Below are 72089 nucleotides of genomic sequence, written 5' to 3' on the forward strand. Positions count from 1 at the left end.
TATTTGATGCAGAAATTCTTTTTTGGCCTCTATTTGCTTACTGAGCTGACCATTTGTGAATCCAGTGTGGGCATCCCCCCTTCCAAGGCAGCTGGTCATGAGGAGCTCCGTGTCAGCCAAAGAGGAGGTGTTGGTGAATGGCAGGTCTCAGGAACCAACACTGGCTGGGCCACTGTAGCAGTCACCTGTGGGATCTTCACTGGATAACACCTGCTCCTTCAGTTGACTTAGTGCCCCAGGAGACGTTCATATATCTTTAGGGACCAGGTTGGCAATAGCCTTTTGCTCTGAAGGGTTTGGAACACTAAACTTGACATAGTGGTGTCTCCATTGTCATAGATAGCAGCCACTTTTGGGAGCTGTGTTCCTGTCACTGTGATTCAGCTTTAAGAAACTGGTTCACAAATTCTGGATAGAAGTCAGGCCTTTCTTTAAGAAATTATGTTTTTGGGAGTGCTATGAGGATATGAGGAGTCCTTTTCTGTTAGGGAAACTCCCTTGGTGTGTCCAAGAGTCTTTGGCCCACTCATTATGTACTCAATTATGATGCTGTGGTATATAGTTTCTTGTTCTTTACCTGTTGAGAGTGGCAGCTTTATTCCTAGCCATCATGACCAATACTGATTTTACATAAAACACATTGTTTCCTGGCATGGGATGGTGTCAGGTACCTGTTTTCCTGAGTGGGAGCGTAGATGGTTCAGTGTTTCTTCACTGCCTGAGCTCACCTGAAGAGCAAGGGGAATGGTTGTTCTTTCTTTGCCCTGCTTGTATTTCTTCTCCTTTTGGAACACTACATTCTAGGAAAGAGTTTTGGTCTTTTCAGTTGATCAAGTAAATTCCAATAGGGTCATTTCTGAGTATGAGGGGAGAAAAATATATTACATCGTTCATGAATTAATTCACTAAACCTTTATTCAGTGTCTTATTTTTCAAATTGTATTCTAGGTCACATGAATATATCAGTTAGAGATGAATAAGTTCTCAGCTCTGCCCTCCAGAGAGTACATTTGGAGGTGGTGGTACAGTGTCTCTGTATTTGACTGGTGGGGTATATAAAGAGAAGATATTCAATGAATAGATAATATTAAACATGAAATTCCTTGCTTTGATGGCCTAAGTTTGGAAAGAGCAAACATACACCCAGTCTGGCAGGCATTAGACCTCTTCATTCTGCTATACCTGTTTCCCTTATAAATCCACACTCAGGCATGTATGTGTCTCTGTGTGAACATAAAATATCATCTTACAGTTTTTGTAGGTTTTGTGCATTTTGGAACTTATTTTATTCCTTGAGTCAAGACATCCAGGGCATGATGTATGTACAAAGTGAGATTCAGTGACACTGGAAAAATTTTCCTTCAACTTTGTTAGAGACATATGAACACCCCCCGAGATTGACTACCAGCACCATATTTTCACATGCCACATTCCTCTGAATGGAACACAGATAATACTCTAAACTTGGAAGTGTAGTTTCAGCAAAGCTTACACCACTGTGGCTATATTTTGGATTTGCCAGAACCCCAAGACCTTCTGCATTCATGTTGGCAAGCCCCAACCCAGGGCTGGCACTCTAGGTTCTCCTTGTGATTTTTGCATCCTAACCAAGGTGATAGGCTGGTTCAAATGTCTACTAGGGTAAATTGTAATTCAATCGGTCACCTAGCATGACTGTGCAACTTTCTCTGTGTTACAGTTTCATAGGCCACCTGTGCGTGGCCAGGCCCAACCGCATGGCCTTTGCCCTTTAAAGCTAGTCTGTGAAACAGATGCGATCCTGAGCACTGAGACTAAAGGGGAAGCAGCCTGAGGAGGAATGGGCTGTAAGTATGATTTGGAGAGATACCTAGGGTGGGCCAGGTATCCAATTACATAGGCAATGAGACCTAAAATCAGTGACCAGGCTTGTGATGCAAATAATCTGAGGGGATGTGGAATGGGTGCTAACCTCCTTAATTCAAGCACTCCATGAGCGGCCAGTCAGGGAACTCTGCAACCTTCAAACTGGCACAAGGCCCCGACAGTTTCCAGTAAGGCAGATCTGTAATTAGAAGGAGTTCCAGGTGAATTGCTTTTGGGTGGTGCACTATGTGGACCTGCTCAGGCTTGGGCTGTTCTCTTTTCCACTAGGACTTTCTGTAAGATGGCCTCCATCTCAGCTTTTAGCAGCTTTGGGGAATCTGGAGAATCTGATTGGTAGCATGTGGGGGAGGGGCCATCTCTTGCTTTAGGTGTTTCAAAGTGCTTGATTTAATCTGGAGTCCAAATTGTGTTGGTTTCTTTAACATCTCTTGGTCAATGGAAGTGGCAGATGGCGATAGGTTATTTTGGTCTTATTTTTTCATTTTTGGAGGGTTGCATTAAAATTCACAGGAGAAAATAAATTGATGGGAAATTAAAATAAGTGAGAGGCAAAGGAATCTCTCCTTTCTCATGATCATTTAAGGAATATCTAGGAGCACCTGATGTCTCAGTTGGTTGTCTCTGTAAGGACCTATTTAGCAGAGGCTTCCATCAAGGTTAAAACAATAACCTTGTTGTTTAACCCTTAAACTATCCCTGCTCCCCTTCCCCCAGGGGACTTACTTAAAAACAAGTCCTGGAAACCAGCCCCAGGTAACAAAGCTCAAATACAAGGGTGGGTCAGGCTAGGTGAAGACATCTGATCAGTGGGGGAATACTGTCTCCCTAGTTACCAAGGAGTATGGGCCCTGCCCTTTGGGCACCTTTTGGGCGCCAATTCTGACCAAGGTGATAGGCTGGTTCAAATGTCTACTAGGGTAAATTGTAATTCAATTGGTCACCTAGCATGACTGTATGTTACAGTTTCATTGGCCTGTGCATGGCCAGGCCCAACAGCATGGCCTTTGCCCTTAAAAGCTAGTCTGTGAAGCAGAGAAGGGTCGCCCTCTCAGTAAGAGGTGCGGCGGCCCTGGCCAGTCAGTCTGATTCTTGATGCTTGGTGCAAAATAAAGCTTTGCTTGAACTTCACTTTATATCAGTCTTGCTCCTTTAATCACAGACCCATTTTTGGGGGAAGCTAACAGTGTCCAACTCTTGATTTCAGCCCAGATCATGATATCAGGGTTGTGAGATCAAGCCCTGTCTTGGGTGCTGTACTGGGCATGGAGCCTGCTTAAGATTCTCTCTCTCACTCTCCCTCTGCCCCTCCCTACCTCCTGCTATGCATGTGCTCTCTCTCAAAATAAATCAATAACAAGTATCTAGAAATGTGATTTCAAAGACAAGCTGGGGTGGTTCTTGCACTCAAGGAGACTCATGGAGCTGGCATTGCCTTCTCTTAGCATGGCTTCTTTCATTTCAATAGACCCTTCTCTCACCTGTGCTCAGTGGAAACTTTTAAAGAAACAATGATTGCACTAGTTGCAGAGGAAGAGGCAACTGTCCCAAACAATGAGATGATCATCAAAGTATACTCCTACAGGCACAGAGAAGCCCAATGTCATGCAAAGAGCTGTGTAGTTAACCCTTTGATTTTCAAGGGTCTGCTTTAAGAAATCAAACACTTTCTTTATGACAGTTTAGATTCTACCCCCTTTCCTTGAGACATAGCAGTCCTGAGAGCTAAATACAACCCTAAAAAAAGGGTTGTATTCCCCTCAAGATTCCTGAACCATACCCACCTCCAGGTGCCTACCTGTGTTGTGCCAGCAGAAAGGCCCTTCTGTGCAGCGACCTTCATCTTGCCAGAGAAAAGACCCACCCAAGATCACATTCAGTCCCCAGACACCTTTAGAACCATTAAACAAAAATAAATATTTCATCACAACCTGAGGGTTCTGAGTCCTACTGCCATTTTTTTAATACTTTCTAATATTCATACCTGTTCTGCCCGAGACAATGTGTGACAGACAAGTGGCTTCTTTTCTGTAGGGATTATAGTGCTTCTCTCTGACCACGAACCACCATTGATTCCAAGCTTCCTAAAGTCTCAAATAGAAGAAGAGGATCAAACCTTACTATGTGCCTTCTGTCTACAATATATGCAGTGGTTTCTTTCCCCTGAGCAATGTAACTTCCTGTCAGATTGTAAATAAAGAACGTGTCTTATGGCCAAATGTAAATTCAGTTTTTCTCTCTCTTTCTTTTTTTAAAACTTGCTTTTGGTAACTTCAGTTGATCAGTGTTTTGTTGTGGTTGGGGGTAGAGGTGCTAGTGGTGTGTAAGTGTGTGAAAATCTTTTATTACTTTTACCATTGGATCCAGAGTTTTGAGTTTTATTTATTTATTTGGCAGAGATCACAAGTAGGTAGAGATGCAGGCAGAGAGAGAGGGGCAAACAGACTCCCTGCTGAGCAGAGAGCCTGATGTGGAGCTTGATGCCAGGACCCTGAGATCATGACCTGAGGCAATGGCAGAGGCTTTAACCCACTGAGCCACTCAGGCACCCCAGATGTTTCATGAATCTTATTTAAGTTAGATCTGATACAATGTTACACCAAAAAATATTTTTTTATTGTTTTGAATTCATGTTCTATTGCTTAAATTCATTGTGATTCCTGGGCAAGTTTCTTCCTTGCTCTGAACTTCAATTTTCTCAGCTTCAGAGTAAGAAATATATATCCACAGCACAATCTTCATATTGATTAAATGGGGAATGTAAGTAAAGTTAGCACAGTTAGGGCCTGGAGCTGAATTAACAAGTAAAGTTTTTGCTCTAGCAAAAAAGCAGGTAAGAAAGACTGATATATACTACAGACTCAGTGCAATCCCATCAAAATACCAGCAATGTTTTTCATAGAACTAGAAAAAATAATCCTAAAATTTGTATGGCTCCACAAAAGACTCCAAATAGCCAAAGCAATTTTGAAAAAGCAAAGCAAAGCAAGAGACATCATAATTCTGGACTATAGCTATATTACTAGTATGGTACTGGGACAAAAACAGACACAAACAGATCAGTGGAACAGAATAGAAGACCCAGAAATGGATCCTCAACTATATGGCCAACCAATCTTTTTGACAAAGTAGGAAAGAATATCCAATGGGAAAAGACAATCTCTTCAACAAATGTGTTGAGAAAACTGGACAGCAAAATGTGAAAGAATGAAACCAGACCACTTTCTTACATATGCACAAAAATAAACTCAAAAATGGATTAAAGACCTAAATGTGAGACCTGAAACCATAAAAATTCTGGGAGATAATATAGGCAGCAATTTTTCTGACATGGGCATAGCAACATTTTTCTAGATAAGTCTCCTGTGGCAAGGGAAATAAAAGCAAAAATAAACCACTGGGACTATATAAAAATAAATAGCTTCTGCACAGTGAAAGAAACAATCAACAAAGCTAAAAAGTAACCTATGAAATGGAGGAAGATATTTGCAAATGACGTATCTGATAAAGGGTTAGTATCCAAAATATTTAAAGAACATATACGACTTAACACCCAAAAAAACAGAGAGTCCAATTAAAAAAAAGGGAAAAGACATGAACAGACAATTTTCCAAAGAAGACATTCAGATGGCCAACAGATGCATGAGAAGATGCTCAATATCACTCATCATCAGGGAAGTGCAAATCAAAGCTACAATGAGATATCACCTCACACCTGTCAGAATGGGTAAAACAAACATGGGAAACACCAAGCGTTGGTGAGGATGTGGAGAAAAAGGAACCCTCTTGCACTATTGGTGGAAATGAAAACTGGTGCAGCCACTGTAGAAAAGAATATGGAGATTCCTCAAAAAGTTAAAGTAGAGCAACCCTATGATCCAGTAATTGCATAAGTGGGTATTTACCCTGAAAATACAAAAACATGAATTCAAAGGAATTCATGTACCCTTATGTTTATAGCAGCAATTTTTGCAACCACCAAGTTAGGGAAACAGTCCAAGTGTCCATCAACTGATGAATGGATAAAGAATGTGTGGTATATATGCACAATACGTTGTTATTCACCCATAAAAAAAGAATGAAATCTTGTTATGTGCAACAACATGGATGAAGCTAGAGAGTATAATGCTAAACAAAATAAGTCAGTCAGTCAAGACGAATACCATATGATTTCACTTATATTTTGTAATTTAAGAAACAAAACAAAACAAAAACAAGCAAAGAAAAAGAGAGAAAGAGACAAATCAAGAAACAGACTTTTTAAAAAAAGATTATTTATTTATTTATTTGACAGACAGAGATCACAAGTAGGCAGAGGCAGGCAGAGAGAGAGAGGGAAGCAGGCTCCCCGCTGAGCAGAGAGCCCAATGCAGGGCTCAATCCCGGGAACCTGAGATCATGACCTGAGCTGAAGGCAGAGGCTTTAACCCACTGAGTCACTCAGGTGCCCGGAAACAGACTCAACTATAGAGAACAAACTGATGGTTACCAGAGGGAAGGTAGGTGGGGTAATAGGAGAAATAGGTGATGGGGATTAGGAAGGACACTTGCAGTGAGCAGTGGGTGATGTGAGGAATTGTTAAATCACTGTTATTGTACACCTGAAACTAATGTAACACTGTATATTAACTATACTGGAATTTAAAATAAAATAAAATGATAAAATAAAATAGAAAGACTGATATAAAAAATAAGGAAAGTTCTTAAAGTTGATTACCCTTTCACATCCTGATTGTTCTTCTTCCCTTCCAATTTGATTCAATGTTTATCTGCTGGGGACCTGTTCATCTGCTGGGGACCTGTTGGGGATGAGTGTAGAATCTTACACAAATTACAGCAGATCTGAAAAGAAGGGTAAAAGGGGATTGAAGTGAAGTCCCTGGAAGAGGATGTGTCTGAACATTTGCTGCTCCCCTACGTGAACATCAATCCCACAGAATTGGATCAGCCCAAACCATTGGTTCAAGACACACTGAAATTGGTTCACATAGGGATTACTGTTATTATATCAAAAAATATTTTCAAGTCTTATGTACTCACCAAGAACTAGAACTGATAACAAGTTATATTCATGTAAGTAGCAGCCTACCCCTCACTCTTTCTGAAGTTTACGTTTATCATTTTATAGCTTTTCATTTCAGTTTTGTTATTATGGTAATTGTTCTTAAACTTTAAAAAAGGAGTATTTTCTTACACATAGCTCTCTGGGCCATGCTTTCTTTCACTTACACTATATTGCAATGATTCATCCGTATCATTCCATATAATTATACTTTATTCATTTTTTGTGCTGATTTCCATTATTTCACTAAACCACATTTTACTATCCATTCTCTTATCAATAGAATTTAAATTGTTTCTAGTTTTGGCTCTTACAATCAAAGCAGCTATGAGCATTCCTGAATATGTATCCTGGTATGCTTACACAAATATTTCTCTTTATATATACCCTGGGAAATATAACTTTTTGTTATAATATGTATGAGTATTAAATTTTATTACTTATTGTCATATTTTCCCAAGTAGTTATACTATTTCACATTCCACTAACAATCCAAAAAATCCCATCAGTCCATATTGTCTCCAATATTTGGCACTTTTGAACTCCTTAATTTTTGCCAATCAAGTAATATAAAATAGTAACTTACTATGTTTTTGCTTTATATTACCCTAGTTTGAGCTTCACTATATAATCACTATATATATAAAATCACTATATATATTCACTATATATACACAGAACTACATATATGTGTGTGTATGTGTGTGTGTATATATGTGTGTGTGTGTGTATATATATATATATATCAGTCATAAGTGTTTCTTTGTCTGTGAAATAACTTCTCATGCATTTTACTTTTTTATTAGAAAGTGTTTTTTCTTATTTATGTGTAGCAGTTGATGTTATTGGAGAAAAATGTTTATTGAAAACTTGGTAGAACTTGATAAAAATATAATTGGAGGTTTCATTGGGACCTATTTTAATTGCCAAAATAACTTAGAATATATTAAATGATAACTTCAATTTCTTTAATAATTATAAATATTCAAGATTTGTATTGCTTCTAGAGGAAGTTTTATTTATTTTTTTTACACCAAACTTAACTTTATTTTAAAATACTGGCTAACTAAAATCTATGAAACTGAGTAAACTTCTGGAATAAAAATCATTAATGGAAAATCCTTAATGTTCTAGATTTATTTTCCTTCTCTACTCTGTTTTTAAAATAGCCACTTTTTTTCCATTTTGGTAAAACATACATAATATAAAATTTGTCCTTTTTAAAAATGATTTTAAGTATACAATTCAGTGGCATTAAGTACATTCACAATGTTATGCAACAATCACCACTATCCATTTCCAGAACTTTTTCGTCATCTCAAACAGAAACTCTGTACCATTAAATAGTAATTCACCATACCTCTCTCCCCCTAGTCTTTGGTAACTTCTACTCTGCTTCATCTGCATGAATTGGACTCTTCCAGGTACCTCATATAAGTGGAACCATACAATACCCTTTTGTGTCTGATTTGTTTCACATCCATAATAGTTTCAAGGTTCATCCATGTTGTATCATGTATCAGGACTTCATTCCTTTTCATGGCTGAATAATATTCCACTGTATGTATACATCGCGTTTGTTCATCCACTCATTAGTTGATGAACATTTGTGTTGTTTCCACCACTTGGATATTTGTGAATAATGCTGCTATAAACACTGGTGTACAAATAACTATTTCAGCCCTTGCTTTCGATTCATTTGGTTATATATCTAAAAGTAGAATTACCAAATCATGTGGTAATTCTGCTTAACTTTTTGAGGAACCACAAACTTTATTCTACAGTGGTTGCAGCATGATACAGTTCCCCCAGAAACACAAAATGGATGTAACTTTTCCACATAATAATGGATACTTGCTACTTTCTGTTTGTTTTGTTTTATTTGTTTGGTAATCTCCATTCTATTGATTGTGAGGCAATGTCTCACAAGGGTTTTGATTTACATTTCTGTAATGATCAGTGATGCTGCATTTCGCTAATGTTTTTGTGTGCTTATTGGCCATTTGTATATCTTCTTTGGAGAAATGTCTGTTTAACTCCTTTGCCCATTTATGAACTGGGTTTTTTGTTTGTTTGTTTGTTTGTTTGTTTGTTTTAGAAGCTCTTTATATATTCTGGATATTAATCTCTTATAGCATATGCTTTGCAAATATTTTCTCTCATTCTGTGGGTTGTTTTTTCCACTCTCTTTATAGTGTCCTTTGATGTACAAAAGTTTTTCATTTTGATGAAATTCAAGGTATTTATTTTTCCTTTTGTTGTCTGTGCATTTAGCCTTGTATCCAAATAATCATTGCTAAACTCAGTGTCATGAAGCTTTCCCCCTATGTTTTCCTTCTAAGATATTTATAGTTGTATCTCTTCCATTTAGGTTTCTGATGCATTTTGAGTTAATTTCTGCATACAGTGTTGGGTATTTCCTTCTGTTGCATGTGGATGTCCCCTTCCTCACACCATTGTTGAGAACACTGTCATTTTCCCTACTGAATGGTTTTGATAGCTTTGTCAAAACCAATTGACTGTATATAGTATTAAGCTCTATAAAATCTTGAGTTTGGGTAGGTCAGATTTCTCTGAGAACTTTTTATGTCATCTAACTTTCCTCAAATTTATCCTTTCACAATTCTGCCAGACCTTTCTGCCCAAACAGCAGTCACCTCCCCCACATCCCTGCTGTGATGACATTCACACAACTTTATCTCTTCAGAGTTTTTTACAGTGTTTACCCTGGTTTCCTTGTGCTCCTTTATGACCTTTGTGGAGGGATCCACAACCCATATGCTTTCACTGTCTTGGAGAGACTCTTATGAGAAGTGTCTGACTCATTCTGTTTCCCCTCATGTTATTTCTCATCATAGTTTAGGAGAAGATACTATTATTTTTGTCAGATTTTTTTAAAAGATTTTTTTTCAAAGATTTATTTATTTATTTATCAGACAGAGATCACAAGCAGGCAGAGAGGCAGGCAGAGGGGGTGGGGGGAAGAAGCAGGCTCCCCACTGAGCAGAAATTCCCATGCAGGGTTCAATCCCAGGACCTGGAGATCATGATCTGAGCTGAAGGCAGAGGCTTTAACCTACTGAACCACCCAGGCACTCCTAGATGAAAAATTCTTAATAAAACATGAGCAAATGAAATCCGTTAACTTCTGAGAAAGATTATACACCATGAGCAAGAGGGATTTATCCCAGAAATGTGAAGTTAGCTTAACATAAAGAATCAATCAACATACCATAGCAAGAATACTATACTCATAGGATAAAGGACAAAAAAACACATGGTTATCTCAATAAACTCAGAAAAAGCATTCAGCAAAATGCAACAACCTTTCATCATTAAAAACAAAACAAAACAAAAGAAAACTCTAAAAAACCTTTGAATATCCTCTACCTGATAAAAGTCATCTGTTAAAAACCCATAGGTAACATCATGCTTAATGGAGAAAGACGAGATTAATTCCCACAAAGATCAGGAATAAGACAAAGATGTGCATTCTTGACATTCTATTGAACTACTAAACATTGTACTGGAGGTTTAGTTAGGGTAATTAGACAAGGAGAAAATTATGCAATTAACCAAAAACACATTTAGGTTGGAAAGGAAGATATAACACTATTTCTATTCATAGATGGTATGACCTCATATGTAGAAAATCCTAAAAATTCACACACACACACACACACACACACACACACACACACACACACGCACAGTTAGAATTAATGAGCAAGTGCAGCAAGATTGCTGGATAAAAGACCGAGGTAAAAAAAAATTTGTATTTCTACACATAATGAACAGCTGAAAGTGAAAATAGAACAATTATTTTCAAAATAACATCACAAAGAATAAAACATTTAAGAATAAAATCAATAAAAGAAGTGCCATACTTGTACACTGAAAACTATAAATATTACTGAAAGAAATGAAAAATATATATATAAATAAATGAAAAGATTTTCTGTGTTCATGGTTTGGAAGACTTAATATTATTAAGATGGTAATTCTCCCCAAATTTGATCAATGGACTCAACACAATTCCTATCAAAATCCCTTAGCTACCACTTTTGCAGAAATTGATATGCAGGTCCTAAAGATCAAAAGGAAATGTAAGGAATGGCTATCAGACACATGGGAAAAAATGTTCATCCTCACTAGCCATCAGGGAGATTCAAATTAAAACCACATTGAGATATCACCTTACACCAGTTAGAATGGCCAAAATTAGCAAGACAGGAAACAACATGTGTTGGAGAGGATGTGGAGAAAGGGGAACCCTCTTACACTGTTGGTGGGAATGCAAGTTGGTGCAGCCACTTTGGAAAACAGTGTGGAGATTCCTCAAGAAATTAAAAATAGAGCTTCCCTATGATCCTGCAATTGCACTACTGGGTATTTACCCCAAAGTTACAGATGTAGTGAAAAGAAGGGCCATCTGTACCCCAATGTTTATAGCAGCAATGGCCACGGTCGCCAAACTGTGGAAAGAACCAAGATGCCCTTCAACGGACGAATGGATAAGGAAGATGTGGTCCATATACACTATAGAGTATTATGCCTCCATCAGAAAGGATGAATACCCAACTTTTGTAGCAACATGGACGGGACTGGAAGAGATTATGCTGAGTGAAATAAGTCAAGCAGAGAGAGTCAATTATCATATGGTTTCACTTATTTGTGGAGCATAACAAATAGCATGGAGGACAAGGGGAGATGAAGAGGAGAAGGGAGTTGAGGGAAATTGGAAGGGGAGGTGAACCATGAGAAACTATGGACTCTGAAAAACAATTTGAGGGTTTTGAAGGGGCAGGGGTGGGAGGTTGGGGGAACCAGGTGGTGGGTATTGTAGAGGGCATGTATTGCATGGAGCACTGGGTGTGGTGCAAAAATAATGAATACAGTTACACTGAAAAAATAAAAAATTAAAAAACATAATATAGCAAATGTTCAGGAAAAAAAAAAAAAAAAGGAAATGTAAGGGACCCAACTAGCCAATACAGTCTGGAAAAAGAAACAGTGAATTGGAGGATTCATACTTCCCCCAGCTTTAAAACTTACTACAAAGTTACAGTACTCAAGACAATGTGATACTATGTAAGGAGAAAGTCCAGAAACAAATCTTTACATTTATGGCCAATTATTTTTGACAAAAGTGACAAAAGAATACAATGGGGGAAATATAGTCTTTTCAACAAATAGTGTTGGGACCATTGGATATCCATATGTAAATAATAAAATTGGACCAGTACCTCATACTATGCACAAAAATGAACTCAAAATGGACCATAGATCTAAATGTAAATCCAACAACTATGAAACTCTTAAAAAATGTAAGTATGAATCTTTATTGCTTCAAATTAGGCAATGGTTTCTGAGCTATGACTCCAAACCCACAAGTGACAAAAGGAAAGAAAAAAGAGATAAATAAGACCTTGGAAAACTTAAAAACTTTTGTGCTTTAAAGGACACCACTGAGAGAGTGAAAGACAAGCCATAGAATAAGAAAGTATTTGTAAATCATTTTTTCCAGAGTATATAAAGAACACTTAGAATACAACAATAAAATGAAAAATAGTACAATTAAAAATGGGCCAAGACTTTGAATAGATATTTTTCTAAAGAAGCTATACAAATGGATAGTAAGTAATAAGTACATGAAAAGATGTTTTCCATCATTACTTGCTTTATAAATGCAAACCAGTTAAAACCATAACACAATACCACTTTATATCCACTTGGATGGCTATAATTAAAAGACAATAAGAAGTGTCACTGCAGATGTGAAGTTAGAACTCTTGTACATTGTTACTGGGAATGGAAAATTGTGCAGCTGGTTTGGAAACATTTTGGAAGTTCCTCCAAATGTGAAACATAAAGTTACCATATGACACAGCAATTCCACTCCTAGCTATATTTCTAAGCAAATTGAAAACATATATTCACATTAAATTTGCACATCATATTCATAACAACAATATTCATAATGGCTAAAAAATGGAAACAACCCAAATGCACATCAGCTGAAAAATGTGGTATGTCCAAGTGGTGTAATATTATTTGGCAATATAATATTATTTGAAATACTAATACGTGCTACAACATGGATCAATCTTTAAAAGATTATGATAAGTTAAAGAATCTCACACAGAAGTCCAAATATGCCATTACAGGAAGTGTCCAGAATAGGCAAAGATATAGAGACACAAAGTAGACTAGTATTTCCCAAGGGCTTGGGGGAAAGTGACAGTTTATCCATATGGAGAAATTCAAGTATTTTGAAATTAGGCATTGATGATCACTGTACAAATGTACAGGCCTTCCAGGGCACGTGGGTGGCTCAGTTGGTTGAGCATTGACTCTTGAGTTTGGCTCAGGTGGGGATCTTGAGGTCATGGGATTGAGCCCTGTGTTAAGCTCCATGCTTAACAGGGAGTTGGCTGGAGCTTCTTTCTCTCTCCCTCTGCCCCTCCTCCCACTCACGTGGGTGGTCTCTCTCTCTAGGATAAATAAATAAATCTTAAAAACAAAACAAAACAAAGAAATAACTACAGGCCTTTCTTAACTTATGATGGGGTTGTATTCTAGTAAACCTTTCATAAACTGAAAATGCTATAAGTTGAAAATGCATTTAATACACCTAACCTACTGAACATAGCTTAGACCAGCCTACCTTAAACATGTGTAAAACATGTATATGAGTCTACAGTTGGATAAAATCATCTAACACAAAGACTATTTTATAGTAAATTGTTGTAGATATTGTAATTTATTGAACACTGTACAAGTGAAAAACAGAATGGTCATATGCATGCAGCATGTTGTCAGTGTGTTGGTGTTGACTCTTGTGATTACATGGCTGGCTACTAACTCCGACTGCCATTGACCAACATCACAAGAGAGTAGGTACTGCATTTCTCTAGCCCAGGAGAAGATCCGAATTCAAGATTTGAGGGATGGTTTCTACTGAATATGTTATGGCTTTTGCACCACTGTAAAATCAAAAACTTGTCACATTGTAAGTTGGGACTGTCAGTCTTGAAACACATTTTTTTAGAAAAGGGTAAATTTCATTGATGTGAGTTCTATTTCAATAAAGTCATTTTAAAAAATTGTTTTTTTTTTCTTTTCTCAAATAGGAATACAAGGGAATGGGGGGAAACCAGGAATCTGGAAATTTGGGAAAGTCAGTTACTTTTAGATACTAAATAGAAAAAGATAAAATTAAGAGTGGTTTTGAGAGGATTAATATTCAGGTTTGCAGCCAAGATTAGATTAAGATTTAATATGCTCCCACTTCAGTTTATTTTTCCAAATAGTGTCAGAGAAGCTAGAGTTGACAAAGACAAAGAAAAGCATAAGAGGGGGCGCCTGGGTGGCTCAGTTGGTTAGGTGACTGCCTTCGGCTCAGGTCATGATCCTGGAGTCCTGGGATCAAGTCCCGTGTCAGGCTCCCTGCTCAGCAGGGAGTCTGCTTCTCCAGCTGACCTCTCTCCTCTCATGTTCTCTCTCTCTCTCTCTCTCAAATAAATAAATAAAAATCTTCAAAAAAAAAAGCATAAGAATAAATAAGATAAGCATAAAAATGTTTTCTGGGAAAGTGGGTGCCTGGGTGGCTCAGTTGGTTGAGCATCCAACTCTTGATTTCAGCTCAGGTCATGATGTCAAGGTTGTAAGATCAAGCCCCACGTAGGGCTCCCCACTCAGTTGGAAGTCTGCTTGAGATTCTCTCTCTTCCTTGCCCTCTGCCTCTCTCCCCACTCTCTCTCTCTTTCTAAAAATCAATCAACCAATCAATCTTTCAAAAGGAATGTTTTCTGGGAAAAAAAATTGGATATATTTACTCCTAATAGAATTGATTGGAAGCAAATAGATTAGCAGTCTATGAAGTTTTTGAGGAATCATATCTTCAAAGTAGCCACAGACTGGATTTCATATAAAACAAAATATGTTTCTAAAAGCCTTAAAATTACACTTGGTTAGAAAGTGAGCTACCAAGTTTACTTAAACAAGGAGAACACTATCCACAACACACCCTTAGTATTTGATCTTGTAAAAGGAATAATCCTACCAACAGCAGAATGATGGACCATGAAGGAAAAAGGAGTACCTTCCAAAGAGCAGAATCAAGACCTTATCATAGGTCTTCTGTCACTTCTGGATGTTGGAGTCTGTGAGGGAATGGCTTCACAGTGCCTGCCCAGCTAAATGTCAGAATACTAGGGCCTACTGATATCATTTGTCTCCCACTATTTCTTTTTGCATATGGTAGTTTCTCTTTAGTTTTCATGTACAGATGTCACCATTGGATGATGGATAACAGGAAGAAATGGTTCATCTGTTAATCTCATAGTTTGCTGAATCAGTAAGAGCTCTAAGAAGACATGGTAGAGAGAATTTCATATCACCCAGAAACTTGAGATTTTTACTCTAGATTATGTTTTATTTTCCCCCTCCTTGGGGGGTTAAGTTCTGCTAATGAGACACAAGGATTAAATGGATATTTTGAGGATCAGAAGCATAACCTGTGGCAGAGCTTGAAGGGTCCACCAGAGCCATTTTCCTCTGCACACGGATATACTACCCTTTTTTGTAGTATATCTCTTTGTGGGATATACAAGACAATGTGCCATGAAATGCAACAACTGGGGGAGGGAGGATGTTTGTTATAGCAGTTAGCCTATGCTGACAAATAAACATAGCATGATATAAACACATTTTTCTGTTTGTTTGGTTAGTTGGCTCTGGTACTAGGAAGCAGTATTTACTTGAATATGATAGTAGACTTTATCTACCAATTAAACAAGAAGACATTTAGGATCATAAGACGTTTAGGGTGAATATTTTCAAACAGATGTTATAATCTTAAAGATGCAATCAGGTAAAAACATTATTATCAAAAATAGAAAAACTGCTTGAGTTCTACCAAATGCTCATGGTTTGTTTATTGTTTCTTAGGAAAATGTGTCTCTTTTCATACTGCTGCAGGAAAATTTGCTTTTTCTTTCAATAACATAAAAAAGAAACATACTTTTAAAAAATGAATATATACACATATATAAAAATGTACAGTTGACATTTCTATACTCTAAGAAGATGGGATGTTGGGCTTCATAGTCCTCACTCTCCACGACTCCTATCATATCAAGTGTGACGTGAACAGCTTCCACTTGGGGGATATAGAGGATGAGCTCTTGTGTTACTCTGGGAGACTTCCTCACTACCATGCATGAGTATGTCAATTTGTTTGTATGACTAGTGAAGCAGAGAATGAAGTACACCTCTCTAGAAGACTGGAAATGCCCAAAGCAAGCACCATGAATCCCCATCATCTTTCTGGCACAGAGTGGGCACTCAGTGAATGGAAGAGGATTGGTTGAGATAACCAAGTGGAGGCTTCAAGTCTTTGCATATATTTGAGAATTTGAATTATGGTTATCAGGAAATGAGGGGCATAGTCATATATATAGAAACAACATCCTTTGAAATAATCGGGAATTAGCTGGATAAGTCAGCAATCTGGAAGCTAGATTTGGGGGCAGAAAATCAGAGTCAGCTTGGACAGGCACTAAACAAGATTCTAATGTGACTCACTGAGATGAAGAGGAGCCCTGCTCCAGTCCTAGAGGTCCAAAGCATCAACTTTTTGGTGGCACTGCACAACATGCAATTGCCCGCCCAGGAAGGATCCATGGGGCAAACCACACCCTCCTCCACAAACAATCAGGACCAAATGCCTCTGAGTGAGGCCTGTATATAGGTCCTACTAACCTGTATATAGGTCCTACTTCACAAGGGAAAGGAAGGCATTGGTTCAGACCACTATACAAAATTAGGAATGAAATTGAAAATGCATTTAATGGGGGAAGAATAGAGCTGATCCTCTTGTTATCACCTCCATGTACTTTTTCAGATGAATCCTGAACAGTTGGAACTGAGGCTCTAAGGTACCAAGACATACAGCCTAAATCAGAGGCTCAGGGGCTTAGAGTGTTGGGAAGAAAAACTTCATAGCACACGTTTTTAGGGGCAAGTGAGAAGGGGTTATGACTCAGGGTGACATCATGCTAGCTGCAAGGCAAATGTGATGCAAAAGCAGAGGAGGAGGTTCAGCATCTGGCTATTGGCTCTCCAAGGGCTTGCTTGGCTATGGACCCCATTACTTCCACTTGGTCTTCTGCTGAGCTGGTGCTGCAGTGACTGTTGAGGGACATGGGTCAGGAAACTTGGGGTGACAGGGCTCAGGAACTTTGGGGTGGCATGGTTCCTTGCTTTTGGGGACACCTGGTTCCTGCAGTGGAGGTTGGCAAAACTGTTTCACCTGCTGCTGCTGAGGCTGTGGGGGAGGGGTGCAGGGTTGCTTCTGCTGAAGGGAACTCATGCTTCACAGGAGGCTGGACCAACAGACAGAAGAGATGACTTAAACAGGGACTAGCTAGGGTAGAAGCCATGTTCAATGCCGCTTCAGTTATCTTAGCAAACAAATGTTTTCCTTCCTCCCTTTCTACCACAATGGGCACATTAATGATTTTTGAGCTTTTGAGAAGGAGGAATGTAAAGGCGATTTGGTTTGTCTCACTTGAGTAGAGCCTGTATCTTCCTGGCACATCTTAAAACCCAATTAACAATGGAACAGAACAGCAGGCTCCTGGCAAGAATGTGAAATCTCAAGATTGGAGCATATAGAAATGTGATATTGTTTAAAAGAAAAATTAATAACAGCAACAACCCTGTAACTTCAGCCCACCCACATATTTCCAACAAATAGAATGGCTTGTCATCTGTAAGGTAACTATTGACTTCTCTAGAACCTACACCATCTCGCCCCTGGCTTTGCTCCCACCTTCCCTGGCCTCCAATGTTTTCCTCATTCCTGCTTGTTCAAATACTGCTCAGCCACCATGGATCAAAGATGGCCTCATATGATATTGGTGGGAAGTTTTCTAGAGATTTCTTCCAGAAATCATCTGTCTCCCAAACTGCCACAGTACTTCACTCACCTTTCTCACCTCCTGCTGATGACTTTGTATGTCAATTTTAGCTCCTCATGACCATGTCTTCTTTTTTTCCTGAATAAATTGTAGTTTCATCGAGTGTTTTCCCTATTGTCTAAATGTTTTTGTAGTAGGTGAGCTGCCCAACATAGTAAATTCTCACAAAATGATTTGTTGGAAGAACAAAATTCTCTGTATTGAAATTATGAATTAAGAATGATAGCATTGGAGTGCCTGGGTGGCTCAGTGGATTAAAGCCTCTGCCTTCTGCCCAGGTCGTGATCCCATGGTCCTGGGATCAAGCCCCACATTGGGCTCTCTGCTCAGCAGGGAGCCTGCTTCCCCCCTTTCTCTTTCTGCCTGCCTCTCTGCCTACTTGTGATCTCTGTCTGTCAAATAAATAAAATAAAATCTTAAAAAAAAAAAAAGAATGATAGCATCACTAAAAGTGCAGTGAACCTAAGGTCTCATCTCTATCTTGCTGGCTTTGGGTTCTTGCACAACCCAGCCCTCTCTCACTAACACAGCAGGAACTGGTGGAACAAGTCCCTTTAAGCCCAAACTATGATTATTTTTAAAACAAAGATATTTCTAGAGGCTATGACTCTGATGAGTAAACTCCAACAATGGGGAAAAGATACCAAGAAGACCAAGGAAGTTCCAATAAAAATAAGATAACCTGAGTGAATAGTAAAGAGTTTCAAAGAAAGAGACTCACCTGTTATGCATACTATGCAGGCTATGTGGTCAGCTGAATCTGGTGTGGTGCCCCCAACCAATTAGCCTTTTATATAAGGATTGAGACTTGTCTCAAGGAAATGGAATCTTTTTGGAACTGCTATCTCTTCATTCTTTGCCTGTTAAATACGATTCACCCCAACCCCTTGATTTACATGTTGGCTCAGCTTTTGTGATGAAACCACCTACTTGACTTTTTTTTTTTTTTTTTTTTTTTTTGGGCATTTACTATCTGACAGTGATGTCACCTTGACCTAACCCTGACTGAGCATCCTTTGAACCCAGGTGTAGTGTTGATCGTGAGGGTACTGTGGCCTGAAATGAGAGAGAAGGAAGTTTCAGGGCTGCTAGAACTAGAAACACTCCTCTTTTCGGGAAGACCCTAACTCTTGGCATGGATCAGGCTTGTTGGGCTGCTTAATACATGAAGTGGAGATAGATGGAGATAAACAAGATCTTTGTGGTTATTCTGGGAGACCAAGGGCATAGTGGCATGAATTTCCCCAGATGGAAAAAAGTGATTCTGTTTATCCATCACTTAGTGTACCTTGGCCTGGAAAGAGAGAGGAAATGCTAAAATGTCTCTTTGGCCATAAAAATTCTTTACTCCAAGAAAAGCTTCAGAGCCAATAGCAGATAAGACATGAGGACCCTGATCAGTGAAAATGCTGGAGAAAGTAATCAGGTTCAGCAGCCTCAGAGCAATGCAGCCCTGTGAGCTCATCTACTTGTTCCATTAAACTAACACTAGGTCCTAAGGACTCTGCTTGTAATGGGACTCCCTTCCTGGAGGAGCACAGGGACAAGAGATGTAGGATTCCCTGATCCTTAACACCAAAGATCGCTCTGCTCAAGAAAAAATAAAACTGAGGTCACTAATGCAGGCCTATTCTCAACATACAACCTGTAATAAGCTATGGTCTTTGAAAAATCTAAATCATTAAAACCCATGTTTGGGGGTCCCCTCCCTCCTTACTTGGCTCACCTAAATGTTTGTGAGGTATCTGTTGGCTCCATGGGAATGTTACCTCCTCTGAACTTGAGGCTGAGCCTAGCTAGCCATCACCAGAAGCTCCACCCACTGTGCACCCCTGGTCATTATTCTATACTTCAATCCCTACATGGTGGCTAGTGTGGAGTAGATGCTCCTGGGGATTGACAGTTATAGAATGGGTGGGTGCATGAATGACATTTGTTATAAGACACCCGGAAGATACTTTGACAACTACAAAGAAGTTTCTTCTAAGGGAAATGCTCTCTTGAAATGAGCCTCATGGCATCAGCTAGGATAAGAAGTAAGCGCTCAGTGAGATATGGATGTTTCTGCCATTGCCCCCACCCATCTGTGTCCCTGTCTGCTGGAGCTGAAGTGGTCACTTCCCTTTGGGCTGGGGCCACTGCCACTACCATGCCTAGATTCCAGCCCTTTTGCATCAATTTAACTGTCTCCTAGGCCTCTCCTCACCCAGACTCCATCTCTAAGGACTCTGCAGAGGGAGTTCCAAGCACAACTTGCTGATCCGGTAGGATTCTGAGACCTAGGGGAGCCTGCTTCCTATTCCTTGGTTGTCCATGGTAATAGGTTACTGCTTCTTATGTCTTTCCTGGACCCACATCCCTGAGTGCAAAAAAGGGCTGTCATTTGATATTCTCTGGACTTTTATCTGATGCATCTGCCTGACTTGTGTCTCCTTTCCCCCAGCAATATCTTTTCCTTTCTAGCTCCTGAAATTTGTCTTTTACCCTCTGCCTTTCTTTGTCCATGTACTGAATAGCTGGGGATAAAGGCTTTTTCTACTATTTAGAGAAACTCAATTCCTTCACTGTCTGTCATGGATTAACCAATGAATTTGCTGGAAAGCCACATGGTTTCTGATTGCAATAGTATCTCCCCATATGCCTCTGACTTTTATGCTAATGTACCCTCAGGATCATAGTATACTCATATTCTTATATCTTGCTCTTACTGTTTTTTTTTTTTTAAATATTTTATTTATTTATTTGACAGACAGTGAGAGAGGAAACACAAGCAGGGGGAGTGGAGAGGGGGAAGCAGGCATCCCGCTGAGCAGGGAGCCCGATGCAGGGCTCTATCCCAGGACCCTGGGATCATGACCTGAGCTGAAGGCAGAGGCTTAACCACTGAGCCGCCCAGGTGCCCCTGCTCTTACTGTTTTAACTCTTCTAACACCTCTTGAGCATCCCTATAAATTTTCTCTACTTTATCTCTTACCCACAGACTGTTTTATGGCTCTATTCATGTAGGTCTGGATGGGCTTTGTGCAGGATTCCCCCTCCTCCTTCCTGATTCAAGGCTTCTATGATACTACAGTGCAGGGTGTTTGTAGAACACAGTGCAAGCTTGTGTGCTTGCTCTGGAAGTGTGATGGAGTTATTGGATACAGAACCAGATTGGACAAATGGTGGTGAAGGGGATTAACCAGAGGCTATGGATGAATTCTCCTGCCTTCATCTCCAGGATGAAGAGTTCTGAGACCATTTCTTAAGAATCCTTGAAAAGTCTGAGACTTTAGCACCAGGCACAATTTTCTGGAAAAGCTAGGTTAAGACAGTCTCATGCTCCAGATTTATTTGGGAATGAGATCCCAGAGAAAAGGAATAATGAACAAGGGGATAACTAAGAAGGAAAGAACATACATTCAAAGAAGCATTATCTTTTTTGCACATCCCCAAGAACAAGTGGTGGTCAGACCCAGGAGAATTTTCAGGCATCCTGAATGTTGTATGGTAATAAGCTCAGGCTATAAATCTTCTTCTGTTAAGTGTCATCCCAAGGAGATCAAGGCCTGATGTTTGGTGAAGGTGCTGCCTCTTACCATGACAGAGTGCCACGACAGAGAATATTTTCTGCAGTATCATGAAATGGAGGATCCATTTGTCATTGTGGTGTTTGGCTCTGCCAGTTGCTAGGACTCTGTTAGCTTTGGGAAATGTAAAGAGGCCTTCAAAGGAGAAGGTTTGGGCAGACACTATGTAGGTGGTTACTGGAGAGGTGGACACTGGGAGAGATCCTGTAGTGATGCACAGTGGCAAGGTGGGCTTTCCAGAAGTATGGAAGGTGATGGACATTTGAAGACCATGCCTCCAGAACTGAGGTAGGATGTCACAGGATAAGCAGGTGTGGTTGCAGGAAGTGGCTAATAAGTCAACTTACTTTCTCGTTACTTAGCAGTATTTTAAAGAAATAGGTGACTGAGTTAACAGAGGTTCTCTCCTGCATTGAAGGATAGAAAAGTTCATCTGATGAGCTAGGGCAGTATTTGTCTATCTTGTGAAGATATTTATTCAGCCCTAAAGTCATCATTTTAACATTGGATTGCTTTCCCTCCCTTCCCATTTAGCATTTTTCCTTACCAGAAATTTGTGTTTTACTATGAAGACTCTCCCTCTATATGACATTATTCAAAGAAAATGCTCTTTTATTTATGCAGTAAAAGCATTGGATAAATTAAGGTTGACTGAGCAAATTTTTGCAATTGTGATTCAAGAATTTTTCCTTTTCCTTATCTACCATGAAATTCATTTTAACTAAATAGCCTCTGGGAATGAGGCATGTGTTATTTGAGAAGAATGGCATTTAGTCCACTCTTTTCTGAAATCAACAGTGAAGAATTCTTTCTCAAATGGACACTCTCTTGTTCCCATTCCCTTTTCAATGTCATCTGCCTAACTTTCTTGTCCATGAAGACTTCAAGATAACAAATCATAAAACAAAACAAAGTCATACTACACACTATCTGTATCTTCTCCTCAACATACTAGAAGCACATGAGAAAAAGCACAATCATCAAACATTTTTTTTTCAGATTTAAAATAAAATCTGATTGTTTAAAAAAAAAGAAAAAGATGTGAATCTCAAGAACTCAGCTCAGCCATGTGGGAGATTGTATCCTCACAGAGAGAGAAGTAGAACATCCCGAGGCTGAGCAGGTTTGGTTATTTCTCAAGCTCAAGTACAAGTCATCTGAAAGTACATGTCTGGAATGTCAGGTGATGACATGCCCTGGAACCTCCCCATTGGAATATGTGCTCAGCACTGCAGGCCCTGTCTAACTCTGCAGTTACAGCAAACTGCTGGAGGCAATGGAAAACTATGAGGATTCTCCAACTCTAGATCAAAGAAATTCCTCCAACTCATTAATTCAACTGTAAGTACTTACAGATTGTTAGGTTGGGTCTTGAACTATTGGGATGCAATAGTGAACACTAACAAAGGTTTCTGATCTTGTGGAATTCACATGTTATAGGGGAGGGTGGAAATAAACAATAAAGAAACATGAAGACTATGGAAATTATGTGTTAAATGCCAAGGGGAAAGTATAGTAGTATAAGCAATTGGGAGCACCAAAGTGATGGGATTGGATTTTGTGTTCTCTTTGAGAAGCTGGTGTTCAAAAAGACTTGCAGAAGATGGAGTTGGATACTAGAATATCTGTGGAAAGAGAATACACTTCCAAACTGTCTAAGGCTAGAGCCTGCCTGGCATGTTCAGGGGGCACTGTGGCTGGACTGGAAATAGTAAGTGGAACAGAGGCAGGGGCCAAAGGGAAGCAAGTTTATCTGCTGCCTTTATTGTCTGCCATTAGCCATCCTTAGAACATTATGATCCTTCCTTTTTCCACAGCACATCCTTGGTCCGCAGAAATAGTCAGCTCAGAGTCAAAGGCATGGAGGAATATTTCCTCCACACACATCACATATATCCCCTGGGCTTTTTTGGCTTTGAAAGCTTCTACTCTATAGAAGTAGGGTAACCTGTAAGAGTAGACTTAAATCATATATAAAGCCTTTCAAGGACAGAAAATTTAATTACCAAGGAAATGCTCTTTTAGTGGGCTTCAGTTTCTCTTGTATGATGGGAACACCACTGTGTCACTCTCATTTGGTAAATACATAATTGTGATTTTTGAAAATATATCCTTTGTTATTAGATAATGTTAAAGAGATATATTGGGCAAATTTACAGTACAGGCATATGATTGTGGTAAAAGGAATTCTGGTATGAATAACTGAATTTTGGGAAAATATTCCCTCATATACCTTTTACTACAAGCCAAATGACACCTGTCTGGTCTTCTTGGCCCTTTGTGGTTTCCTACCTTAAACCCGGGCCCAGAACTCACCATAGTCCTTTTCTTTAGTGTCAACCTATAAAACAATTATCCCCCAACCTAATCCCATCTACCCCTGTACTGTGGATTTTTTTAATGTTTATTCTTTTTTAAGATTTTATTTATTTATTTGAGAAAGAAAGAGAGCACAATAGAGGGAAGGACAGAGGGACAGAGGGACAGAGGCTCCCACTGAGCAGGGAGCCTGATACTAGGCTGAATCCCAGGACCCTAACATCATGAATGACCTGACCCAAAAACAGATGCTTAACTGACTGAGTCACCCAGGTGCTCCTTTTTAAATGTTTAAGTAATATTGGCTTTATGTGTCTTTAGAATAGAGGGCTCTCCGCATTACTGGAAATTGGGATGTTTTCTGCTCTACCTTTCCCCAGCACCTCCCCAAGTATTACCCTGTGTGAAAACATTCAGTCAGTAAAATTGTTACCTGCTACTTGAAAAGCAAATTATTTGCCCAATAAGTTTGCAGTTTAAAAAAAAAGATGACTGGAAAGATGGAGAGATTTGGTTAGTCTCAATTATTACTGACTTCATTTGGCAAAATATTAATGAGTTCATGAAGGAAATGGCCAACTTGCAAAAGTAGAAATAAAAAGAATCATTACAGTACAGAAATTTGATTTTTTTAAAAGTTAACTATATAGGTGGGGGATGGGTGAAATAGATGAAGGGGATTATGAAGTACAAACTTCCAGTTATAGAATAAATAAGTCATGGAGATGAAAAGTACAGCATAGGGGGTATAGTCAATTATATTGCAATAATGTTGTGTGGTGATGCATGGTGATGGCACTGTTTGCTTTGTAGAATATGTTGGAAGAAATGATCCTGAGGTTTTGAGACATGGAAAGAAAGGAGTATGACATTCTTTCTATCCACATTTATTTTATGAAAAACAAAATACCATTGTATGAAGTCATGGATGTTTTGGTGTTTTTGTTTTGTTTTGGTTTGGTTTTTGTCATAGAGGAAAGCCTACCCTGACAAATAACATGGAGATAATAAATTTTATTTGTTTAATGCTCTTTTTTAAATAAATTATTATTTGTTTCTTTGTTTTAGTGGTAGACACATGGCTTACTAGGATATGGTAAGAGATATTAACTAAATAAGAATTATTATAGGGACTATAGCTTTAAGGATTTTCAAATCGATTTTTCATTTTTAAGTAATAGATCCAGGTAGAAGGGGCATGAGGAAAGTATCATTGGCTGATTTATAACAAAATGTTCATAGATCTCTTTGAGCTTTGTTAATCTTAATGAAAAATGGATAAATATTTGAAAATAGTCATAGAAAAATAAAACTACAACTTACATTTCATAAAAATATGGGTTAATGTACTATATAAGATCATTATATCTTATGTGCCATAGCTTTAGAAAATTCTATCATATTTCTCATAATTTTTCACGGGGGTAGTGGTCTGGGTCTTCTAATTTTATTTTAATTTTATTTATTCATTTGACAGACAGAGAGAGATCACAAGTAGGCAGAGAGGTAGGCAAAGAGAGAGGGAGAAGAAGTCTTCCTGCTGAGCGGAGAGCCTGATGTGGGGCTCGATCCCAGGACCCTGAGATCATGACCTGAGCCAAAAGCAGAGGCTTAACCTACTGAGCCACCCAGGTGCCCCAGGTCTTTTATTCTTAAACCCCTATTGTCCTTATGAAATTTACATGGGAAATGGACAGACTCTAATGGAGAGGGGGCCTATAAGGAGATTTGGGGGAGACAAGCTTGCCCACAGGTTGCTCCCAGCATTCTAGAAGATACAGAATCCATTTTTCCAAAAGTATTGTAGGTATAGATGGGAAAGAGTGGGTGGTTTGCAGTTCTGAGTCTTGCTGTTTTAGATGTAGGAGCAGAATGGAATTGGGATAGTTCAGACTCAAGGCCTTACCGGAGGACAGGAGTTATCCAGGATCAATAAGTGAGGTTTAGAAGGTTCCCTGCAAATCCACATCATCATTTGGTGAAAATATAAGCCATTCAGCATCTCACCAGATATTAGATATGATCCCACTATTTGGCAGGTGGCAGGCTGGGCCCTGAGTTGACAGCCCTAAACAGGGCAGAGTGTTCCTGCCCTTAAAATGCTCACAGTGAAGAGAAGTCAGGTGTGATCCAGAATTCAGGATGTGATAAGAGCCCTAGAGGAGACAATTAGGGCAGTTTGGCCCTGACAGCTGTGCCTGAAAACATGTCAAGGGTCAAATGAGCACAATAAATCCCAAAGCCTAGACAGGCCACTTGGTTCTGGGGAAGTGGGGATAGTAGGGATGGGGAGGGGTGTCCAATATAAAACATAAAAGAGAATAGACAGAAGGGGGGGGATTGAGAAAATTAAGCTGGGGTTTAGTAAAGAATAAATTAAAAAGTGGTTGACCTAAAAACCCAGAAATGATTCTTTTTTGAATCAGAGATATATAAGTACAGAGAACTTGCTCAATCACCACTTTCTATCTGAGCCAGGAAGAATCTATTTTTTTTTTTTTTTTTTCAGAAGAATCTATTTTTAAACGTTATGGAGATCATAGTTCTGGTAGAACAAAGGGAAGTGAAGGTGAGAAAAACAAGGAAGAACCACAAAAAGAAATCAAATATGTATTTTTTTTATCTGCACAGTCAACATGAGCAACCAAGCTGTAGGCCTGAAGTTTGCCAAACTATGCATAGTTTGGACCTCAATTTCTTTACACTGAAATAGTCCAATGGGAGACAATTTTGCCAGAACAAGAGGAGAAGAGCAACTGAGGGAAGACAAGAATATGCGATAGGAAGGGGACAAATCCTCCTTTAACACTTGACTGGCATCAGCTGTGGAAGTCAGCTGGGGCTGACGGGGGCTGTGAGTGTGAGGGGGGCGTTGGAGTACCCAGGCTCCCTACCAGAAGATGGGGAACTGAGGTAGGGAGAAGAGATACCATGGCTACTCCAACAAGGATCCTCCGCCCTTGGGCTGCAGTGCCTCAAGAATGTTCTGGATGGGCAGGACATACAGTTTCTCTAGTAAGCAACATTTTCAATGACTTCTATATTTTTTAATATCATGGCAGAAAGCCTCAAAAACCATAAAATAACATTGTATAATGTATAGTGTAGAAAAACAGAGCTATTCAAAAAAGGAGAAAGAGAAAGAGAGAGAAAGAAAAGGAAAGAAAGAAGGAACATTCATATAAGCAACCAGAAATAACAAGTTATATGTTACTGTATTTAGTGCTAAGGTATTTTTTCTATAAATCCACACATATATACATTATTAAAAGACTCTTCTTTTGTTTCTATTGTTTGGGGTCTGCTTGCATTATTAATATAATCTGAACATTTTCCAATAAGACTAACCATTCTTCGGGGCGCCTGGGTGGCTCAGTGGGTTAAGCCTCTGCCTTCAGCTCAGGTCATGGTCTCAGGGTCCTGGGATTGAGCCCACATCGGGCTCTCTACTCACCAGGGAGCCTGCTTCCCCCCACCCTACCTGCTGCTCTGCCTACTTGTGATCTCTCTCTCTCTCTCTCTGTCAAATAAATAAATAAAATCTTTTTAAAAAAAAGACTAACCATTCTTCTACAACAATTCTCTTTAATGGCAGCTGTACAATCCCAATACATAGACACTCACAGATTATTGAAATTATTACCTATTGTTAGTTATCAACATTTTTCTATTAGATACAATGCTGAAGTGAGTATCCTAATGTACAAAATCTTTGTGTACATGCATAAATATTTCCTAAACATAAATTCCCGGAATAAAATCAGTGGCTCATGAGTCAGGTGACCTTCAAACCTTTTGATTCTTCCCTACTGAACTTTTCTTTAGGATGTTTCAACTATATTCATAAAAGTTGTGTGTTGTAGAGCCCATTTCCCTACTTGGGATTAGCTTGTTTAATTATGAGTGGCCCTGAGCCCTTCCACCACTGAAATCAGCAGTGACACGAAGCCACCTCAAAGATGCAAACCTTACAGACCTAAGTAACATCATTCACTGCTACCAGTTTGACAACTACTTGTCACCTTGTAATGACTTGTTGGGACAACTTCTGTCTTACATTCTCAAATATTTCTGAGTCCATGCCAACTCTACCTGGAGCCCTTGTGCACCACTCAGATGTCACTTGCCACCTGCCTCACACCTGCTTGATGTTACGGACTATTTGCTTTGTCAAGAAATTGGATTCATGGGGCGCCTGGGTGGTTCGCTCGGTTAAGCATCTGCCTTTGGCTCAGTTCATGATCTCAGGGTCCTGGGATTAAGTCCAGTGTTGGGCTCCCTGCTTAGCAGGAGTCTTCTCCCCCTCCTCCCCACTCATGCTCTCTTTCACTATCTCTCTCTCTCTTAAATAAATAAAAAAAATCTTTAAAAAAATTTAAAAAATGGGATTCACTCCCCAGTGACCAATATCAATGACAATGAAAATACATGCTAACTTCACTCATTGAAAAAATAGATCCCTAATATCCCAGACCCACTCAACAAAGACCTGTAAACCAGCTGGTCATCCTTGAAATCAAGACTAAGAGGAAGGAGAGACAAGACCTAGAAATCCAGAGAACAAGACTCCGGGTGCTTCAGAAATAGTTTCTGGTTGATCTTAATTAATCTTCTCCTTTCTGGATGCCAGTTTCTTTATCTTGAAACGCAGGGGACATGATAGGTAACATTTAGGTCTTTTTTCACTTCTGACATTTTATAGCTTAATGACCTTGCTCTGCCAGTTCATGGCTGATTATCAATCTCACTTGGATCATGGATTCCTACTTGTAATCCTATCTTAATTAATCCCCTCTTTTCCTAATCACTTAATAAATAGCTTCCTCTGGGTTATTTTTGGGAGAGTTACTATTGCAGGTGTAAGGTGTATGTGTGCTTGTGCTTGTGCATGTGGTTTTAGGTGTATTTATATGAGAACAGCATGAATACTTCCCCACCTAAAGAAGAATGCAGATTCTCCAAGGGGAAGCACTGTGTTTCCTCCCATCCCTTTTCCTGGCATAGGTTCAGGCCTGGCTATACACAGTGGGTCCCCAGCAAAAGATAACTTTACCTGAGCTAATAAGGCTGGAAACTGTGTGGGTAATTCTGTGAATGTGTAGTTATTTATAATGAATGTACCTCATTTTGAGTGTGTCTGCATGTGCTAGGTATGTGGAAGGTAAAATGTGTGAAGAAAACCAGAGTATCAGGTTCATATATGTAGGAGTAATTTGGGGGAAATAAACAGGAGCCTTAGGGTAGGGTATTCAGGATGAGAGGTAGCTTGAAGAAGCCTCCATTGGAACTAAGGCATGACAGTTCCGGTGCCAGAAGAGAGCCCTGTTCCAGGTGTGGCTGCCCAGAATGATAGCCTTTGGGTTCCATTATGAAACAGCTATTGTCATTCCAGGGATGCCCTTAAATATAACCACATGCACGCTCATAGCAGGACACATTACCACAATTAGATAGATGATGTCTACACTAACTTCTTTGTCTATAGGTCCTACTCACAATGGTAGAATGAAAAAAGGACAGATTTAGTCAATGATACAGTCAAGAGTGAAATTAAAAGTTATTTAATGGGAGCAGAGAAGGAAACATGCATTCTTCCAATCCAGATTACCTCTTCAAATGAATCCTGAGCAACTGAGGATTAGCAAAGCCACAAAGGCCTTCTGCATAATTCAGAGGTTCAGAGGATTTCTCAGAGTATGTAAAGGAAAGTGTCATATCATATATTTTTATGATGCAAATAAGAGAGAAACTATGAGTCAGGGTGAGAATATACTGATTATAACATCTATGCAATGAAGACACAAAAGCAGAAGGGGAGAAGGTAGTCATCATCCAGCAGTCAGCAACTCAAGGGGATAGCTCCTCAAGGGCATGGCTCCTCAAGAACATGGATGTGAACCACATCAGTTCTGCTTGGTCTTCTGGCCTGAGCCTGGAATAATGGTTGAGGGACTGGGCTCTTGTACCTTGGTTTGGCCAGGCTGAGGGACCTTAGGGTGGGCTGGCTCAGGGAACTTGGTGTGACCTGGCTCAGGAACTGTGGGATGGCCTCGTTCAGGACACTTGGAGCAGCCTGGTTCAGGAAGTTTGGTATTCCCAGATTGTGGTAACTTGGTGTTGCATGGCTCTTTGGTAATGGGAACAAATGGATCGTGGGGTGGAGCCTGGCAGGGCTGTTTAACCTGCTGCTGTTGGGGTGGAGGAGGAGGGGTGCAAGGCTGCTTCGGCTGCTGGGAACTCATGCTTCACAGGAGACTGGACCTATAGACAGAAAACCAACTCGGTTGTTTGGTAAAACAAAGAAGCCAAGTTCAATGAGAATATGTCTTATTTCATGCCCCTTCAGAAACAAGAGACTCTCTTTCTTTCAGTTTCCCTGCTTTTGAGATTGAAGGAAACTTTGGTGGTTCTTATGCACTTTCAGGAGGAGAAGTTTACAGGTAATTTACGCTGCTCCACAGAAGTAGAGTTTTTCTCTATGCTTCCTTTTCTCCTGTTGATCCTGAAAATCTACATTAGCAACACAACACAATGGTCAGCACCTAGGATTGAAAGGAGGCCCCAGGTTTTGAATAATATGGAAAGGTAATAAAGTCAAAGTCTGGAGTCTGCTTTCATGTCTACTATATAGGGTGCCTTAACTATCATAGAAAAATTCTCTACAAATCTCCTCGAGCCCACATGATCCCACCTATGATCCTTTGTTCACATAATCTTCATCATGCCTGGTTTCTGGGAGCTTTTCCATTTATCTCTGCTTGTCCACGCATGCTCACCCATTAATTAAGCTCTCCTCCTAGACACTCTCTGCCAAATCATCTTCTTCATTTTGCCACACTACAATACCTGCCTCACTCTCTCTACTAATTATTTCCATGCACTATGTTTGCAAATTATGCCTGTGTATTATGCTCTCTGATGGATTGTAGGTTCATGGAGTAAATAAAATCATATCTTTTAAACATCTAAATTGCCTTTAATATTGCAAATTCTCAATAGTTACTAAAGGGATTATTAAAATGTCACTACAAGTGCCTGGGCATGGGTTGTAGTTCATATCCACCTGCTAATTGAACATATGTTAAACAGAAGCCACTCTCCTTTCTGACCCCAAGTTCCACAGTGATAGTCTGAATGAGAAGTCAAAAAAGATCTATCAAGTCATCTTAAACACAAAATGCATTATATTTAAAGTAAATATATCCTAGCATGGCAAAGAGATCCCAATCAAAATAAAATACCATCAAGCAAATAATGAGAAAATCCAAGTAGAGAGACTCACCAGCCATGCAGAGAAGTTTGAGCTGACAGTCTTAAGTCTGGTGGGGAGTCTCTGGACATCTGGCTCTTTATACAGAATATGATCCTTGCCTTAGGGAAGTGGGATTTTTTTAGGCCTACTTTATCTTCATTCCAGCTTTTGTAATGAAAATCTCTGGCTTAACCTTTTTTTTGGCACCTATTGTTTGACAATGATGTCACTTGAGCCTCTCCTCACTGTCCACCCTTTGTGGTGAGGTTGTTATGGGTAACAGGATTCTTGGGTGGAGATGAGTTAAATCAGGTGAAAGTTCTAGGCTTCTGGGAACAGAAATAACCAGGTCTCTTGGGCAGGACCTTGATATTTAGCTCAGATTAATTCTGTTGTGCATTTTAGTCTTCTTCTAAGTGAATGTGGAGATGAATAGCAGGCACTACTGGTTCTTCTGGGAAACCATGAAGGGTGGCAATAAGTGAATCATCTCATGTTCTTCCTCTCTCAGTTGATCCAGCTCTGGGACAGGACCAGAAAGGTTAAAACAGAAATGCTTCACTCTGCTAGACTCTTTAGATGCCATGTTGACCACAGGTAGTAGATGTCACTGGGGTTGGGCAGTCAGGATTGACTGGATCTGTCCAACATGGGGCATAACCCTGAATATGGGATCTCCCCCCTCTGGAGGCAACACAGGAACAAGAGAGCTCTGATTGTCTGAATTCATACACCATCTATATCCTCTGATCAGGATAAGATGAAATGGAGGTCACTAATCCAGACCTGATCTCAAAGCAAAAATCTTTTGTTAGGCATGACCCTTGGAAAATCCAAACATCCTTACAACTCAGGTATGTGGATAGCTCCTCCCTTCCCATTGCTCTGCCTCTGTGTTATCTTCCATGAACCTGAGCCCTTAGGCACAGCCTCCACCATGAGCTCCTTCCACCAGTTCCCAAAACCCTACTTGTACTTTATCTTCATATGCTGTTTGGAAGATCGAGCAAATACTGAGAAAACCCAGGCAGTGGACAACTATTGTTTTCCCTGATTGATGTGCAGGTTTACATAAGGGTGAAAGGAAGGGAGGAAAGGAAAGAAAAATAAGAAGAGAGAGAGAAAACTGGATTACTTTAGAGAGATGTCTATATATTCCTTTGACAACCATAAAGCGACTTCTTGAAAATGATTAATCTTATGACAAGCCTCATGGCATGGCTCATCATCTTTGCTTCCTGCTTCCTTCTCCACTCATGTTCTTCCTTCTCTGCTAGTGTTTAACCAGTCAGCTGCCTCTAGGGCAGTGCCAGTGTTACTGTCACACCTAGGCCCTAGTCTCTAGTATTACATTAACCATCCCCTAGGGTGAGTCTCTATCCCTCTCCTCAGCCAACCACTTCTTGGCAAATTTGCTGCTCCAGCTAGAATTCTTAGCTCCAGAAAAAATCTCTTTATTGACCTCTTTATGAATCTAGATCTTTCTTGTGTGCTATATTGATTATGGACCTTGGTTCTAGAAGAAATCTTTTATTTCTTGCCTTTCTTTCCTGGGTGGGCTCTCTCCTCCATTGTCCTAACCATGTCTTATTCATTCTAAATAACAAAGACCTTTCTGAGATCAGCCTCTAGAACTTAGAACTTAGAACCCTAGTGTTCCTATTTGTTTAGACAAGCAGTCAGTGGCTGGGTGATAAGGCTCTTTCTACTCTTGAGAGAAGCTGATTTCTTCACTAGTGCTACTTCTACTAAGGAAACATACTCTACTGTAGAGAGTATGAATCACATTACTTCTGATGGTGAGTCCCACTTCTTGAGGTACCTTGATCTAGGCCCCTTTTCCTGTAGCAGAAGGGGCTACATCAGTGACCTGGGCCTTGCTTTGGACCAATATGTATGTGGGTGGCATTGGGTACCTTTAAACACTTTCAGTTTGGATCTTGCTCTTTTGCCAGTCATGTCTTCATGGACCATTCCCACACATTCTCTTGGATTCTGTCCTCTCTTGATCTTGTATTCCAGGATGCCACAGCATGAGATGTTTGTGTGAATTTTCAATGCATTTGAGGAAGTGCAGGCTTGAAGAGTTAATGCCTCATGGCTACATTTCCCCATAACTGATAGATAATTCTTCTCTCTTTCAAACCTCTGAGACAATTTTTTTCATATTTTTCATATTTTTTCATATTTAATAAGTACATTTAAATTAATTTGGACATTGCAAACACCTGTGATACCATCACCACAATCAAGAACATAGGCATATTCAGCACCTCTCATTGTTTTCTTCTCTCTCTTTCTCTCTGTCTCTATCTCTCTCAGTCTCTCATTTTGGTGTGGTGAGAACACTTGCATGAAGCTTACTCTTTTAAGTTTTAGGTACACTGTACCTTATTCTTAACTATAGGCATTACAATGTAGAGCAGATATCTAGAATTTATTGATTCAGCATAACTGAAACTTTTATCCAATAATGCTCATATCTGCTTCTGCATTCAGAAGGAATGGAAACTCCCCATTTACCATACCACTCCCCTATGAAAACCACTATTGTATTCTCTGTTTCTAAGAATTTGATTGTTTTAGATGTCCCATATAAATGGAATCATACAGTATTTGTCCTTCTGTGACTGGCTAATTTTCCTTTAGCATACTGTTCTTCAGGTTCATTCATGTTGTCACAAATGTCAGGATTTCACTTTTTTTGAAGCCCAAATAGTGTTCCATTTTGAGTCTATACCACATTTTCTTTTTTTTTTTTTTTTTAAGATTCTATTTATTTATTTGACAGACAGAGATCACAAGTAGGCAGAGCAGCAGGCGGATAGAGAGGAAAACAGGCTCCCTGCTGAGCAGAGAGCCCGATGATGCGTTGCTTGATCCCAGGACCCTGAGACCATGACCTGAGCTGAAGGCAGAGGCTCAACCCACTCAACCCACTCAAGCCACCCAGGTGCCCCATACCACATTTTCTTTATCCATTCATCTGTCAGGGAGAAGCTATGGTCTTTCTACATCTTGGCTATTATGAATAGTCCTGCAAAGAGTATGGGAGTGCAGATATCTCCTAGAAATGCTGGCCTCGAGTCTTTTGGATAAACACTCAGGAATGGGAAGTCTGAATCATATGGTAGTTATATTTTTAATTTTTTTCCATAACTGCTGCACCATTTTATATTTCCATCAACAATGCTTAAAGGTTTCAATTTCTCCATAACCTCATTAAAACTTATATTTTGTTTTTAAAATAATAGCCATATAGAGCCACAGAGGACTCTGAAGAGGCAAAATGATCTTTAGAAAAAGGAACAAAGCTAGAGTCATCACACTTCCTGATTCTGAACTATATTTCAAAGCTACAATAATTAAAATAGTATGGTACTGGCATAAAGACAGACACATAGATCAACGGAACAGAATAGAGAGCCCAGAAATATATCTACACATACACAGTCAACTGATTTTTGACAAGGGTGCTAAGAACACATATGGGGAAAGAATGATCTCTTTAATGTTTGGATGGATTCTCACAACAGTTTCTGCCTTCAGGATATATCTACCTATCTATCTATCTATCTACCTATATCCTGAATATATATATTCAGTTTGTTTCCTGAGATTAATGGTATATATTTATATATATTTATTAATAATAATAAAAAAGAAATAGCCCCAAACTAGAACCTACCTAAATGTTCTTGGAAGAAGGAAGGATTAAAAAAGCTATGATATTTTATTACTATGGAATACTATTTAGCAATAAGGAGTGGAATATAGATATGCACACCACAACAGCTTAAACAAATCTCAAGGAAAATGCTGAGTAGAAAAATAGTTAATCTTAACTTTGGTTCGCAATCCTGCAAACATGCTAAACTCACTTATTAGTTGTAGATTCAAGAGAAAATTCCTTGGTGTTTTCTACATAGACAATAATATCTGCATATAAAGACCATTTTACTTCTTCTTTACAGACCAATGGATTTTAATGTATCAAAATATAAGTGATTAGTTAAAATGGTTTAAGATTCCACTTTGACTTATTGGTTATTTTATTTTATTTACTTTAAATTATTTTTATTAACATATAATGTATTATTTGCCCCAGGGGTACAGGTGTGTGAATCATCAGGCATACACATTTCACAGCACTCACCATAGCACGTACTCTCCCCAAAATCCATAACCCAACCACCTTCTCCCTACCACCCACCCCCCAGCAACCTTCAGTTTGTTTTGTGAGATAGTCTCTTATGGTTTGTCTCGCTCCTGATCCTATCTTGTTTCATTTTTTCCTTCCCTACTGTACACAACCCCCCACCCTGCCTCTCAAATTCCTCATATCAGAGAGGTCATATGATAATTGTCTTTCTCTGATTGACTTATTTCCCTCAGCATAAAACCCTCTAGTTCCATCTTACTGGTTATTTTAAACAAAAGTCACTTAAGAGAAAAAAAAAAATAAGGATAGTCAGATTTTCCTCCGTTCCCCCAAAAGCAGGCAATAAATCTCCCCATGTGAAATGTACCCTCCCTGTAGCAGGGGTAAAGAGACATCATTATCACCAGAGGGGGGAAATTTAGAGTAGAGAAGACTGTATACTTTTTACTAACTTACCACCCCAGGTCCAAACTCTGTTTAGAATCCCTTATTAAATAAACTCCCAAAGTTAAGTTTTCCTAGTCTTATGAATTCCTCACAGATTTTATTGTCTCTCTTTCTAAAAGTTATAAAAACTGCCTGTCTTGGTCATTTCTTTGGTTCTCAATTTCCTTATTGGGCTTCCATGTGTGTGGAATAAAACTTTGTGGGTTTTTTTTCCCTCCTGTTAATCTATCTCATCTATTTAATCTTAAATTAAATATTTAATTTTTAGTTCAGTTGAAAGACCTTGAAAGTTGAGAAGAGCTTTTCCTTCTCTCCACAACTAATCTTTAGGAAACCACTATCTGTTGAGTTTTGGTATAGTGTCAAAGGATATCCATAATTAATTATATGAAAGTCACTAAAATACTCCTCTGTTTCCCAACTACATATCTGTGTGAAGCTGTAGTTTCTCCATATTCTTCAACCAAAACAACACATCACAACAGATTGAATGCAGAAGCAGATATGAGAGACCAACTATATTCCACTAATACAGACATTAAAGGTATTTTTAAAGCAGTGCTACTCTTATAACCAATTCTTTTGTTTAGGAAAATATAGTTGTTTATGTGTGAATTTGCCATGGATTTATATTTGGTAATTTTAATGAATTAATAAATATTTGAAGATTTAACACATAAATGTAATTAAACTCAAATCTGATTAAAATTATTATTTATTTATTATATTATTATATTATTATATTATGAGCTGGGAAATTCTCTAATCTGTGAGGGTATTTTTTCATCACCTAAATCTATGATTTTAATGAGTGGCTGCCTTCTTATTTTTTTTTTTTTCCTCTTCAGCAATTCATTCTATCTTATATAGATCCTCCATTCTTATGTCATCAAAGAAAATTCTTTTGTGAAACAGCAAATGTTGGTTGGATTCAACAAAAACTCCAGGATTCAAATTCTAAATTGTATTCATAAGAAATAATCATTATTATGCACAATGAAACTAAAGGTTTTTAGAAAATGATGCAGATGTTCCAAGAGATCATACCCTGATATCTGTCATGTGTGTTTTTTTTTTTAATTCATGAATATCAATAATTCCAACTCACCTGATTGATTCTCTAATACAGATTGAGAATCAGATTTTAAAAGAGTGGCAATTATGAGGAAGAGCCATTTTCAGAGTCAGGAGGCCCCTGTCATGGGGAAGCAGAACAGCGGGGTTAACACGCAAGCCCTGTGAAAATCCTAACAGGATTGGGCAGCCATGATACTATGTCAGGCAAAGACTCAGGACTGGAGACCCCACTTCATCTGGCAGTTTGAATGACACAAGCATTGAGCTTTCACCGAGCGAGGTTCAGAATTCCCCTCAAATCCACAGCATCTTCTGGTGAAGGTACAGACTATTCAACGTCCCAGCAGACATCAAATAAACTCCTACCATTTGACAGACACCTGGTTCTACAGAGATGTGGGGTGCTTGGAGTGGGGGTGTTGAATATATAGTAGAAAAGAGACAGGAGGAGAAGGGAAACAGGAGGAGCAACCTGGTGGGGAGTCAAGGACATTACCTAGGCAGATGCAGGAAGCTAGCTGGAAAACAGATTGGTATAGACACCTGGAAAAGAGGCTCTACTGAGTCAGACACAGGAGAAAACAGCCCACAGTCTCTCTGAACTCCCTTACTGAACAGTCCTCATCTAAACTAGGTACTATCTTCTCCCTTCAGCACACATGGAAATGGAGGTGCTCCTTCAGGTGACCGTGAAGAAACCAAGATATATCCATGAAGAGAATCAAATGTGCATTCTTTTATCTGCACAGGTGGGATTGCAACCGCACATGCACCTACAATCCCAACTTGTGTGCAGTTTCTCCCTTAAATTCCTCACCCGAAAGCAGTACCCTGCCCTCTATTGTTGGCTGGGAGAATGGCATTCTATTACTGAAGAGAGGAGCAGAGGGAAGAGCAGCTGGCACCTACCCCATAACCTTATTTAACCCTCAATGGTCGTGGGGTTTGTATAGAATGTCATTAAAAAAACAAAACAACAACAACAAAAAAAAACCTTAACTGTACCCTCCTCTTTTCCTTGTGAGCAGCTTGCCTGGAAATCGCTCCAGGGCTTTGAGAAGATTCTGGAAAACATATTTTCTCTAGCTCATCAACATCTTGGACAGCTTTTGCTTTTTTTAAACATGTGAAAGAAGTGTTATAAATAAATATAATTCCAATCTATGATGTAGAATATGTATAAAATATAGAGACATTTAGTGGTGGCTGATTGGCTCACCTGGTTAAAATATGACTCTTGAATTCAGCTCAAGTCATGATCTCAGGGTAGTGGGATCAAGCCCTGTGTCGGTCTCTGTGCTAAGCCTGGAGACTGCTTAAGATTCTCTCTTTCCTTCTGCCCTTCCCACCACTGTATTCTTAATTAATTAATTAAATACAGAGTCATTCAAAGAATAAAATAACCAATACCTTTTATTCTCCATCCCAATATAGTCACTGATTAAGTTTTGCTGTATTTTATGCCAGATTTTTAAAAATTTATACATATCTCCACAGATTTTTAACAAAGATGTTATGTGTCATATGCCAAATTTTAAATGATCTTGAAATTTTCTGAGCATTTTTCCATATGACTAAATATTATTTTATGATCGTGATGTATTTCATGACAGATATAAAATGCTTTGTTCCATCAATTTTCCTTTGGGATAATTTATATTGTTTCCCTCCTAACTTTTTTTGCTATTATATATAATGTTGAAGTGATGATACTTATAAATAAATCATTGTGTTTCTGAATGCATATTTCCCAGTGGAATGCAGAAAGCATGCAGGAGTGTAAAGATTTTTACTTTCTGCCCCTTATAGCAGTGTGTCACCAACCATGTCTCCAGTCACAGTCTGCCCCTATAATTGTGACTGCTTCTAGAGTTATTGCTGACATTACCCATCATGCCAACAAGCAGCAATCTGAAATCCCCTGGACATGCACAAACCTTGCATACCCAGGTGACATCATTCTCTCCTCCCAGTCTGATGATTACTCAACAACTTGCAAAGCTTTGCTGGATAACTTTTGTCTTATAGTCTCCAAATTTCTCTGGAGTTATTTCCAGACATATCTGAAGTGCTTGCACATCCTACAGGTATGAGGCAGGTGATGGGTAACACACCTGTCACCTGTTGCTGCCTCACATCTGCCTGTTGTTATTTTATAAGTTTTAGAGTTCATTTCCCAGTAACCACTGCAGGCCCTGTGGAAATCCTGTTGATCTCTCAGCTTCCAGACTTTTTGTTGGTCACAAGCAAAGTCAAGAAGACATGATTATCTTCTTGAAGGAGAGAGCAGATAGTGGGAATCTGAAGAACTGGGCTCTGGATATGGCTTAAAAATATGATTTCTGGGTGGTCTTGATGAATTATCTTCCCTTTTCTGGGAAAGGATATCATTTTTAGCTGGAAGCTGAATAGGCTTGCTATGTGTTTTAAAGTGTCCTTTCACCCTAACGTTTTGCCTGGTGATGACCTGTTCATCACCTTAATTTCATGCTGTCTTATCTGCATTAAAATGTCTTCCTTCTGAAACCTACCCAACTTTTCTTTTTCCTCTTTGATGTATTTATTTTGATGTTCTCTTTGGAGAGGTACCCTGTATATGTGGGGAAGGAGGCTGGGGAGAGAGAGAGGCAAAAGTGAGCAGGGGGAGGTGAGTGCGTGCTTTGGCGTAGATGCATATTTGCATGAGTGTTTATTTACATGAAAAGGGGTGAAGATCACCACCTTGGGCTCCTAGGCAGGCAAAGGATTCTACACTCCTTTGTACTGCTATAGCATAGGGGACTCAGTGAAAGATAAATACAGACTAGTGTGATCAAATCAGCATGTATGTGTGTGTGGGTGTCATGTGATTTGTGGTGTCAGTGTGTGCAGAAGTCTGTGTGTGTGTGTGTGTGTGTGTGTGTGTGTGTGTATCTGGCTATGAGTGATTCAGGGTTTGGCTCCATGTGCTGGGCCACCAGCAAGGGAAGATGCAGGAATAATCATATTGGAATTTTTACAAGCACTATTTCTTTGGGGTAAAAAATAATAATAAAGAAATAAACCAAACAGAAAAAGTGCAACTTGGGGGCCAGGATTGAGTCAGAGATGGCTTGAGACAGGTACCATCTATACTCAGATAAGACTCACTCAGGTGCAAAAGAAGCCCTGCTCTAGCTAAGGCTGCCCAAAGTAACAGGCTCTGGGTGTCCTTGACCCATTGCCAGCGCCGCCCCTCCCCCCCACACATGCACCCATGCTCTCAAGGGCCTGTGCCAGGCCCTTTCCTGCTTTATGATGAGAGAACAATGAAAAAGTTGAGTCAGCCAATGACAAGCACAGCCAGCTATGGAGTTAAAAGTGATTTAATGGGGACAGGGCAGGAAAGATCCACTTGATCCCCAGGCCTCTCTTTGGGTGAGCCCTGAGCAGTTAAAAGAGTAGCTCGCCAGTGAGACTCTTAGCTTCATTCAGAGGCTCAGAGCACTGCAGAACAATGGGAGGGAAATCTTTGTAGAGGGTGTGAAGAGGGAGGGTATGACTCAGGGTGACATCATGCTAATTGTAAGACACAGAAGCAGAATGGGAGAGGGGATTCAGCATTCGGTGTTTGGCTCCCCAGGGCTTGCTTGACTGTGGACCCCATTACTTCTGCTTGGTCTTCTGCTGAGCTGGTGCTGGAGTGACCGTTGAGGGACATGGCTCAGGAACCTTGGGATGGCAGGGTTCAGGAGCTTTGGGATGGCAGGGCTCTGGAGCTTTGGGGTGGCAGGGCTCTGGAGCCTTGGGGCAGCAGGGCTCTGGAACCTTGGTGTGGCATGGCTCCTTGGTTTTGGGGGCACATGGTTCCTGGGGTGGAGGCTGGCAGGGCTGTTTCACCTGCTGCTGCTGAGGCTGGGGGGGAGGGGTACAGGGCTGCTTCTGCTGGTGGGAACTCATGCTTCACAGGAGGCTGGACCTACACAAAGAACAGATGATATGACCAAGGATTATCTAGGATGGAAGCCAGTTCAATGCCAAATGTTCACTCACCTCCTCTGGCTGACCACCCCTACACACACTTGAAAAGTAAAATATGCTTTGATAATTTCTGGGCCCTTTCAAGAGGAGGAGTTAAAGTCAATTTGTTCTGCTCCATTTCAGTGGGGCTTATTCCCCAGCAACCTTTCTTCCCCAGACATGTCATAGCCCTCATTGACAAGTACCCAGGACCATACTGAGGTCTTTTGGAAAATAACGTTATAGAAACAACTGAAGTCTACCCACCCCCAGGACCGTGCAGCCCACCTAAGGCTTACAAAATGCCTCTGTGAGTCTCAGCTCCTGTGACCTCACTCTGCCTTTGCTTATACTGTCTGCTCTGAAGTGCTCTCCTTCCCATTTCTGCTTATTCAAATATGCCTCCATTATAGCTCACATCTTGCGTGATCAGCAGGAGATACTGGGCATGGTTCCCCCAAACAGCCCTTCCCTATCTCTCTGTTCCCATATCAATCACTATCTGCTTTGCATTTCATCTGTGTATGAGCATGCATTATCTTCCCTGATAGGCTGTGAACTTGCTGAATGAGATCAATAACGGTCTGATTTACCCAAAATACCTAACACAGTGCCTGAAACATAACAAGTGCATAGTAGCAGCCCGTCTCATGAATTAACATTTTTATTAAGTGTCATAAACAGAGAAAATAGTGGTGTTGAAAGTGCCCAGGCCTGAGAGTCCTAGTCACAACCCTGCCACTAACTCACTGTTGGTACTTGTATAAACCTGTCCCCACCCTGGCCCCCAGTCCCACAGCTGTTCATTAAAGTGGCAGACTTACCTGCCACTAACTCCCTTCACACCTAAACTGTGCTTTAATCTAAAATGCCCAGTGTTGTGTCTCTAATTAATATCCTCATCAGTCCTCTTATACATGTTTGCCTTTATCCAGTTTCTAATAATGAAAAAAGCAAACATGAATTTCAAATTGGTTCCAATCAGAGACTTACCTGTACACCGAGAATGGGGTGTCTGGTTGCTCCGGTCTTATGTGAAATCAGCGGGTAGCTGGCTTTTTATAGGATGAATGAGCCCTGCCTCAAGGAAACAGAATCACCCCAGGCCCCCTCTGTTTTCATTCCTTACCCATCAAACATGAGTCACCCTACTCCCCTCAATTACCAGTTGGATCAGCTTTTATGATGAAAACCACCCACTTGATATTTTTTGGCACTGGCTGTGTGACGATGATGTCACCAATGCCTAATTCCTAGTGCCACCCTCCCCCTTAAACTAGGCATAGGGCTTGTGTTGGGGGAGGTGTGAGCCACAGGTTTCCTGAAGGGATTAATGAGTTAAACTTGGAGGAAGATCTGAGTCCTTTTTCGGCCTTGCTATCTTCTTGCTCTCTCTTCTCTTGAGGGGATTGTTCCTCCTGTTTTGTGGGTTAAAATACATTTGGGCACGTTAACAAGTAGGAGAGGTATATAGAGGACCTGAGATGGGCAACAGTTGTCTGCCTATAAAGGTAGATGTTAGAGGTCATCAAGTGACTGATTACAGACTTCTTGTCTGGGGAGCCAATCCATTTTCTCCATCTTCTCCTAACTCCACTGAACTGTACACATTCAGATTACTTAATTAACCATCCCCCAACTACACCCCGCCCTGACTGGTTGTTAATCTGGGTAAACCTGCTTTGCCCTTACCAACCACACCTTTACCCTTTTCCTACTTCAGAAATTTTCAAGGGCTAATTCCTCTTTTGGGATAACATTTCCCTCCACTCCACCCAGCCTTCTTGCTCTGGCCCTTCCTTCCTAACCCAACTATATACTACCTACACACCTCTGAAAACCTGGAAAACTTTTCTATTTCAGCCCCTTGCCCAAGCCCATCCATGGACCCCCAGGTTGAGCCCACTCCCAGCCCTTCCTTGGCCACTTCCAGTCCCAGCCCTGACACCTGGAGGTCTTGTTGACTGCAGTGTTTTCATCCTCTCTTGCCTATGTATCTCCTAGGGCTCTCAGCATCAGAGCCATGCCTGCTCAGAACAGTAGCACTTGCATGGTGATATTTGTTTCCACATTCATTCAACAAATATTAAGAGAGGCCCTAGTACATGCCAGGCATATTTCATTCTGGGAGCTATCTAAGTGTAAAGGCCACTTCCCGCAACAGACTGGAAACTACCTAGCATCAGAGCCACATCCTACTTAAAAGTCACTAGTTTAATGGCTCTCACAGTGCCTCAGTCCATACTCTTCAAGTAGTGGCTGAGGAATTTGAGACTTTGAAGAGGTGAAATAACTCCCTCAAGGTCAAACAGCAATCCCCATGAAAAATGAAGTCTACAGGGAAACCCTATGTTGTTCTTTTTTTTTTTAACACCTCCCTACTCCTAATGCCTATAGAAGAAATTAAGCCAAGGCAGGAAAATAATGACAGGTGGAAAGAGGAACTCAGACTTCCTGGCTTGCAGTTGGGTCCACTCAGTCCCGGGAGAGCTTTGTGTGATGGGCAAAGTTAGAAGAAAAAAGCCTTCCCTTTTGGGTCAATCCTTAATCTTTGCTAAGATGAATCTTCTTAGGTAGGAATAAAGCCACTTAATGCTTCAAGTAGCCCTGGGATTAACAGTAAGTATTTCCATCTCTGTTGAAAGTAGGAGGGCCATGAATTAGCATAGGTGGAAATAAGAGACTCATTCAGCATATCATCATTCAGTGGACCAGGGTCTGAGAAGGGAAAGGAAAGGCTAAAATGCCTATTTTGAGCCAGAGTTGCTTTTACTTTGGAGGAGGCCCCAGGATGACAAAGTGACAGAGCACCTTGACTAGTAATTACACTGAGATTGGCAGGAGGTGAGCAGCCTCCAAAGCTCCTGCCCAAGTAGGTCTTCCCTCCATGATGGTCTGATCCTCAAGATTCTCCTTGTCAGAGACTTTTCTTTCCTGAGAACCTAAGAACAGGGATCCCCTGAGTCTTTATAAACCAGTAACTTCTTGTGATCAACATAACATGAAACTGAAGTCACTGGTTCAGTGATGTCCTCAAAACACATGTTACTAGGTGTGGCCTTTGGAAAATCCAAATCATGTTTAGAACCCAGATGTGTGGATAGCTCCTCCAACTCATTCCCTCCTCTGGCCTCAAACATACTCCTAAGTGTTTGTGGAGCACCTGTTGGCTTCAGCTGGGTCACCTCCTGTGAACTTGAGTCCTGGATCAGCCTCTCCCTGTGTGCTTATGGCCATTAGCTCATCTACATCCTCACACGGTGCCTGGTGGGTAGTAGCTGCTCAGCAAGCTGGCAATTATAGAATGATTGACTAACTGACTGAACGGATGAATGAATGAATGAATGTATGGCACTATTTGTAAAGAGATGCCCAGAGTTCCTCATCTTTTGGGGTGAGCTGGGAAGAAGAGGAAGGGCTCAACAAAGGACAGATGGCACTGCCTTCCCCACACACACTGTCGGTCTGTCTAGTCACCACCTCCCTCTGGGCTGATGCCAATGCCATAACCATGGTTGAGCTCCAAGCCTCTCTTCTCAATCTGGCTCTCCTCTAGGCTTGGGTTGTTCCCTCTCTGCTCTTAGGAGGCCCTAACAAAAGGAGCTGCAGGCAGAACCTGCTACTTTACGTGGTAGGATTCTTAGCTGGAGGATCCTACTTCCTGCTCCTCTGTCCTGTATAGTCACCCAGCTTGTCTCAGGCTCTGAAGGATCTGAACCCAGCTCTGCAGGTGGAGTACTCTGTGCCCTCCCAGGGCCTTGGCTGTAGATTCAAAGGAATTTCCCTGTCACCTGACACCCTGCCCTGGCTGGAATTTCCCGCCTTCCTTGACCTGCGCTCCCTTGGTTCCACCCAGTGCTGCTCTGGCTCTGGCCTCTGGAACTTTCCATGACTCCCAACATTATTCTCCCTGTTTCTTCATCTGAGGCTCACTCAGTGGTAGGTGTTAAGTCTGTTCTCTCTTTCAGAGAAGCTACTTTTCACTATCCGTGTGGGGTTAGTGGGTGAATCTGGCCCCACAAATATCCCACATTAAGAAAGGAGGGAAATGGGGTGTCTTAAAATGGGAAGTACATCTCCTATGATTTCATAGGAGCCCCTCTTTAGCACACAGGAAGCTGATGCTTTTCACATGTCAAAACCTGGCTCCCCTCTGGACCAGCTGCAAGAATGTCCTTCAGTTTAGTGTGTGCCTCTGGCTCACCATGCATTTGCAGAGTGGGGAAGGTTGTAGCCCTGAGTTCTTCAGTGATCAGGCTCTTCCCTGCTTACATCACCCCCTCCTGTGCTTCCCCGAGACCCAAAACATGCACAGACTGTCATGTAGAATTGGAATTCTTGTCATTTTATCAAGGGAGCCATGTTTAAAACATGCTAACACCTTGAAGCAAGCAATAGTAAGAAGCCCTCCCCCAGTTAGCTTGAGGAGCTAGGGATCTGAGAAAAGTGGCTCATTTCTGGCTATGATGATTTTAAAGAAGTCTCCATAGCATATGGGGCCCTCCATCTGAAAAAGGAGGGTGAAATGAGGGGAAGAGAAACCAGATACCAGGCATTTTGAAGCCTCTTGAACACTTGGGTCCTACAGGCAGAAGATGTGAAGTTTTCAGAGATGGATGCCAAAGTGGAGAGGGACAGTAGTCTTAGCACCAGAGAGCCTCTCCCCTTGTCATGGTCCTTATTCCAGAGAGGGGAAAGGACATCTGGGGAGGGAAGGGACTCATCCTAGGCCTCATAGGCCTCATAGCTGGTTTAGCAATAGAATCAGGCCACAGCCTGGAATGCCCAATTGCCTCTCCAAACCACCGTCTCTCTAAGAACAGAGCATAACCCCCTCAGCTTCCCTCTTTTCCCCTTTCAGTCCCTCAATGAAGGGATAAAAAGTTACATCTGGCTTTTCTTGCTTAAGGCAGGTAGAAAAGAAAAGACCTAGGATTAGCGTCAGACCCAGGTGTTCCAAAGCATTGTTACCCTCTTCATAGCAGGATGACTTTGAGCTTATTATCTAACCTTTTGCCCTTTGTTGTTCCTGTCTTCTTTTTTTAGGATTTAATTTATTTATTTGTCAGAGAAAGAGAGAGAAAGAGAGAGAAAGCAGGGGGAATGGCAGGCAGGGGGAGAAGCAGGCTCCCTGTTGAGCAAAGAGCCCAATGTGAGACTCAATCTGGGGACCCTGGGATTATGACCTGAACCAAAGTCAGATGCTTAACCAACTGAGCCACCTGGGCATTCCAGGATATTCCCATCTTTAAAATGGGAATATTAATGTGTACTTTGCAATAGTGTTGTAAAGTTGAAATGGAATGATGTATCAAACTCTCTTAGGAAGAATGGACTAAAACTGTGTTCTGCTTCTTTGTCTCATTCTTTCCTTTCTTTCCACTAGAAATCAAATGAAAACTTCTTCCTGTTGTCTGTGCATTTCCCTTTTTCTGCTCTGTGTGTGTATGTGTGAGGACCCAGGTGCTAGGTGCCCCTTGCCAGTGGAGCACCATGCTAGCGCTTTCCAATTGTTTTATCTCCCCCTTGTTTTTTCCACTAAAATTTGAAGTGTACATGTTATCAGATTGCACAGTTCATGCATTATATAAGCTGGGGTAAAGGGGGTGGCTAAAGGTGTTGGAGATCATGCAGTGGCCTAGACATGCCCTAGACAAGGAAATTGAGGCAGAAAAACATTAAGAAGCTCTCCCAGAGGTCAAAAGGTAGGAGATACCAGGATATAGTCCCTTAACAACTCTGCCATATGGCTTTTCTACACTAGTTGGTCATTCTATAAGCTGCTCTCAGGCCAAACACCAACTGGAACCTGATCTTCTTGCATAGCTGAACTGATCAATTGCCATCTATTGTCTATTTGAGATAATTTCCTTATGATGCACGAGTAAGTGAAACCATATGATAATTGCCTCTCTCTGTTTGACTTATTTCACTCAGCATAATCTCCTCCAGTCCCATCCATGTTGATAATTACTTGTGGAGCATAAGGAATAACACGGAGGACATGGGGAGAAGGAGAGGAGAATGGAGTTGGGGGAAATTGGAGGGGGAGATGAACCATGAGAAACTGTGGACTCTAAGAAACTAACTGAGGGTTTTGGAGAGTAAAGGGGTGGGGGATTGGGTGAGCCTGGTGGTGGGTATTATGGAGGCCATATATTGCATGGAGCACTGGGTATGATGCATAAACAGTGAATCTTGGAAGACTGAAAAAATAAAATAAAGTTTAAATTTAAAAAAAAAAAGGACTCTATTTGAGATCATTTCTCTGGGTATGGATGGTCAAAGACACAGAGATGTTTTCTTGTTGAGGGTATCAAGTTTTAAAATGGAACCTTGGATGGTTCAGACTAATATCCTAGGTGTGCTACATGCCCATCTTGCCTTACCATCTTTCATTGTTGAAGGGACACAGTGACAAATTCATGGCTTAATATTTTCTGCACAGAGTTCAAAACCCATTGGAGCTGACTGCTATTTGTAGTTGCTGGCTCCTCTTCCATTTGTTCAGCTGTGCCTGCTTTGTTCCCCATGCACTTCTCAAACAAAACACCTCCTGTTTGCAAAGTATATATGAAGATCTATACCTATAGATCAGAGGAAATAAAAATTCTGGCTTCAAATTCTGACTCTGTTCCTAACTAGGTATTTGTGGGTGATATTGGGAACATTTCTTAATAATAATAGCTCCAGTTTGATTGGTACTTACAGGGTTTTGGTTTAGGTACTTGACATCAATCCTCACAATAGCAGTGCTAGGACAGGTTATTCAATCTATTCTACAGATGTAAAGCTGAAGCAAAAAGAATAAGTCACTTGTCACGTTTACATGGCAAATAAGTGGCAGGGACAAGATACACTGAGGCCTTTATGAATCTTAGTTGATCTTACCTGTTAGGAATGATAATATTTGTCTCCAGAGCTGCTATTAGATGAGATTACATATGCAAAGCAACTCCTTTAATGACTACAGCATAGTAGATAGATACTAGCTATCATGTGTGTTTCTTCCCCCTAGGGTCTGAGGTAAATTGATTATTGGAAACTCATCTCCAGTGATTCAAAACATACTATAATTTTCTTGGTTTTTTTGAAGTAGTCAGTTAGCCATTTATCTAACACATATTTTCTGAACCACAACCAAACGTCAAGTATGAAGTCCCATCCGTTATGAAGTCTGGTGGACGAATAAACAGCCTTCTGGTGTTTAGGACCCAATATCCATTGGTGAAGGGTGTTTCCCCAACTGATCTAAGCATAAGAATCATGCTTATTAAAAGTACCACTATCATTTTTTTTTTTTATCCTAAAGGCATGGAAATAACAAGGGAAGGCCTGGGGATCTGTGTTTCAAATAACGGGGAACACTAGGTTCTCAACCCAATGGCTTTTCTCCCTTGATTATAATGGATGTCGTCTGGTATTTAAAAAAAAAAAATGTCCCTATCTGAGCTACCCTTAGTTCTAACCAGTGGATTTTTAACAAGCCCTCAGACACTACCTATTTTCTCTAACAGAATAACTGAACTCCTGTTCTCTGGAACCAGAGAGCTCCAGTACCCTGAACGCCTCTTTGTGGAAAGGAGGTGAGGGGGGTACTGGGCACATATGGATGTTGATGCAACTAGATGCTGATAGATATGGGTATTTAGCCTGAGGTCACTGGGAGCCTTGGGAAGCAATTATACCCCATCTAAAGAAGTCTAAGTACTTCCACACACCCTTGAACCCAACCCTCTCTCCAAAGAATCATCAAAGGACAGGCTCTGGCTGGCTTGGCTGGGCAGGTCCTAGAGCCAGTGGCTTGGAGTCAGCCAGTAGACTGTCCCATGTCACCTGTCTGGAGACCATCATGCCCATGGTATGGAGACTTTATGCTGGTGTAGGAGGGAGGCAAAGCTATAAGTATGACTCACTTCTCAAAAGTTCTCATTCTACCATTTTTTTAAACAAAGACCTACATTAGTCTCCATTTTTACTAACCAAAAGAAATCGGAAGAATATTGTCATGTTTATGAAAAAAGAGCAAAAAGTGAAAACAGTGTTAAGCTTTTCTTTAAGTATTAAGCCCTTATAGAGGCAGTGCACACTCTGAGTAGCCCTGCCAAGCTCATTGCCCGGGAATGCACTCAGTGTCTCAGCATCCAGCCCCCAGGATCTGAAGTACATTAACTATTGGCAAGTCATCTGCAGTGACTCAGAACATTCCATAATTTTCTTGTGGAAAATTCTTGTGGGATATTAAAGTTCTTGCAAAACTGTGTCCATGAGCACCTGTGCTCCATCTCCATTTAGTTTATGCATCCTTTAGCAAGATGTTTCCTAAGGTATCAGAAAAGCCTAAGAGAGCATATTTTTCTGGCTCTGGGAATGCTAAAAAAAAAAAAAATCCCATATTAAATTAGTGGCCATTGCTTCTTTGCTTCATGCCATTTCTGTTTACCAAAGTTTTCACAGGAGTGTTTTACTTTTGGATGGTAGGGGAAACTTGTACTTCTAGCCATCCTAGGTTTTTAGCTCAGAAACTTTAAAAAATAAAAGGAAAGACTAAAAAGATTTAATAAACAGTTTACTAATATGTACAGTACACATCTCCAGGGGGAAACCTAAGACAAAGAATAAGCCATATAACCTCAGGACTGTGGGTTGTATAGCTTCTTCAACAAAGAACAATACATTTGTAGAGAAATGACAGGATAGGCTTCCCAGGGCACCAAACTGTGGGAAGGCAAATATATTAGAGGGAAATAAAGAGGAAGGTTTGTTTGCAGATTCCTTTGATGCCATCTCTGGTCTGGTTGGAGTCTGTCTCCAGTAGAAGGAGAATTTATAGCCTGCCTCCTGCAGAAAATGGGCGACTTTTTCTGTGTTTGCTATGTCCTAATTGTCTCCAGCTCAAAATAATTCTTATGTCAAAGAGGCACATTTGGGGGATCAAATGGGACATTGTTCTGAGGTGGAGAGATTTTCTGGGCAAACGGAATGATGAGAAGTTGGAATAGAGGGAAGAAAGGGTGGTGAGCTTCCTCCCCTACTGCCACATTTAGAGGTTTTCTAAGTATACTTTCCTTTCCTCAAAAGAACAGAAATGCTATTTCAATCTCAATGATTTGTTGAGGATGGGGTTTGAAGACAGAATGGGGTGGAAAATCAGTCAAGAGCAGTGAGAAAAGTCATTGACCAGACTTTTGGAAGTGCAATATTAAATAGGAAAATACACACAGCTCAGTGAATTTTCACAAAGTGGCCACACCCATCTATCTAGCAAACAGAGAGAGCCACAGAATGTGACTATGTCCAGAGACTTTCCTCATCTCACCTGCCAGTCTTCTGACCATGCATCAGTGGGGTCATTCTGTATGTTCTCTTACTGTCTTTCTTTTCCACAGGGATATGTTTGTGAGACTCATCTATGTTATGGAGTCTGTGTCTAATTTCATAAAATGAATTAAGGACTTGAATGTAAGATCTGAAATCATAAAAATCCTTGGAGAAAACATGGGCAGTAAGCTCCTTGACATTGCTGTTGACAATAATTTTTTAAATCTGACACCAAAAGCATAGGCAACAAAGCCAAAAATAAATGAGTGAGGCTATATCAAACTAAAAGACATCGGTACAACAATGGGAGCCATCAACAAAATAAAAAGTCAGCCCACTGAATAGGAGAGGATATTTACAAATCATATATCTGAATAAGTGATAATATCCAAAATATAAAAAGAAGTCATATAATTCAATAGCAAAAACAATTTGATTGCAAAATGGGAAGATATGAATAGATATTTTTCCAAAGAAGACATCTAGGTGGCCAACAGGCACATGAAAAGATTCTCAACATTATTAATCATCAGGACATGCAAGTCAAGCCACAATGAGATATCACCTCATACCTGTTAGAAGAACTATTATTGAAAAGACAATGGATGCCTGGGTGGCTCAGTCAGTTAAGCGTCTGCCTTCAGCTCAGGTCATGATCCCAGGATCCCGGGATCGAGTCCCATATTGGGCTCCTTGCTCAGCGGGGAGCCTGTTTCTCTCTCTGCCTCTGCCTTCCACTCTGCCTGCTTGTGCTCTGTCTCTCTCTCTCTCTCTCTCTCTGACAATTAGATAAAATCTTAAAAAAAAAAAAAAGACAAGACAAAAATAGTGTTGGCAAGTATGTAAAGAAAAGGAAAACATTTGCACCCTGTTGGTGGGAATATAAACTGGTGCAGCCAATGTGGAAATTGGGGGTTTCCTCAAAAAGGGAAAATGAGGTTTCCTCAAAAAATTAAAAATAGAGCTACCATATGATCCAGCAATTCCACTTATAGGTATTTATCAAAAGAAAATGAAAACACTAACTTGAAAAGTTATATATATCCCCAAGTTCATTGCAGCATTATTTACAATTAACTTGCATTATTTACAATTTACAAGATATTTACAAGATAACCTAAATATCCACTAATAGATGAATGGATAAAGAGATTGTGGTGTATATATACACTCATAGTAGAATACTATTCAGCCATGGAAAAGAATGAAATCTGGCCATTTGCAACAACATGGGTGGATCTTGAGGGCATTATGTTAAGTGAAATAAATCAGACAGATGAAAACAAACATCATATGATCTTTTTATCTATGTATGATATATACAAAAAAACACAAACGAACCAAGCTCATAGATGCATAAAACAGATTGGTGGTTCCTAGAGCTGGGAGAAAGGTGGAGTGGGGTGGGGAGATGAGTGAAGGGGGTCAAAAGGAAAAAGAAGAAGGGGAAAATTTCTTGTGCAGGGAATGGGTTCTCACATATTCACAGAGAAGTAGGGCTTTGTCCTTGGCCATTGGTGTGGAAGGCATGGATGTGTCTCCTTCCCCACTGAGCTGATAACCTGAGACTCAGACTGCAGTAGAGAACTCCTTGTTTCAGTAGTTCCTGTCCCACACATTAGCTGCTCTATGCAGGTCTGCTAACCCTGGACCCTAAGTGTCTGTGGGAGGACTCACCAGAGCCTTCAGGAAGGCATTAAAAACCAACACAACCAACCCACACAATTGTCTGATTGGAGCTTAGAAGGAAAGAGCCAGGCTAGGGGTCTGCCAAGATATACCAGCCTGACAGGAGTTCAGAATATAAAGATTGGGGCTCAGAGCACTGTCAGAGTACCCTCTGGGTTAGAAACATTCCCTTCTGAATCTTAACACTTTTTACCGCACTTTGACTCTCCTGGTTAATGCCTGCACCCACTGTGTTAAGTAATTACTACTTGGAAATATCAGCCATGGATGGTAACTTTAAAGGGACACAGAGAATGTGGTTATTAATTCCTTTTTAGTCCAGTGTATGAAATGAAGCAATTTATTATTTCCCTTGCCTGTGGTGGCAGCTAGAATTCCATGAGCAAATCAAAAAGGAAGAATAAAGCTCAAGTGAGAAATTCTGGCTGTGTGTGTGGCTGTTCCTGCCCACCCAGGACCTTGCTTTTACAGCTCATCTCTTCACATACAGAGAAAACAGCTTCTTAACAAGTAGCCAGTCTTTCACCAGAGTGAGGAAGCCAGCTGTAAAAATAGGACTTCTTTTATAAGGCACATAAAATCGGACTGACAAGGTCAGTTGTAAAATTGCACATACTCTCTACATGACTATCCCTGCAACAACCTTTCCCTGTGTAAGGAAATGACCGTGACTCCAGAGCAGACTGAAACTCAGGATAGACATTTTTGGGAGAGCTCTGGAAAACCAGCATGGCAGAGTGGAGAATCAAACTCATAGCAGAATTTGCAAAATATTAGATGGCTGAGTGATTATGAATTAATGAATAAATGAACGGAAAACACATAAATACATGAAAAAGTCATTTGCACATATTCATAGATGAGCTTTGAGGTACTTTAACATCATGTATATATGTTTGTTCTTCTTTTGAGAATGACAACTTCCAAGAGACCAAAACCACATTTGTCAGGTGGCCTTTAATGGTAGGAGCTAAACTGTTCTTCCCTTTGCCCTTCTGTAGATAATATTACTTAGCAAGGGTCTCCTAGACTCTTGTCAAATAGCCCCTGCACTTTCTCTCCCTCTCCTTTAAGTAAGATGCATCAGGATCTGACCTTACCCCATCATTAATTACCAGAGCCATGATGCCCATGAGGATATACTCCCTGCACATATGTGTTTGCACACTCATTTCCCCAAAATGCCCCTCTGAACCAATGAATGGATCATAGACTAGGGTAAGACCACCATGATACAAAACACAGTTTTATTAGGGGAGAAGTAAATGAGAGAAGTGCATGGAAGGGGAGATAAATAAATAAAATGAGAGAAGTGCATGGAAGGGGAGTTGGAGGAAGCAGTAAGACAGAAGCTGTGCCTCAGCTTCTGGAATCCCCACTACTCAGAGTGGAACCTCAGAAGAAGTTCAAATGCTTCCCTTGTTTTGGGAGCATGGATGGGGCCCTAGTTGTGGCCAGGCAGGAGGCTGGAAAGGATAAGGCTTCCTCATATCTACTTGGGAGACAATCAGGGTGGGAAAAGCTAAATGGGGAGAAATCCTGACAATGTTTCACTGGACCCCCGGCAGGAGGTGGTGGGAGAGGAAGGCAGCTCTTGGGTATGGAGGGAAGAGGAACAGGAGGAAGAGAAGGCTCCATCTGGTAGCCTGAATGTCAGGCAGGCAGTACCCCAGTCTGCCCTTACTTCTGTTTATTCTTGGGGGCTTGCTGGGCCACGGGACACTTGTGCTGGGTGGGGATAGCTGTGCCCTTGGGTGGGCATTGTTTCTTGGGCTGAGAGCACATGGATCCTTGGTTTGTTGTGCACATGTTTCTTGACATCTGACAGCAGGTGACTGACAGGGCTGCTTCACCTGCTGCTGCTTCTGGGCCTTCCAGGGCAGGCCCTGCCTGCCTCAGCTGCTGCCGCTGAGAAGACACTGTCACAAGAACCGGGAGGCCTGAAAGAAACCCAGGCAATGGACACCATGAGAAGGGCTCCCTCTGCCACTCCCCCTTCTGACACCTAGAACAGTTTTCTTACAATGGTCAAGGACATGACAAGTGAATGATAGCCTCAAATTGGTCAATGGATTGATTCACAGGGGCCCATTGTGATCCTCTCCCTTTCATTTTTCTGCTGTGCTATTCTGATTTCCTATCTTACTTCATCCTCCCATAGACTCCTGCCTTAACTAAATACATAATTGATTTCTCAGTATTCCCAGAAAACAAGGTGAGGTGTTGAGTTGAGGATTAAAAGGTAATGCAAATATTTTATAAGATCGAGGCATGAAGTCTTGGCTGACTTGCATTGGGTCTGCGATGTCAACTGGCCACCTTGAGTAGTGTGGATGGTGCTGGCAAGGATGGGAGCGCCTGTGGTAGAGGCCAGGAGCCATCCCTGTTCTAGAGGGAAGTGTCGTGATGCATAAGTGTTGGGGAAAAAGCCTGTTCCAGGATCTCAGAGGTCTGAGTTGTAGTCCCCACTACATGGCTGACTCGCCTTGGGATGCTAAGGCTATTCATTTATTGTAGCCATAGGATAGAGGTTCTAGCCCTCCATGAAGAATTGGGGAACCGAAGGTCACATAGACCGCTAGGGGTCCGGGACAAGAGAAGGATGTTACAAGAAGTGGCCTGGTTCAGAGTAGGAGCACTGGGCCAAGAAGGCACAAGCCATGGATTCTAGAACCAAACCAGCCAGGCGTACTTGTGGGCAATCTGCCTTTTCTCAACATCTATGCCCTTATTTGGAAGATGCTGACCTGGAAAGGTCTCTGAGGCCTTCCCAGTTCCAGTGTGTGTCTCTGGTTTTGTTTGTAAGCAGCCTTCCTCTCTTCTAAATTCATGATTATAAAGGGAAGCATAGGTTTTGGGTGGTCATCATGATAGTGAAGCAGGGGAACGCCACAGTGTAAAATGCAATATATAACATACCTGCTTCTGCAAACCTAAAAGCAGTGGTTGAAAAGGCTTGCTCATAAGGCTGAAAAGGTAGCTTTTTAAGAATGAGAACATTTGGAGGAAACTCAGAATTGCTACAACACACTCCAGTTCCAGTTCTAAATATCTCCCCTCAATGAGCAAAATCCTCTTGCCAGGGAGTGAGACCCAGAATCAGGTAATTAGCCATACCCAGCAATGGTGAGGGATGGAGACTGAATTTCCTAAGTAACAATTAGCGTGACATTTCTTTAACTGTCATAAGGCTTAAGTCACTTCTCTGATTACCCAAGAATAGGACAGGAGCCTGCCAAGTAGCTGGAGACTGTTGGAGAAGGAGGAAGCGCCCCTCAGGTCTCAGCAGGAGGAATTCATTCCTACATACCAGAGGCTCAAGCAGGACCCCAGGAGAGAAGACTGAACACAGTTGGACGCCAGCCTCTTCTGGAAACCTTACAAGGTCCACAGCCTATCTCAGGCATTTGGCATGGTTCTGATTACTTCCTTCCAGGGAATTCCTTACCAACTTCTCCCACCTGCACTTCCTCCAGGGACTTGCTTTACTGGCCTGTTTTGATGGAAAACACCCCCAGAGATTCCAGCCTTCTGGGTCCCTATCTAGCTAAGTGGACTTCACCTACCTAAGGTGTTTGCTGAAACTCAAGGACTCAAAATCTTTAAAAAATAGAACAAATCTGAGGTGCTTTTCACTGACTTTGAGTTGTAAAAACCATTGAGGAAATAGGAGGAAGAGAGAAAATATGGGTTTGGGCCACTTCTGATAAAAATATGAGCATCCCCTTCACTGCTCTTACTTCCATTTGTTGAGCACTAAGATCTGGCACTGCCATGAGCACTGCCTAGTGCTGAGATCACTCTTCACACCCACCGTTCCACTGTAAATTTATAGCTTCCACAAGGCAAGTGTCATTGTTACCATTTTGTAGATGAGGAAAGTGAGGCTGGGAAAGATCATGTGGCTAACACAAAGCAGAAATGGGACTGGGACTCAGGTCTGGATGATTCAGGGGATCCAAACATCAGATGGAGAAGTCAAAAGTCTCCTCACAAAGGTCCCTTGTCTCCTACACCACTGCCTGGTGCCTATGATTTTCCCAACCCACCAGGGACTGTTTGCAATGTATTATAGGAGGCTTCTCCTTGAGCACTAGGACAAGAATGAGAATGAGCCCCCCAAGCTTAATCAACATGGTATTGCTATCCCTCACCTGCCCACCAGATATTAGCCACTGATGGGTATTAGTGGTGGGCAGGGGTTGGGATAGAATTTAACCTCTAGGGTAGGGTTGCCAGGTAAAATACAGGACACCCAGTTCCATTTGAATTTCAGGTAAACAGAATTTTTTAAAAAAATTATTTAAAATCAATTAACGTATAGTGTATTACTAATTTCAGAGGTAGAGTTTAGTGATTCATCAGTTGCATATAACACCCAGTGCTCATTATATCAAGTGCCCTCTTTAACCAGAATTTTTTCTTAGTAAAGTATATCTCTAATATTTCATAAGACATACTTATAATACAAAATTACTGGTTAATCTGAAATGTGAATTAAACTCGGCAGTCTGTATTTTTTTTTGCTAAATCTGGGAATTTACTCAAGGACCTATTTAGATGGCAGGAAGGAGCCCTGGTCCCTCATTTGTACTCGTAGCCCCAATGATAGAGAGGGCAGGACTGCTCTGGGAAGCTGATCTACCTTTGTACTTACGGCCTAAAACCTCAGCGGCCAGCCTGACTAGAGGCATTGATGTGCTCATTTTTGTCATTATCGGGGGCTACATTGTAAGGCTGCCTGAGAAATGATAGAAATACCTAGAAGTATTTTCCAAAGCACTTTCAAACCCTTGCCTTATTTAATTATCATGACAATCCTGTCAGGTAGTGTAAATCCAATTTTACAGTTTGAAAAAGTAAATCCAAAGAAGTTAACTGACTGGCTCAACGATAGGCAGCAAGCAGGGAGGAGCTGGGGCAGGGCCCTGGCCAGGGGTTCATATCCTATGCATCACAGTGGCCAGCTTCTCTGTGGCAGACAAGTGACTGTTGCTAGGTGGGGCCATGGCTCAGGAACTTCCCTGAGCTTTCTATCATATGTGGCTCAGTTTTTAGGGTCAGTCTCACTTACAGGTTAGCCCTTCCCTTAATTTCCTATCCCCGCCAGGTCTCACCCCTTTCTCCCCACAAACCTATCAACTTTAAGAATATAACATTCTAAAGAAGTAAAGTAACATTCTGGGTTCTAGATTCCACATTTTGCCTTCCACTTTTGCCACCTCCACACCTCTCTTCCTGGCTCCCACTCCACTCTGCTTGTCTAGATGCAAGACCTCCAGAAGGGAAAGAGGCAGCAAAACAGATTTGGCATAGCATTCTCATGTGCCTGGCACCTGGAAAGTATCAGTGTATTTGTGCTACCTACAAATGGAGCAATGACGCCCTCCCTTCATCAGGCACACACACAACTTCTCCGTGGACTCCTCATTTTCCCCAGTCTGCTTTCTGGCCTCCTGCTTGGTTCATAACCAACTCCTCCTGGGAGCTCTCTCTAGTTATGCAACTGGGTGTATAACACAACTATCATTGTATCACAGTGTATGTGAGTACTGTCATCTCTGAGGATGCTCCAGGAGTGGCTGGGATAGACAGCCAGGCATAGCTGGCCTTGAAAAAGCTGTGAGCTCTAGGTCCTGTTTATGTATGTAAGCAGTCAACCTCATAGCATCCAAAACAAGTTTCCTGAAACCCTGGAACTCAACTTTTCCATGAGCCACAGTCTGTCCATTTTACAGAGGGGGAAACTGAGTCTTGGCCCAGGGTCACACAGTGGCTCATGTGGAATGCAGGGCTAGATCACAGGGCTCCTGACTTCACAGATCTTGTCAGTCAGCTGAAGTGCCTGAGCTACGAGGCGGCTTCTGGCAAAGGCTCTGTTAAAGACAGAACTAGGAAGCTGGTTCTCTCCCTCCTCCTGTCCGACATCTTTTCTTTCCTCCCTGGCTCTCAGTGTCATCCTTCCCATGAGCCTGTTTCCTCTCTCCTCTAACAGACCCCAACCAGTCCCTTGCCACCACACTGCTAGGCCCGGGTGCAGTTTGATTAGCCGCTCAACTTAGAGACACTTCCATATAAAAGTTTTCACAATAGTCTATGAAGAAAGCTAATTGTATAATAAATTTATAAATAAGAAAGCTGGCTCCAATGGTGGATGAATCTTAAATCTAGAAAATAGGGTTGCCCCAAGTCTCTTACATCTAAAATGGTTGATTTCCAGACACCCTGGCTGGCTAGGGATCATTCTTTCAAAGGAGGAGGGGAGGCTTGCTGGCACCCTCAAACCAGCCCATACAAGCAACTCTCTAGGGAAGGTGTGCCCTGAGAAACTCAGTGGACCAGGGACTCCACTCCCGCCATCCAGTCTGGCCTTGGCTCTGTCACCTGGCAAGTCCTGAGTCCTGCATCTGCTCTTTCATCCTCAAAGGCCATGTTGGACTCCAACCAGGAAGCCAGGCTCTGCAACTTGCCTCCCCAGGGAGCAGACACCTGAGAACAGGTGTGTGCCATGACTCCTTCAGGGAGGGGAGGGCACAGGCAAGACTCATTTCTGAAGGTGAGTCAAAGCTTGAGAAAACCCAAACCCACCCTGTGGACAAACAGTGAGGTGACTGGGACAGAGAGACCTGATCCTGGGAGAGGACCCTCTCAGAGACACTGCTAATCACTTAGCTATCAATCCAAACACATTTCCACCAGGGTACTTTTGGGGAAAGAAAGGTTGTTGATGGCTCCATCTGGACACAAATAGAACATATTTATTATGCTATCTGTAAGGAGGAAGCAAGAAAAGGAAAAAAAAAAAAAAGAAGCGCTCTAGTTTACTCATGAGAGGATTTTATAATGGGAGGATTGTGCTTGGCAGGGAGGACAGCAGAGTTTGGGCCTGCCAGCATTCCTGTATTTCAGCTGCCTGTTCAGTGAAATGAACATTTAAAACTGAGCAAATTGCATTTCATTAAAGAAAATAATAATCATGTCATATGTGTTTTGTCTAGAGTTCTGGTACATACTTAACCAGCAGTCACTGTCCAGGACATTTCTGTTTGGAATTCCTTTCTCCATTAATTAGTTGATGATCTGTCAACAAAAATTTCAGAACATGCTTCTTAGAGAGACTTTGTGACCTTTATAAATGTGGGAAATCCTTTTGCAGTATGGATTAGAAAAATTAGCCTCTAATTTTTCTATTTGCAGATAAGATGCTCAGTTACTGGTGTTGGGTATTCTGTGAAGTAATATTGAAATCAGTCCTATGGAGAGAGAAGAGGGAAAGGATAAGGTTCCAGAAATATGTAAGCCATTTATCTCCCCTTCCACCCCTCCTTGCTTTATTTCTCTAAGATCCCCAACAGTTCTACGAGTTTGATAAATGTGTAAAAGAAGTCCTGGATGGTGAGAGTCTGGTTCTGACACAACATCCACAGACTGTCACCTGAGGAAGCTGAAGACTGGCTGTGGAAGAGGAGAGCTGTGTGGGAAAAGTGCACACCTCTGGAAAGATGACCAGGGTTAGCCTCTTGGAAGTTGAGTGGACACCCTGTCCTTGGACATGACATGGTGTGGTTAGAGGCAAAAGAAGGAGCCAAGAGAGTTAAGAAACTGCTCTACTGATACTCACCCCTTACTGGCTGTGAGGTCTTAGACATGGCCCTTAATGTTTCCCAGATTCAATTTCCCTGTTTTCCAATATGAGGAGTTTGGCTACAACTCCCTCAAGGGCCCCAGGGAGCCTCCATTCTATAAATGTATGGGTTTGGGAAAGTCTGGGAAGGCAGCTGAGTTCCTCCTTGGGGGACTAATCATGAGTGGAGGACCCTGATGCTGCTTTTGACTCAGATGAAGAGTGCCATCTTGATCGGAGGCATTTATTGGGGGAGGGATAAGTGACCAGGGGATACAGGCAGGTCATCCTAGTTAGCCTGAAGCAGGAGGAGAGATGTTAACACTTATGTGTGAGAATGGCACATAAGAGAGGAAGGAGAGAGGGTATGAACTGTTCAAAAATTCTGTACAAGCTGACACCACGTATAATTCCTATCTTGGCTCCCAGCTTCCCTTAACTCAGCCCCAGACGAGGGTATTGCTATTGCCAAAACTCACCTCATGCTTTCTTGCCTCAAATCATTTGATCTGTAATGACACACCATTTTCAAGTCTCCTAATGAAACTCAAGGTAATCTTTAGGAAGGATTTTAAATATTACTTTCTCTGTGACTGCTTTCCTAAATCTTTCCCAAAAGATAGGTTTTCCTCTTCTGCTCAGCACTCACAACTTTTTATTTATATGTACCATGAGCACTTTTTATGTAATATTTCAACTTGAATATGTCTAAATTATATACTAATCTCAGCATCACATGTACATTCTCTGATGGAAAGAGCTGTTTCACTCTTATCATATATCCATGTGTTTATCATCTATCCCCTGTATTAGCCAAATGCATGTTATACCCATTCTATGAATGTGGAAAAATGAATGTTTTATCAATGAATGAGTTCAACTGAATGATAAACCCACTGTTAGACATTTTGGCTTAACAGTCAGAGTCAATGAAGTCTCAAGATGCTTTATGAACTAGTCCTTCTTTTCAAGGTCAGGTTGATGCCTGCCTTCTCTAAGTAGCTCTTTCTGTTTATCTAAGCATATGCATTATCTTTGAAGACCTGTGCTGACATCACCCACACCTGTAAGAGGTCTAGGTACCTATGGGTGCACATATGTGTGTGTGTGTGTGTGTGCGTGCGCGCGTGCGCGCATGCGCGCACACACACACCCCTGGGGAACTTCATTCTAACCAGCCAAACTGCAAGCTTCCCAGGGGCAGGAAAGATGTTGAGGACAGAACTTCTACTCTGGTAAGAACTGGTGTTGGCCAGTGGGTACACTAGCTAGTTGGTGAGTGGGTGGTCCAATTACTAAAGGATGCTGTTGAGTGAGTTGGGAAGTGAGTGAAAGAAGGAGGGTGAATGATGATCTGACAAACTAGCTGACTGCCCACCTAGTTCACTAAACAACTGACTAGCTGTCTGGTTGAGTATTTGACTAGTTGATTTCCTGATCATTTGGCTGACTGGTTGTCTGATGGCTAATCTGAAAGGCAAATCTTGGTATAGTATAACAAAGGGGGTTTCCCTTTGGGACATAGGCTAATGGTATAGAACAAAAATCATGCTTTAGATAGGAGTTCCTAAGGAGTGTAACCTATGAGTTGGACAGCCATCTCTTAATTTGTTTGCTTTGTATCACTGAGGCGTTCACTGTGCTTTACATTCCTGGTTAGCTGAGCTTACTGGACACAACCTCAAGCAAAACCCAGAGAGAGGCAACCATGGTAGAACAGTAGCTCTCTTCCTGGCAGGAGGTGGTTGGGGCAAAAAGACATTTCCATTTATGGCACTGCCCACTGAGGAACCTGATTTTTCCCTGAGACTTGGTCCCTGGGAGCAAGGAGCTGGGGCTCAAATTATTCCTCGGGCCAGAGAAAGGACCTCTGTGATGGTGGCTGAAATAGAGAACCAAACCAAACAGACAAATTAGCAGATACCACAAGTCGGGCCAGTTTATCCGTTGATGCCCTTGAGGAAATGGCCGCAGAAGGCAGCAAGCAAGTGCTGCCAGCCTCAGCTCAGACAATGCCTGGTGATGCCTGACATTCCAAGCTAGGACCAGGGCTCACAGAGCTCTGAGCTGCCAGCCTCAGCTGTGGTTGGCCTTGCACATCATCAGTAGAGGGAAGCGGTGGGACAATACTTCACATCCATGGTAATTAAGCCACTCCGTGCCCAAACCCTTTGGTGATTTCCCACAGATCTCAGGAGAAAGTACACAGTTGTTGACATGATTTCAAAGGGGCTTCACACTCTGGACCCTGGGGAAGGCTTCTAGTCTCATCCCTCCCATCACCCCACCTCCCTTTCTCTCTGTACAAGTGCTCTACTCTTCCAGCCATAAGTCTTGATGAACTGTTGCAGTTTTATTTTCTTTCATTTTTTTTTTTAAGCTTTATTTATTTATTTATTTGACAGAGATCACAAGTAGGCAGAGAGGCAGGCAGAGAGACAGAGGGAAGCAGGCTCTCTGCTGAGCAGAGAGCCCGATGCGGGGTTCGATCCCAGGACCCTGGGATCATGACCTGAGCTGAAGGCAGAGGCTTTAACCCACTGAACCACCCAGGCACCCCTACAGGTTTTCTTAATAATGTGCTGTTTTCTCATTCTTCTGCCAATAAGCCACTCCCTCTGCCTGAAGTACTTGGCCCTAATCTGCACCTGATTAATCTTAGAATCTCAGACACTAGTTCATTTCTTTTCTGAACATCCCTCATTATATTACTTGGACCTTGGTGTTGGTGTTTGCACAGCAAGCTCCTGTCTTAGCACCCATTCTGCGGTTTGGGGATGGACTACCCCTGCTCTGTCCTGTGTTAGCTGTGAGCCCCTTGAGGGCAGGAACATTCCCTACTTTTCTTCAACATCTGTTTGTAGTAGTAGGGTACCTAATTCATAATAGATACACGTTGACTTTGTGTTCAGACAAACAATATGTGGCCAGGCCAGGGTCTACATAGATGTGGGCTCTCCCACTGTGTGGCTGGGAAGAGCAACAACACCCTCCATCTGATGAAGCAGAGCCCAGTCCTTCCACATCGTCAGGGCTCGCCCTTCTTGGTGCCTTTCCTCTCCCTTTGCTGACACCCATCAAACATGCCTTCCAAGTGCTTTGTTTTCCACTGTGCTTTCTTTCTTGCTGGATCACGAGCAGGAATCTATTTTTCTCCATCCGGGTTCCTTCCTCCGACTCAGGGCCTTAGACATCCTTTGCATACAGGGGAACCTGATAAAGGTCGGCTTTTCTAGGATGATATTCACAACTCAAAAGAAGACAACACTGGCATCAGTAATTATAAGGGGTAGAAATCCAAGAATCACTTTACATGGGTGAATTAGGCTATCCTGTGTTCATAAAGATTTTGTTGCCTCTGCTCCTCTCCCCCAGGAAGTATCCTACCCTGCCCACTGGTGATGGCAGATGTGGCTATGGGACTTGCTTTGCCCATAAAGTGTAAACTCTAGGAGCTGCAGTTCGTACACTGTCTTGCCACTCTGCTATAAGGACTGACCATGTTCCAGATTGAGGCTGCTCTGTCAGCTTTCATCCCGAAGTCAAATTAATGTGCAGAAGGGCTATGGCTGACCCTCAGTGGACATCTAAGGTGAGGGAGAGGTAAGACTTTGCTGTTTTGAGCCCCTGAGATTGTAGGCTCATTGGCAGTTGAAGCGTGATTTGGTCTATCCTGATCAATACACGGGGATATGCAAGAGATGACTTCTTTCTTGTAAGGAGATTCTATTCCTACTTCTGCTTGACTCTGCCCAAAGGGAAAGTAAATGATGAAGTCCAGTGCATACTAACTGATAGCCAACCCCGTGACTCGGCTGTGTGCATATGTGTATGTGTGTGTGGAGTGTGTCCACCCATGTGCAGATGTAAATGTGACTGCAAAGGTAGGATGGAAAAGAAGGAAGAAGAGGGAAATGAAGGGGTAACATGGGCTTACACGGTATACAACAAGTGCTATCTGCTTGTGGGCAACTGATACTTTCCTACAAATGACTTTTTGTCTGTGGTTGGGGAACAAAATAAACCACCTCTTTCCCAACTCTGACCACAGGACCTTGTGCCAAAGCACATCGCAAGTCAGCCCCTAGGCAGTTGGGGGAGAGTGCCACCTGCAGGTCCTGCCCCGCTAGTGCAACTGTTTCCAATTTCAAGAGTGCCTCCCTCAGGAGGCTGGTACAGACCAGGAGGCAGGTAGGCCTCAGATGCAGGGGAGACCTTAGGGATTCCTCCTCCTCACTTTACAGGCAAAGAAATCTAAGGACCTCAGCTGGGACTCTTCTCATCCCAGTGGTCTCATTAAGCTGGATCATGTTATCCTCAGAGGGAGAGACCAGTTCCTCCCTACTGGAGTAAATACCTTTCCAAGGTTTCCTTGCTGGCTCACCATGGAGTTGGGGTTTGATGAAGGCAGAATGACTTGAGTCAGTGCATGGGAGATGGGGGAAGGACTCAGTGGGGGGTGAGGAAAGCCAAACTGAATGGAGAGCAAGAGAAACTCTCCCTGCAAAGGTTTCCAATTACTGAACAGCTATTGTGTAAAATTCAAGGCTCTCTACATGGTTACCCCCAATCCCTGCAAGAGAAACACAAAACCGGTGTTTGGTCGATGAGGAGACTGAAACCCAGAGAGATTAAATAACTTGTCCCAAGTCATGCAACTGGTAAGTGGTTGGACCAGAATCCAAGCTTCCGTCAGTCTGGTTCTAAGACTACCCTGCATGGTATCATGCTGCCTCTTCCCAAATGACAAGCTCCCCAAGTCTCCTCAACCCTCCAGCATAATGCATGCGGACAGGCATGGCACAGACCACACAGGCCACACTGTCCAGTTCTTTTAGAGAGTCAGTGGACCGCAACATGAGAAGTTGCTGAACAGACACAGACAGTGTTTTGAACAGCAGGACAGCATGGGTTAATGGGGGACCTAGCAATGCCAAGCTCTATATTTGGTGAACAAACAGGCAGTGTGAGACAGGAAGACAATGGACACAACAGAGTGTGACCATCTCTAGGCCCCCAAGTGCAGCACACTAGGGAAGCCATAGGACATTTTAGTCTCCCCTGGGGGTTCACCAAAAGCTCTTAAGCAAGGTGATATCTGAGCATAGACTCCAATCATCTTTTCCCTTTTAAGAATTGCTACTCTCTCAAAAAACTGTTACTGAATGAGCAGGGGAGATGCTGTGAAGCACAGGCTTAACTTATGGAAAGCTTGCCCATGCTGGAGTATGCTCCTGGCTGGTAAGGCTATGGGGCCTCTGCCACATGGAAGCAGGGCAGGAGCTAGCCAGGGAGGCATCGTTGTAGTGGGGTCCATGCTGAGAATGAGTGAACTGGCTTTATTGACTAGATAATCTGGTGACATGTCTCCCTGGTGTCTGTTCACCTTTTGTTGTAATCAAGCTGTTAGCACAGTCCTGTCTAAAGGCTGCTTTGGCTTCATTTTAGTAAAAGAGGAAACCACAATTAGCACAGATTCCCCAAATGGAAGGTGAATCTCGAGATGTAAGAGCTGTGCTGAAGGCCCATACAGTCCAGGGGTTATTCCCATTGATGTCCTCACAGGACAGTCTCTAATTTCAAGTGGTAGAGATTTTCAACAAGGATGATTTAATTACCACTCAGCTCCTGCTCTTCTTCCTGCAAAGAACTTCTTCTGGCCTGTAACCCTAGGGCAGACAGCCCCCATTTACTTATTTTGGAGTAGGAGGAGCTTATAGTCAGCCTGAATCTGGGCTGCATGGGCTCCTTTGTTGGTACCTGCAGGTGTCCTGAGTGTGTACCTGGCCTTGCTTACCTCCTTACAAGGTTACCATCCTTGCTCTCTGATCCTGTCTCTATTTCCTTCCAATTTCCATGCCACCTGTCATGTAACCACAGGTGCCCCCCTCATATAGCAAAGCAGTCACTATTCTATTAACCACCACAGGCTGTCTTAAGGAGTATTAAAATGAGAGTCTTTGGAACCAAGATTCTGCTTTTACAACTCTCCCCACAGCACACCATCATAATATGACATAAAGGGAGACCAGGAGGAAACTTTATTAAGATTATGGTGACTGGTGGCACTCTCCTGCCTGTCCGCAAAGAGAATAGCATGTATGCATGCATATATGCACACAAGTGTGCGCGCACACACACACACACACTTTGTCTGCAGGGAGCCAATGTACGAGCTACCACCCTGATCCAGTCTCATGCAAAGAATAAAATAAGAATATTCTGTGAAGACTTGAACTTGTGGCTGAAAACTGTTAATCAGTCTTTGTTTTTTTAAAGATTAACTTATTTGAGAGAGAGAGAGAGAGAGAGAGAGAGCATGCATGCCCAAGAGAGAGCAAGATAGCAAACAAGAGCGGGAATGAGTGGGCGCAAATGGACACAAGTGGGGTGGGGGAAGGGCAGAGCGAGAGAGATAAGCTAAATCCCTTCTGAGCAGGGAGCCCTACAACAAAGCAGGGTTTGATCCCAGGACCCTAAGATCATGATCTGAATGGAAAGCAGATGCTTAACTGACTAGGTGTCCCTTTAATTTGTCTTAAACATGACAAGTTAATCTCTCTCCCTCTCCCAACAGAGAAGCTCTAGCTCCATGTACATGAGTCTTGCCATTTACTCTTTGTTTCCTGAAGGCCATTATAAGCAAGGAAAAGTCTCCTGGCCAGTTAGTTCCATGAAGGCCAGAAGTTGTAGCTTAGCACCCTATGAAACATCATCCAGACTTTTTTTCACCATGTACCATATGAAATGCAGATAAGAAATGCTCAGCCCTTATTTGCTCTGGGAGGACTTTTAGCCCAATCATCAGGGGAAAGTAGAATGAGTCAAAAAGATGGGCTTGCATGAAAGGCAGATTATATTTGAAACCCAGCTCTTCAGCTACTAGCTGTGTAGTCTTGGGCAAAGTTTGTTTCCTCCTTGGGTCTCATTTTGCTCAGTAGCAAATAAGAATTATTATTTTTTATGGTATAAATTAGTATTAATAGGCTAAGTGTTAAAATCCTAGTATAGTACCTTGCTTGTAGAAGTAACTCACTCCTTTTAAATATACATATGTGTGTGTATACGCATATGTGTATATGTGTACATACATATAAATCTAAAACTGTCAGCAGATGGTGTGTTATTGATTCCCTGGAGGGTGGTAAGTTAGTCCCAAGGCGAGAGATCTTAAAATATCGCTGTGGATTTTAGCTAAGTTTGCTCTATGCCTCCACGACAAAGCCATACAAAATGACCTGGTACCTGGATAGTCCCACCCTGTCCCTACCTCCAAGGGATTTCCGTGACTGTGACTACTTAGGGGATAATGGGGAGATTAAATAAAGATTGGAGTGAGTGAGTCACCTTCTAGTGAGTCAGAACAGGAAAGAAGCTGAGAAAGAATGCAGCAAGCCCAAGGTGGCCTTGTGGAGGTTAGAACGTGAAGGGAAAGGAAATAACTTGCCCAGTAACACACAGAAGGCCAATGGCAGAACTAAGATAATGACTCGGGTCTCATGACTCTCTGTTCAGTGCTCTTTATTTGAAGTGGTTGTGCCTTCTAAAACCCATTGAAGGAGAGCCTCATGGTCCTATCAGCTCTAGGGGACAGAGGAGGCTCAAGCCAAAGGGCTGGGTGGAGGACCGAGAACAGGAAGAATGGTTGACTTTTTATTTCATCAGAGAGCAAGATGGGATGAATCAGTCTGATACCTGATAGCCAGCATAAATATTCCAGAAGAGAGGACTACATGCCAGGAACCAGGGGTCAGATATCCATAGTGACTGTCTCTGCCACTGGGTAGGACCTCCAGATGACAGTAGCCTTTCTCACACACACACACACACACACACACACACACACACGGCCAGATGGCACCACGGTGACCCAGGAAGAGTTTCAGCAGATTCAGGCACAGGGCATACCTGCTGTGTCTTCAGTGCCAGGCATGTGTGATTCCCCCAGGAATGGCAGGAAGCAAGTTCACATGTACCAACATGTAGGAGAAGGTGGAGCAGGCTGCCCTGGGCCACACCCACAGGCAGGACTCTCACTAAAGGATTCTTGGTGGCTAGATCTGGAGCCTTGCTGCAGAAATCCATCACCAGCTGGGGATCCCCTGGGGCACAGCCACTGGCAGCTGAGAGAAGTCTTCACTTTCCCAGGGAGTCTGTGGAGGAAGGGAAGGGCAGACCGCCACTGCCTGTCTGCTTGAATTTCTAACTGGGGACTGGAAGGTTGAGTGGTTCTCATTTACAGCTTAGAAAAGTTAAGTTGTCCAAGGTTATTCAATGAGAAACGGAAGAAGGGATTTGAACCCAGATCTCTCAGGCTTCAAGGTGGGTGGGCGTTCTTTTTCCTGTGCCACACCACCTTTCAGGGGATTTTTTTATTTGAAATATATAACTCTATTCTTCTCTGAGGAAGACACACCACCTTCCAAGCCCTAGCATCAGCCTGTCTCCCTGGGATCTCAAGGTGATGGTCAGACATCCCTACTGGAATATGGCAGGGGCCTATGGAAAGCTGAGAGGACAAGCTGCTGGGACATGAGAACAGAGGATGGGCTCCATGCTCTGGGGCCATCACGTGAGTGAGAGTGCCACCATGAGCATGTGTGTCTGTGCGTTCAGATGCTTGTGAGTGTATGTCAGTGTGTGGTCACTTCTATGTGATTGACAGCATGTAATTGTGTGTCAGTGTGTGATCAGTTGTGACCTCATGTGAGGGGTTATGAATGTATATGTGTGGGACTATGTGCATGGATGTGCAAGCATGAGTGAGTGGGCAAGAGTGAATGTGTTTGGGGCTGATATTCAGCAGGTATATTCTAGCACACACAGGTGTTGCTAACTGCATGGTTGAAATATTAAAACCACTTCTGTGAGAGGTAGCAGATAGCCACCACACCAATTCCCCCTCCCATCGGTGTTCCTGCCACCACCCTGAATGACCCACAGAGTCCTCTGCACCATTGAGAGACTAGGGGCCCATAACTGTCACATCAGTGCTTCTAGAATGCTGCTCTATCTTCTGCTCTCAATGCTCAATGCCAAATTGCAAAGTTGTAGAATGCACATCGAATAACAACCCATTGTGTGCAATTTATGTGAGGGTGTGAACACAAACAAGTGCCTAATCTTGTGCAAACAAGTGTGAATGTGTGGAGGTTTGTAAACATGCTGACTTTGCCTCACAAATGGATTGATGGGTTCTGGGTTCTGAAAAGATAGGATCTGGGCTTTAGGCTTCCGCTAGCTGCCAGCACAGACAAAGCTCTTGCTGGGTCACAGAGGATGGAAACCAGAGAGCCAGAGTGCCCGAGTTTGCCTCTCAGCTCCACCACTACAGGCTGTTATTACTAGAAGCAAGGAGGGAGCTTCTCTGAAGCTCAGTCCTCTATCCATGAGGGGAATAGTCATACCTGCTTCAGTAGGGTGCTGTCAATGTGTACCAAAGTTGGCACACCTGTGTCCCTCAGGACTTTGCTCCCGTACTTGCTTCTTCAGCTTGTCAGCCTCCCTGCTTGCCTCCAGGGAGTATGACCTGCCTCACAGAGACTGGGTTGACTGTCCAAATGGTAGCTGAGAATCACTGTAAGCTAAAGCTGACAGGATTGCATCAAGAGCTGGATTCATTGTGGGCAAGTGTTAAAACAGGGAAGATTCTGGAAGTAAAGGGCAACCACCAAATGGGATCCTTATGCCCTGAACTAAATCTTGTGTCCCCCTATGAACACCCACTCTGATCCTGTGCTCTATTTAATTGGTCTGTCTTTGACCCTGAAATTCGCCCTTCCCCTTTTACACCTTTGTATCACCAAAGGTCTGGAGACCACGTCTTCCGATATGTGGAAATGTAGGCTCGATGCTTAGTCAGAACGGGAGAATAGCAATAAAAGCAATAGCTAACACTTATCAAGCACTTGCTCACTGCTTATTTACATTCTCATTGACCAACTCCCCCTTCCACCCCAAGAAGCAGCTAATCTTCTCCCCCACCATGCAGATGAGAAAAGTGAGCCTAGGGAAGTTCTATAACTCGCTGCAAATCACACAGTAGAAGAGGGGTGGTTCAGGAATCCAGATTCAGTATGGTGGGGACAAAAGAAAAATTGGCAAGATGGTCCACACACAGGCACATGTGCATGAGTGTTAATTATGGCAATTAGTAAAGAGAAAATTAAATGAAGCCCAGGGAGGCAAAATTCAATCTCATGTTGCACTGCGAAGTGGGTGGGGGGGCGGTAAGAAAAGAGGGGTAAAAGTCCAAATGAGAGACTTGAAGGGGGAATGTGATATATGGGGGTGAGGAGGACACATTTGGAGACTGTGATGAATGACAGCCTTGAATGCAGGGGTGTTAAGGCGTTCTCATTTTCAAGATGTTCTCACTCTCTCTGCCTCTGAATTCCAAGGTATGGGGCATTTGTCGAATGTACCGCCCAAGTCATCCCTTAATTGTATGCCACCCTGTCTAAATATTCTTTTTTTCATGAGGGTGTTCTCCCAGGGATTGTTGGACCTAGAGACCCAGAATCTATGCTGGTTTCTCTGTTTTTATAGCCCCCTTCACCTTCTGCACAAATAGGAGGGGAGGTGTGTACTAAGGCTACACTGAGGGATTGACGGGGTGGGTGGGACAGAGGGATGGGGGATGGATACAAGGAAGGGAGACAGCCGAAAAGGCACAGAAGGAGTCTGATGGAGGAAGAGGAGCCCAGCCATACAGGCAAACCATGCTCAAGACTTCGGTGTTCAGCTAACTGTGCATTCTGCAGGGTCTGTAATAATGTGTTGGGGATAATCCAGATGCTTAATTCATGCTTATTTTCCTTTCTGCTTCCCTTTGGGTGCTTCTGCTGACCCTCAGGGACAGCCCTGGAGCCCAGAAGCATGAAAGGGGAGGCCGGTATAGGAAAGGAGGTTCTAATGCCCCAAACTATGGACTATTTTGTAGGAGAGACATTTGGTGGAGAGGGATGGAGTGGGTAGTGGAAACAATAGGAACCAGCACTTTGGATTACCTGTGGCTGTGAATTATCTGATGACCACAATCGTCCAGAAATTTGAAGAATTCCAAGTAGGAGGGTTGTGGGGGAAATAGTTGTGGGGGAAATCCCCAGCTGAGAAATAATGGACGCTGTGATTTTGATCACATATTGATGATGGATATTATGTGTTGAGTATAGATTGTCTCTCTTTTTTTAAGTGTAAATTCAATTAGTCAACATATAGTACGTTATTAGTTTCAGATGCAGTGTTCAATAATTTACCAGTTGCGTATGACACCCAGCGCTCATCCTAGTGACACATTTGTTTAGCTTAAGAAATTTTTGTCTTCTCTTTTCTGTTGGGAGAGGTTTTAAGGCCTTATTCTCAATTCCTTTGGACCCAGAACACTTGGAGTCTGTTCTCTGAAATATAATTTATGTATCTCAACCCTTCCTTGCTATGTAACTCTTGACTGGGGGATTCCCTTGCTCTTTCTCAGCCTGCAAGGATGTTTTCTCTATGCCGTGTTCTCCAGATGGGCATCATCTCCCCCTGGTTCCAGTGGTGCTTTCACTTTCCTTGGGTATGGGATGTGTCTCCATGCTTCAGAACCACCCTCCTCTCCTCCTTACCCTGGCAGGACCACTGGCAACCCCTCACAGGTCACAAGGGCATCTCTACCATGCTTGTTTCTCTGCCTGCACCTACATGCCCAGCTTTGGAGTGGGTGTGAGACACAAAATCTGCAGGAATGTAACATTGTCCAACAACAGAAGAACCAGTCTGAGACAGGAGTGTCAGAGGAACTCCATTTAATTGTTTGGAAAACAGGAGCAGAAAGGGAGGGTGGTAAGAAAGGTGTTCAGCATGCTGCTCAAGCTCCCCAGAAGCAGACATAGTGAGGTAAATACATGTCAGTAGGGATGAGTAGATAGTTGATCAGATCCTTGCCTGAGGTGCAAATTGCAGTTGCTAATTAGTAAAAGGTAGAGCTTGAAGAAGCCACCTTCCTGGTGCTGTCTTTTCCTGAACAGTGGCTGCAGTCTGAAGCTGGGGGTGAGTGGCATTGACCAATGGCTGCGTGAGAAAGGGGCAGTGAACTTCATGCTCTCTGTCTTCCCAGAAGGCTCAGCCTCTGGTCACATGTTGAGGTCTTACTTCTGCTTGGACTTCTGGCACTGTTGAGGGGGTGGACATTTCTGTTGGCCCTTGGGTGCACAGGGCTCCTTGCACTTGGGTGGAGGCTGACATGGCTGCTTGGTTTGCTGAGGTAGGGGGCAGCACTGCTGGGGTGGGGGGCAGCACTGCTGGGGTGGAGGGCAGCACTGCTGGGGTGGGGGGCAGCACTGCTGGGGTGGGGGGCAGCACTGCTGGGGTGGGGGACAGCACTGCTGGGGTGGGGGGCAGCACTGCTGGGGTGGGGGGCAGCACTGCTGGGGTGGAGGGCAGCATGGCTGCGGTGGAGGGCAGCATGGCTGCGGTGGAGGACACTGCTTCTGCTTCTGCTGAGACATTCTGGGTTGGCACACAACTGAAAACAGAAAGACAAAAGAAGTGAGGAATGCCTTCACCATAGAGACACTCTGGGCTGGAGGACAGGCTCGGCCACATTCACATCCTTCTCTGCTTCTACTTTGCCCTGATGGCTTCACAACTTAAGATGTACATGTCTGTGTATAAATGTGCATGCATGTGTGTGTACATGTGTATTGAGTATAAGTTGTGACTAAAAGTTTATAAGTCATCTCAATTCTTTTTGAGACA

General features: G+C 42.0%; 4 protein-coding genes across 4 annotated transcripts in view; all 4 read right to left on the reverse strand.

The window, feature by feature from the left end:
- Window positions 1–17078: 17078 nt before the first annotated feature.
- On the reverse strand, window positions 17079–17300 carry LOC111162071 (cornifin-A-like). The gene has a single exon (XM_022526267.1). The coding sequence runs from the start codon at window positions 17298–17300 to the stop codon at window positions 17079–17081; it is 222 nt and encodes a 73-aa protein (XP_022381975.1).
- A 12401-nt stretch (window positions 17301–29701) lies between these two features.
- Window positions 29702–30040, reverse strand: LOC111161984 (cornifin-A-like). The gene is made up of 2 exons (XM_022526112.1): window positions 29920–30040; window positions 29702–29847 (listed from the first exon to the last, which is right to left on the reverse strand). Exons 1-2 carry the CDS (start codon window positions 30038–30040, stop codon window positions 29702–29704), a joined length of 267 nt encoding a protein of 88 aa, XP_022381820.1.
- A 10320-nt stretch (window positions 30041–40360) lies between these two features.
- LOC111162085 (cornifin) lies at window positions 40361–40654 on the reverse strand. Its single transcript, XM_022526288.1, has one exon. The coding sequence runs from the start codon at window positions 40652–40654 to the stop codon at window positions 40361–40363; it is 294 nt and encodes a 97-aa protein (XP_022381996.1).
- Window positions 40655–53404: 12750 nt separating this feature from the next.
- The window catches only part of LOC111161985 (small proline rich protein 4), a 25951-nt gene continuing 7266 nt past the window's right edge, over window positions 53405–72089 (reverse strand). The window contains 3 exon segments of the mRNA XM_022526113.1: window positions 53405–53502; window positions 53505–53614; window positions 54644–54657. Of these exon segments, the coding sequence (XP_022381821.1) occupies window positions 53405–53502; window positions 53505–53614; window positions 54644–54657 (222 nt within the window).

The sequence above is a fragment of the Enhydra lutris genome, unplaced genomic scaffold (assembly GCF_002288905.1).
Source record: "Enhydra lutris kenyoni isolate GAN:26980312 unplaced genomic scaffold, ASM228890v2 scaffoldscaffold88, whole genome shotgun sequence".
Taxonomy (NCBI): Eukaryota; Metazoa; Chordata; class Mammalia; order Carnivora; family Mustelidae; genus Enhydra; species Enhydra lutris.

Excerpts from the sequence above, each read along its gene's own strand:
- LOC111162071 (XM_022526267.1), bottom strand. The coding sequence starts at position 17,300 with ATGAGTTCCCTTCAGCAGAAGCAACCCTGCACCCCTCCCCCACAGCCT.
- LOC111162085 (XM_022526288.1), bottom strand. The coding sequence starts at position 40,654 with ATGAGTTCCCACCAGCAGAAGCAGCCCTGTACCCCTCCCCCCCAGCCT.
- LOC111161984 (XM_022526112.1), bottom strand. The coding sequence starts at position 30,040 with ATGAGTTCCCAGCAGCCGAAGCAGCCTTGCACCCCTCCTCCTCCACCC. Across the intron at positions 29,848-29,919 it reads TCCCATTACCAAAGAGCCAT|GCCATCCCACAGTTCCTGAG; the intron begins GCAACACCAAGT and ends GTCCTGAACGAG.